Genomic DNA, 72,089 nt, shown 5'->3' with positions numbered 1-72,089 from the left:
TGATGGGAGTCAATATCTGGAGAGAAGATGAGAATATCATCCAGATAGACTACGACCGAGGTGGTGAGCATATCCCGGAAGATGTCGTTCACAAAGTCTTGGAAAACGGCTGGGGCATTACAGAGCCCGAAGGGCATCACCAGATATTCATAGTGCCCATCCCTGGTGTTAAAAGCCGTCTTCCATTCATCCCCCTCACGGATGCGAATCAGGTTGTAAGCACCCCGCAGATCTAACTTTGTAAATACCCTCGCTCCCCGTAGCCTATCAAACAGCTCAGATATCAGGGGTAGTGGGTACTTGTTCTTAACGGTGATGGAGTTAAGACCCCTGTAGTCTATGCATGGTCGTAAGTCTCCAGTCTTCTTCTGTACGAAGAAGAACCCTGCCCCTGCCGGTGACACTGACTTCCTAATGAATCCTCTTGCCAGATTCTCCTGGATGTACTGGGCCATTGCCTCCGTCTCCGGGAGAGATAACAGATAGACTCGACCCTGGGGAGGCTCAGCACCAGGCAAGAGGTCAATAGGACAGTCATAGGGGTGGTGAGGCGGAAGGGTCTCCGCAGCTCTTTTGGAGAACACGTCTGCATAGGGCCAATAGTGCTTGGGGAGAGAGGAAAGATCTGCGGGTACCTGTGTAGTAGCAACCTGAATGCACTCCATCAGACATCTACCCTCGCAAGATTTACTCCATCCCAAAATTCTCCCAGAGGACCACTCAATATGAGGAGAATGGTAGCGAAGCCATGGTATCCCCAACAGGACCTCATCAATTCCCTCAGGAATGACTAATAGGGAGATTATCTCCTGATGTGATGGAGACACAGATAGCGTGAAAGGAATGGTTTGGTGGGTAATCTGTGAAGGTAGTGTTGACCCATTTACCACTCGAACGGTTACCGGCTTGGCGAGCATCACCAAGGGTATTGCGTGACTCTGGGCAAAAGCGGAAGACATAAAGTTACCCTCTGCCCCAGAATCCACGCATAGCTCGACCATAAGAGTGGATGGGCCTATGGTAATTGTCCCCTTGAAGGACAACTTTGAGGCAAACGTCGCCGTGTCTAGTGTACCTCCTCCAACTGCCACTAGACGCTGACGTTTCCCCGACCGCTGAGGACCCTTGGAGGCAAGGTGTCCTGACCGCTGGCAAACATGACGGACTTGGGCAGACTGAGACTTGGATCCCGCTCGTGTCACCTCTAAGGCCTCATGTGACTCGGATGCCTGGACTGGAGATTCCAAAGGTTTGGCGAAGGTGGGAGCCAGCCGAAACCTCTGCCTACACTGGGCTCGCTCCAACCTCCGCTCGTTAAAACGGAGGTCAATACGAGTAGAGACAGTTATTAACTCCTCCAGTGTGGCAGGAATCTCCCTAGTGGCCAGAGCGTCCTTAATGTGGTCAGCCAGGCCCCTCCAAAATATGGGGATAAGGGCTTTATCCGACCACTCCAGCTCGGAAGCTAAAGTACGGAAGCGGACGGAAAAATGGCTGACCAAGGACTCACCCTGAGTTAATGCCAGTAGTTGGAGCGCTGTGTCATGGGTGACTTGAGGTCCTAAAAAGACCTTTTTCAGAGTGCTCAGAAACAACGGAGCACTCTGCACCACATGATCACCACGCTCCCACAGCGGCGTAGCCCACTCCAACGCCCTGTCCGACAAAAGAGACACAATAAATCCCACCTTAGCCCGCTCTGTAGGAAAACGTGCAGCCAGGAGCTCGAGGTGAATAGAGCACTGACTCACGAATCCCCTACAAGTTTTGCTATTTCCAGAAAATTTTTCTCTCAGCGGGAGGCGAGATAACGTCGGAACAGGGGTGGCAGTGGACAAGGTTGCTGCAGCCACGCTAGCAGCCTGTACAGCAACTGCGGTAACATCCACAGCTGAGGTTGAGCTCTCGAGAGCCGCCAACCTACCCTCCAGCTGCTGGATATACCGCAAAGATTGCTGAATGTCTGCCATTTACTAGCCAGACCCTGGCGCTAGTATTCTGTTAGGTCTAGCGGGACGCACCGAGTAAATAGAGATGTTTATTGATATTGGTGCGTTCGCAGCCCGGGGTCCACCGTGCAGCAAACGGCGGAGCTATATGGCGGTATTGACTAACTCAGTTAATTCACTGAGTAGCCGTGAAAGGAAAGCACTGTGCCCTGTTAGACTCCACAGAGGCACAGGCTAACTGCCCAAACAGAGAGCAGTCAGTGGTCACACAAACACACAAAACTCCTCGCCGGAGGAGCCAGCATTCTAGGGACTTATTTCAGCCGGGTCCCTGAACACACATACATGTGACCACACTGGCGCAAAGCACATAACATAAGACAATACTAGCGCATGGCCGTGTGGTCATGCGCAGTTTATATAGTTGCAGCACAGGAAGCTGCTACTGAAGTTTTTGCCCTTTCAGGACCTTCCAGAAGGACCAATGGAAAGTGCTGCAGTACCTGAGCATGTTTGCCCTTTCAGGACCTTCCAGAAGGACCAATGGAATGTACTGCAGCACCTGAGCATGTGACCGAACATGTGGCCCTCGACCTCCAATGGGAGACCCTGCCCTGGGCATGCTCAGTGTGAGTAAACAAGGACTTAGTCCCAGAGAGGCTCGCTCGCCGCAGATCAGTGCAGGGTACCATAGGAAAGCCAGAAAAGGCAGTAGTGACCCTATGCAGCGAATCAGCCCCAGCGAGACGCTGGGAGCGACGTCTCCGCTGAGCAGAGCCCACTGCAGCCGATACCGAATGGGAGACCGCAGCAGACACGGATCGAGATTCCCCCTGTGCAGCAGAGGAAACTCGACTCCTAACACATTTATTGTTAGACTAAATGAAAACTAAATTTACCTTAGTGAACCATATAACCCGGCACTTTTCATTCACTACTTATATTTATCATGTTATTCATGAAAATGGTCTATATACCTTTAGCGCAAAAACGTGATGTGATAGAGAAATTATAAGATCAGATTTGAAGAAAAGTAAAACAGAGGGCTGCCCCGCTGAAACACAAATAGACAAATAAACAAGTAGCGGTGCCCACCTTGCTGTGCTTGCAAACACACGTGTCTGCACAATCTCGGAACTGAAGGAGCAGCACCGGCTGATGTATGCCCAAAGTCTCTGGTGCCTTCACTATCTGTGCTGGATCCGCAGATGGGGAGCGTCCTCTCTTTACACCATAGGTGGCTCCTGGAGAGCTTGCCGTGACAACCGGCGGTTTACCTCGGCCGAAGGCGCCGCCATGTAGTAGCGAGGTGTGCAGGGGGCGTGGTTTAGTGGTGACGTCACCTGTCCGTGGAAGACGGATATGTACAGGGGCCAATGACTGACACTTTTCGAGGGAACCATCCCTCTTCCTCAAGGTTGTTGTCCCTGTACTAACGCTGAACATTTATACCTCCGTACTTCTCCCTGCTAATATGCCAGTTTACCTGATTAGCTAGCAAGTGGCATACAACTTATAACACACTACTAACAAGGCCACCTATAGTGAATTATACACTACCGCTGCACAAGTATTAGAAAGAAGATTATCTCCCTTAAATTAAACACTAGTGTGGCAGAGGGGATTATCTGTTACTCCAGTCTCCCAAAAGCCCTTTTTACGTGCCATAAATAAAACACTGCTTATTACACACAAATCATATACATGCAAAAATTCCCACATATTACACAATTTATACGACCCCCCTTTTTTATTTTCCACTAGATTAAAATTCTAATTTATTAATCACAAAAAAAATAATAAAAACATGTATATAAAATTATGTATAAATATATAAATAAGAATAAAAACTACTAAAATGACCCCAACCCTATGTAAAATTATTCATAAGAAATCTTATAAACAAACAGATTTTTATTTAAAAAGGTTATCAATATGCAGTATATAATTGCATTAATCCAAAAATATACACCCTTGCTTAGATTGAATCCCCCTCGGGAATCCTGCATTGAAATGATGGTACCACCTAATACTACATTAACCCCTTTACCCCCAAGGGTGGTTTGCACGTTAATGACCAGGCCAATTTTTACAATTCTGACCACTGTCCCTTTATGAGGTTATAACTCCGAAACGCTTCAACGGATCCTGGTGATTCTGACATTGTTTTCTCGTGACATATTGTACTTCATGATAGTGGTAAAATTTCTTTGATAGTACCTGCGTTTATTTGTGAAAAAAACGGAAATTTGGCGAAAATTTTGAAAATTTCGCAATTTTCAAACTTTGAATTTTTATGCAATTAAATCACAGAGATATGTCACACAAAATACTTAATAAGTAACATTTCCCACATGTCTCCTTTACATCAGCATAATTTTGGAACCAATTTTTTTTTTTGTTAGGGAGTTATAAGGGTTAAAAGTTGACCAGCAATTTCTTATTTTTACAACACCATTTTTTTTTAGGGACCACGTCTCATTTGAAGTCATTTTGAGGGGTCTATATGATAGAAAATGCCCAAGTGTGACACCATTCTAAAAACTGCACCCCTCAAGGTGCTCAAAACCACATTCAAGAAGTTTATTAACCCTTCAGGTGTTTAATAGGAATTTTTGGAATGTTTAAATAAAAATGAACATTTAACTTTTTTACACAAAAAATTTACTTCAGCTCCAATTTGTTTTATTTTACCAAGGGTAACAGGAGAAATTGGACCCAAAAAGTTGTTGTCCAATTTGTCCTGAGTACGCTGATACCCCATATGTGGCAGTATACCACTGTTTGGGCGCATGGGAGAGCTCGGAAGGGAAGGAGCGCTATTTGACTTTTCAATGCAAAATTGACAGGAATTGAGATGGGACGCCATGTTGCGTTTGGAGAGCCACTGATGTGCCTAAACATTGAAACCCCCCACAAGTGACACCATTTTGGAAAGTAGACCCCCTAAGGAACTTATCTGGATGTGTGGTGAGCACTTTGACCCACCAAGTGCTTCACAGAAGTTTATAATGCAGAACCGTAAAAATAAAAAATCATATTTTTTCACAAAAATTATATTTTTGCCCCCAATTTTTTATTTTTCCAAGGGTAAGAGAAGAAATTGGACCTCAAAAGTTGTTGTCCAATTTGTCCTGAGTACGCTGATACCCCATATGTGGCAGTAAACCACTGTTTGGGCGCATGGGAGAGCTCGGAAGGGAAGGAGCGCAGTTTGACTTTTCAATGCAAAATTGACAGAAATTGAGATGGGACGCCATGTTGCGTTTGGAGAGCCACTGATGTGCCTAAACATTGAAACCCCCCACAAGTGACACCATTTTGGAAAGTAGACCCCCTAAGGAACTTATCTAGAGGTGTGGTGAGCACTTTGACCCACCAAGTGCTTCACAGAAGTTTATAATGCAGAACCGTAAAAATAAAAAATCATATTTTTTCACAAAAATTATATTTTTGCCCCCAATTTTTTATTTTTCCAAGGGTAAGAGAAGAAATTGGACCTCAACAGTTGTTGTCCAATTTGTCCCGAGTACGCTGATACCCCATATGTGGCAGTAAACCACTGTTTGGGCGCATGGGAGAGCTCGGAAGGGAAGGAGCGCCGTTTGACTTTTCAATGCAAAATTGACAGGAATTGAGATGGGACGCCATGTTGCGTTTGGAGAGCCACTGATGTGCCTAAACATTGAAACCCCCCACAAGTGACACCATTTTGGAAAGTAGACCCCCTAAGGAACTTATCTGGATGTGTGGTGACCACTTTGACCCACCAAGGGCTTCACAGAAGTTTATAATGCAGAGCCATAAAAATAAAACAAAATTTTTTTCCCACAAAAATTATTTTTTAGCCCCCAGTTTTGTATTTTCCCTAGGGTAACAGGAGAAATTGGACCCCAAAAGTTGTTGTCCAATTTGTCCTGAGTACGCTGATACCCCATATGTGGGGGGGAACCACCGTTTGGGCGCATGGGAGGGTTCGGAAGGGAAGGAGCGCCATTTGGAATGCAGACTTAGATGGAATGGTCTGCAGGCGTCACATTGCGTTTGCAGAGCCCCTAATGTACCTAAACAGTAGAAACCCCCCACAAGTGACACCATTTTGGAAAGTAGACCCCCTAAGGAACTCATCTTGATGTGTTGTGAGAGCTTTGAACCCCCAAGTATTTCACTACAGTTTATAACGCAGAGCCGTGAAAATAAAAAATATTTTTTTTTCCACAAAAATTATATTTTAGCCCCCAGTTTTGTATTTTTCCAAGGTTAGCAGGAGAAATTGGACCCTAAATGTTGTTGTCCAATTTGTCCTGAGTACGCTGATACCCGATATGTGGGGGGGAACCACCGTTTGGGCACATGGGAGGGCTCGGAAGGGAAGGAGCATCATTTGGAATGCAGACTTAGATGGATTGGTCTGCAGGCGTCACATTGCGTTTGCAGAGCCCCTAATGTACCTAAACAGTAGAAACCCCCCACAAGTGACCCCATATTGGAAACTAGACCCCTCAATGAACTTATCTAGATGTGTTGTGAGAACTTTAAACCCCCAAGTGTTTCACTACAGTTTATAACGCAGAGCCGTGAAAATAAAAAATCTTTTTGTTTTCCCACAAAAATTATTTTTTAGCCCCCAGTTTTGTATTTTCCCAAGGGTAACAGGAGAAATTGGTCCACAAAAGTTGTTGTCCAATTTGTCCTGAGTACGCTGATACCCGATATGTTGGGGTAAACCCCTGTTTGGGCACACAGGAGAGCTCGGAAGGGATTGAGCACTGTTTTACTTTTTCAACGCAGAATTGGCTGGAATTGAGATCGGACGCCATGTCGTGTTTGGAGAGCCCCTGATGTGCCGAAACAGTGGAAACCCCCCAATTATAACTGAAACCCTAATCTAAACACACCCCTAACCCTAATTCCAACGGTAACCCTAACCACACCTCTAACCCTGACACACCCCTAACCCTAATCCCAACCCTATTCCCAACTGTAAATGTAATCTAAACCCTAACCCTAACTTTAGCCCCAACCCTAACTGTAGCCCCAACCCTAACCCTAGCCCTAACCCTAGCCCTAACCCTAGCCCTAACCCTAACCCTAGCCCTAACCCTAGCCCTAACCCTAACCCTAGCCCTAACCCTAGCCCTAACCCTAGCCCTAACCCTAGCCCTAACCCTAGCCCTAACCCTAACCCTAGCCCTAACCCTAGCCCTAACCCTAGCCCTAACCCTAACCCTAGCCCTAACCCTAGCCCTAGCCCTAACCCTAGCCCTAACCCTAGCCCTAACCCTAGCCCTAACCCTAGCCCTAATGGGAAAATGGAAATAAATACATTTTTTTTTATTTTTCCCTAACTAAGGGGGTGATGAAGGGGGGTTTGATTTACTTTTATAGCGAGTTTTTTAGCGGATTTTTATGATTGGCAGCCGTCACACACTGAAAGACCCTTTTTATTGCAAAAAATATTTTTTGCAATACCACATTTTGAGAGCTATAATTTTTCCATATTTTGGTCCACAGAGTCATGTGAGGTCTTGTTTTTTGCGGGACGAGTTGACGTTTTTATTGAAAACATTTTTAGGCACGTGACATTTTTTTATCGCTTTTTATTCCGATTTTTGTGAGGAAGAATGACCAAAAGCCAGCTATTCATGAATTTCTATTGGGGGAGGCGTTTATACCGTTCCGCGTTTGGTAAAATTGATAAATCAGTTTTATTCTTCGGGTCAGTACGATTACAGCGATACCTCATTTATATCATTTTTTTATGGTTTGGTGCTTTTATACGATAAAAACTATTTTACAGAAAAAATAATTATTTTTGCATCGCTTTATTCTCAGGACTATAACTTTTTTATTTTTTTGCTGATGATGCTGTATGGCAGCTCTTTTTTTGCGGGACAATATGACGCTTTCAGCGGTACCATGGTTATTTATATCTGTCCTTTTGATCGCGTGTTATTCCACTTTTTGTTCGGCGGTATGATAATAAAGCGTTGTTTTTTGCCTCGTTTTTTTTTTTTTTTCTTACGGTGTTTACTGAAGGGGTTAACTAGTGGGACAGTTTTATAGGTCGGGTCGTTATGGACGCGGCGATACTAAATATGTGTACTTTTATTGGTTTTTTTTTTTTATTTAGATGAAGAAATGTATTTATGGGAATAATATTTTTTTTTTTTCATTATTTTGGAATATTTTTTTTTATTTTTTTTACACATTTGGAAAATTTTTTTTTTACTTTTTTACTTTGTCCCAGGGGGGGACATCACAGATCAGTGATCTGACAGTTTGCACAGCACTCTGTCAGATCACTGATCTGACATGCAGCGCTGCAGCCTTCACAGTGCCTGCTCTAAGCAGGCTCTGTGAAGCCACCTCCCTCCCTGCAGGACCCGGATCCGCGGCCATCTTGGATCCGGGGCTCGAGCAGGGAGGGAGGTGAGGAGACCCTCGCAGCAACGCGATCACATCGCGTTGCTGCGGGGGGCTCAGGGAAGCCAGCAGGGAGCCCCCTCCCTGCGCGGTGCTTCCCTGCACCGCCGGCACATCGCGATCATCTTTGATCGCGGTGTGCCAGGGGTTAATGTGCCGGGGGCGGTCCGTGACCGCTCCTGGCACATAGTGCCGGATGTCAGCTGCGATAAGCAGCTGACACCCGGCCGCGATCGGCCGCGCTCCCCCCGTGAGCGCGGCCGATCGGCTATGACGTACTATCCTGTCCAGGGTCAGATAAGCCCAGGGCACCTCGACGGGATAGTACGTCTAAGGTCACAGAGGGGTTAAAGGGCATACAGTTCTATTTCATAATTTAGTCCCTAAAGTTTTTATTCTTATTTATATATTTATACATAATTTTATATGCATGTTTTTATTATTTTTTTGTGATTAATAAATTAGAATTTTAATCTAGTGGAAAATAAAAAAAAGGGGGGTCGTATAAATTGTGTAATATGTGGGAATTTTTGCATGTATATGATTTGTGTGTAATAAGCAGTGTTTTCTTTATGGCACGTAAAAAGGGCTTTTGGGAGACTGGAGTAACAGATAATCCCCTCTGCACCACTAGTGCTTAATTTAAGGGAGATAATCTTCTTTCTAATACTTGTGCAGCGGTAGTGTATAATTCACTATAGGTGGCCTTGTTAGTAGTGTGTTATAAGTTGTATGCCACTTGCTAGCTAATCAGGTAAACTGGCATATTAGCAGGGAGAAGCACGGGGGTATAAAGGTTCAGCGTTAGTACAGGGACAACAACCTTGAGGAAGAGGGACGGTTCCCTCGAAACGCGTCGGTCATTGTCCCCTGTACATGTCCGTCTTCCACGGACAGTTGACGTCACCGCTAAACCACGCCCCCTGCATACCTCGCTACTACACAGCAGCGCCTTCGGCCGAGGTAAACCACCGGTTGTAACGGCAAGCTCTCCAGGAGCCACCTATGGTGTAAAGAGAGGACGCTCCCCATCTGCAGATCCAGCCCAGATAGTGAAGGCACCAGAGACTTTGGGCATACATCAGCCGGTGCTGCTCCTTCAGTTCCGGGATTGTGCAGACACGTGTGTTTGCAAGCACAGCAAGGTGGGCACCGCTACTTGTTTATTTGTCTATTTGTGTTTCAGCGCGGCAGCCCTCTGTTTTACTTTTGTTCTGGTTATTTGCTTAGGCAGGTTCACACATCCCACCTGCCAGGGTGCCAGCAGCTCTCACAATACAGCGTATTAGGACAGCGCCAGTGTGCTATTGTTGTTTCAGCACCCTCAAATTAGTCTAAAACTGTTCTTAAAGTCCATGCCGGAATTTTTTTTTTTTGTAGATATTTTATAGAGTTATAATAAGGCCCCCAAAGAAATGTTTTGTCTTATACTTCAATATACCTAAGATTCCAAGAAAGAATCATGGCAATGCTTTTAAAGGGCATTACTTCTATAGTGGAGCATATGGTGCTGCATGGAAGCACAATAGGAAGGTGCATAGAGTTCTTATGGTCCCATAATATGAGCTTTATTTGGTATATTAAGCCAAATATCATATTGATTTGTAAGAAGTACTGACTAAAATCATCTAAATTCATATAATATTATTCAAGGCACTTTATATTATATCTAGTATATCTTCTATATGCCAGTATTAGCCTTAAAACATCTTATTTAACTATTTTAACCAAAGCTTTAGCTTCAAACTGTGCAAATCTTCCTCTGAATGGCTGTGCTATTACTGGTGTATATGTATGGTTGCCCATTTTGAAACCTTTCAGATCTGCTCGAGGCAAAAGTCACACTTGAGTAGTCTTGTGGCTAAAGTCACGGTGCAATTTTATGTGTTTGACCCACTTGTCAATCAGGAATCTGAGTTCATAATTCTGAATTGTTTGCCAGCAGCTATCTACAGTATACTGGATATAAGGTTAACATGGCTTGTGGCAGGTATCCAAGCTTCAGCATTTTCTGGATGAGCCTATTTTTAAGTGGGATACAACTGATGAATCTATTCATAACTAAATACTCTTTTACAATGTTCAGTTTTAGGGATAACTTTAACATTATTAAATAGGTCAATCTAAACGGGAAGATGAATAAAGTTCTTCATGTATAAAAAATAGATATTTGAGTGAATGATACACAGAAATAATAGGATGTCACCTTGTATTTCTGATTCCCTGCCGTATAACAAGAAAAGTATTCATGCCTGATTCCTGAAAGCTGCAACACTTTAGTGTACTAACAAGACTAAGACAGAATGTAATGTCAATTTCTCCTCTGAACTTTTCAGTAGATTACCTAATATCTTAGCTAAACATCCCTTCATTTTAGGCCTCTCTTATTTTGGTGAAAATCTCGAGGAGATGTCATCCAAAATGTCCCAAGATGAGTATATGATGCTGAGAAGTCATGGCTTGCAGAAGAGGACATTTTTTAACTTAACCCCTTCATGACCCAGCCTATTTTGACCTTAAAGACCTTGCCGTTTTTTGCAATTCTGACCAGTGTCCCTTTATGAGGTAATAACTCAGGAACGCTTCAACGGATCCTAGCGGTTCTGAGATTGTTTTTTCGTGACATATTGGGCTTCATGTTAGTGGTAAATTTAGGTCAATAAATTCTGCGTTTATTTGTGATAAAAACGGAAATTTGGCGAAAATTTTGAAAATTTTGCAATTTTCACATTTTGAATTTTTATTCTGTTAAACCAGAGAGATATGTGACACAAAATAGTTAATAAATAACATTTCCCACATGTTTACTTTACATCAGCACAATTTTGGAAACAAAATTTTTTTTGTTAGGAAGTTATAAGGGTTAAAATTTGACCAGCGATTTGTCATTTTTACAACGAAATTTACAAAACCATTTTTTTTAGGGACCACCTCACATTTGAAGTCAGTTTGAGGGGTCTATATGGCTGAAAATACCCAAAAGTGACACCATTCTAAAAACTGCACCCCTCAAGGTACTCAAAACCACATTCAAGAAGTTTATTAACCCTTCAGGTGCTTCACAGCAGCAGAAGCAACATGGAAGGAAAAAATGAACATTTAACTTTTTAGTCACAAAAATTATCTTTTAGCAACAATTTTTTTATTTTCCCAATGATAAAAGGAGAAACTGAACCACGAAAGTTGTTGTCCAATTTGTCCTGAGTACGCTGATACCTCATATGTGGGGGTAAACCACTGTTTGGGCGCACGGCAGGGCTTGGAAGGGAAGGAGCGCCATTTGACTTTTTGAATCAAAAATTGGCTCCACTCTTTAGCGGACACCATGTCACGTTTGGAGAGCACCCGTGTGCCTAAAAATTGGAGCTCCCCCACAAGTGACCCCATTTTGGAAACTAGACGCCCCAAGGAACTTATCTAGATGCATAGTGAGCACTTTGAACCCCCAGGTGCTTCACAAATTGATCCGTAAAAATGAAAAAGTACTTTTTTTTCACAAAAAAATTCTTTTAGCCTCAATTTTTTCATTTTCACATGGGCAACAGGATAAAATGGATCCTAAAATGTGTTGGGCAATTTCTCCTGAGTACACCAATACCTCACATGTGGGGGTAAACCACTGTTTGGGCACATGGTAAGGCTCGGAAGGGAAGGAGCGCCATTTGACTTTTTGAATGAAAAATTATTTCCATCGTTAGCGGACACCATGTCGCGTTTGGATAGCTCCTGTGTGCCTAAACATTGGCGCTCCCCCACAAGTGACCCCATTTTGGAAACTATACCCCCCAAGGAACTTATTTAGATGCCTAGTGAGCACTTTAAACCCTCAGGTACTTAACAAATTGATCTGTAAAAATGAAAAATTACTTTTTTTTCACAAAAAAATTATTTTCGCCTCAATTTTTTCATTTTCACATGGGCAGTAGGATAAAATGGATCACAAAATTTGTTGGGCAATTTCTCCCGAGTACGCCGATACCTCAGATGTGGGGGTAAACCACTGTTTGGGCACTCGGCAGGGCTCGGAAGGCGCGCCATTTGACTTTTTGAATGGAAAATTAGCTCCAATTGTTAGCGGACACCATGTCGCGTTTGGAGAGCCCCTGTGTGCCTAAACATTGGAGCTCCCCCACAAGTGACCCCATTTTGGAAACTAGACCCCCCAAGGAACTTATCTAGATGCATATTGAGCACTTTAAACCCCCAGGTGCTTCACAGAAGTTTATAACGCAGAGCCATGAAAATAAAAAATAATTTTTCTTTCCTCAAAAATGATTTTTAAGCCTGGAATTTCCTATTTTGCCAAGGATAATAGGAGAAATTGGACCCCAAATATTGTTGTCCAGTTTTTCCTGAGTACGCTGATACCCCATATGTGGGGGTAAACCACTGTTTGGGCGCACGGCAGGGCTCGGAAGGGATGGCACGCCATTTGGCTTTTTAAATGGAAAATTAGCTCCAATCATTAGCGGACACCATGTCACGTTTGGAGAGCCCCTGTGTGCCTAAACATTGGAGATCCCCCAGAAATGACCCCATTTTGGAAACTAGACCCCCAAAGGAACTAATCTAGATGTGTGGTGAGGACTTTGAACCCCCAAGTGCTTCACAGAAGTTTATAACGCAGAGCCATGAAAAAAAAAAAAAAAAATTATTTTCTCAAAAATGATCTTTTAGCCTGCAATTTTTTATTTTCCCAAGGGTAACTCACTGTTTGGGCACATGCCGGGGCTCGGAAGTGAAGTAGTGACGTTTTGAAATGCAGACTTTGATGGAATGCTCTGCGGGCGTCACGTTGCGTTTGCAGAGCCCCTGATGTGCCTAAACAGTAGAAACCCCCCACAAGTGACCCCATTTTGGAAACTAGACCCCGAAAGGAACTTATCTAGATGTGTGGTGAGCACTTTGAACCCCCAAGTGCTTCATAGAAGTTTATAATGCAGAGCCGTAAAAATAATAAATACGTTTTCTTTCCTCAAAAATAATTATTTAGCCCAGAATTTTTTATTTTCCCAAGGGTAACAGGAGAAATTGGACCCCAATAGTTGTTGTCCAGTTTCTCCTGAGTATGCTGATACCCCATGTGTGGGGGTAAACCACTGTTTGGGCACACGTCGGGGCTCAGAAGGGAAGTAGTGACCTTTGAAATGCAGACTTTGATGGAATGGTCTGCGGGCGTCACACTGCGTTTGCAGAGCCCCTGGTGTGCCTAAACAGTAGAAACCCCCCACAAGTGACCACATTTTAGAAACTAGACCCCCCAAGGAACTTATCTAGATGTGAGCACTTTGAACCCCCAAGTGCTTCACAGACGTTTACAACGCAGAGCCGTGAAAATAAAAATCATTTTTCTTTCCTCAAAAATGATGTTTTAGCAAGCATTTTTTTAGATTCACAAGGGTAACAGGAGAAATTGGACCCCTGTAATTGTTGGGCAGTTTATCCTGAGTACACTGATACCCCATATGTGGGGGTAAACCACTGTTTGGGCACACGTTAGGGCCCATTTGACTTTTTGAATACGAGATTGGCTGGAATCAATGGTGGCGCCATGTTGCGTTTGGAGACCCCTGATGTGCCTAAACAGTGGTAACCCCTCAATTCTACCTCCAACACTAACCCCCCCACACCCCTAACCCTAATCCCAACTGTAGCCATAACCCTAATCACAACCCTAACCACAACCCTAATTCCAACCCTAACCCTAAGGCTATGTGACCACGTTGCGGATTCGTGTGAGATATTTCCGCACCATTTTTGAAAAATCCGCGGGTAAAAGGCACTGCGTTTTACCTGCGGATTTTCCGCGGATTTCCAGTGTTTTTTGTGCGGATTTCACCTGCGGATTCCTATTGAGGAACAGGTGTAAAACGCCGCGGAATCCGCACAAAGAATTGACATGCTGCGGAAAATACAACGCAGCGTTTCCGCGCGGTATTTTCTGCACCATGGGCACAGCGGATTTGGTTTTTCATATGTTTACATGGTACTGTGAACCTGATGGAATACTGCTGCGAATCCGCAGCGGCCAATCCGCAGCCAAATCCGCACCGTGTGCACATAGCCTAATTCTAAAGGTATGTGCACACAGCGGAAAACGCTGCAGATCCGCAGCAGTTTCCCATGAGTTTACAGTTCAATGCAGACCTATGGGAAACAAAAATCGCTGTACACATGCTGCGGAAAAACTGCACAGAAACGCAGCGGTTTACATTCCGCAGCATGTCACTTCTTTGTGCGGATTCCGCAGCGGTTTTACAACTGCTCAAATAGAAAATCGCAATTGTAAAACCGCAGTGAAATGCGCAGAAAAAAACGCGGTAAATCCGCCATAAATCCGCAGCGGTTTAGCACTGCGGATTTATCAAATCCGCAGCGGAAAAATCCGCAGAGGACCAGAATACGTGTGCACATACCGAAACCCTAACCCTAGCCCTAACCCTAGCCCTAACCCTACCCCTAGCCCTAACCCTAGCCCTACCCCTAACCCTACCCCTAACCCTCACCCTAGCCCTAGCCCTACCCCTAACCCTACCCCTAACCCTAACCCTACCCCTAACCCTAACCCTACCCCTACCCATAACCCTACCCCTAACCCTACCCCTAACCCTAACCCTAACCCTAACCCTATTCTAACATTAGTGGAAAAAAAAATTTCTTTATTTTTTTATTGTCCCTACCTATGGGGGTGACAAAGGGGGGGGGTCATTTATTATTTTTTTTATTTTGATCACTGAGATATAATCTATCTCAGTGATCAAAATGCACTTTGGAACGAATCTGCCGGCCGGCAGATTCGGCGGGCGCACTGCGCATGCGCCCGCCATTTTGGAAGATGGCGGCGCCCAGGGAGAAGACGGACGCGACCCCGGCAGGATCGGTAAGTATGATTGGGTGGGGGGGGGGCACGGGGGGGATCGGAGCACGGGGGGGGAATTGGAGCGCGGCAGGCGTGGAACGGAGCACGGGGGCGTGGAACGGAGCACGGGGGGGCTGGAACGGAGCACGGGGGGGTGGAACGGAGCACGGGGGGGTGGATCGGAATGCAGGGGGGATGATTGGAGCACGGGGGGGTGATTGGAGTACGGGGGGAGCGGACAAGAGCACGGGGGGGAGCGGAGCACTGGATGGAGGGGAGCCGGAGCAGTGTACCGGCCAGATCGGGGGGCTGGGGGGGCGATCGGTGGGGTGGGGGCACATTAGTATTTCCAGCCATGGCCGATGATATTGCAGCATCGGCCATGGCTGGATTGTAATATTTCACCCGTTATAATAGGTGAATTATTACAAATCGCTCTGATTGGCAGTTTCACTTTCAACAGCCAATCAGAGCGATCGTAGCCACGAGGGGGTGAAGCCACCCCCCCTGGGCTAAACTACCACTCCCCCTGTCCCTGCAGATCGGGTGAAATGGGAGTTAACCCTTTCACCGGATCTGCAGGGACGCGATCTTTCCATGATGCCACATAGGCGTCATGGGTCGGATTGGCACCGATTTTCATGACGCCTACGTGGCGTCATGGGTCGGGAAGGGGTTAAAGGATTCATTTTTAATTAATACATTATACAGTATGTATATATGGAGTTGAAAGGTGATTATGTTGAATAAAATAGTATTACTTTGATAATATCTACTTTTTTCTAGGATACATCAACTATATATACCAGTCCCACAACTTCTTATTGTCCCAGGGCTACGTTGCCAGATTGAAACAATCACATATTAAAACATCATTAACACATAACAATAATGTGATTCCTAAGTGATGATTCCACTTGTAGGATAAGGAGGATAGAGGTCCTATTTTCTCCCATTCACAATCCAGAAAGTAAGAAACCATGTATTCAGCTTTCTCCATTGAAGTTTATGCAGGGACGGTTTTAGGCAAAGTGGGTCCTTAGGCAAAAGTTTAAAATGGGGCCCAAAATGCTATCATATTGCACATCACACAAAATCATTTATGTTGTAGTTTCATGCGCTGAGTTCAAGCCGCTAAACGAGTGTGATTGACAATATTGAAGTCATTCAACGCTTGTTTCCCTGCCTCTTTCCACTGGCTGAGGAATAATGATGGGGGCAGAACAATCACTTATAGATCACCAATAGCTCCCCATACAGTATCATGTTATCAGCAGCACATCTACAGTTTACAGCGGAGATGTGCTGCCGAGAACAATGATTTTAGTACCGGCATAAACAATCCAATCACTCGATGAATAGGCAGCATTTTGCTTGTTTAGTATAATACACCCCATAGTCCTCCATATATTATAATGTGCACCATAGTCCTCCATATTGTAAAATGCACACCCCATAGTCTTCCATATAATATAATGTGCCCCATAGTCCTCCATACAGTATAATACACTCCCCATAGTCCTTCATATAGTGTAAAACACTCCCTATAGTTCTCCATAAAGTATAATACACTCCCTATAGTCATCCTTATAATATAATACACTCCTCATAGTCCTCCATATATTAAAATACACTCCTCATAGTGCTCCATATAGTATTATACACTCCCCATAGTCCTCCATATAGTATAATACACCCCTCAGTCTTCCATATGGTACTGTATAACGCACTCCTCAGTCCACCATACAGTATATTAACACTCTTCAGTCCTCCATATAGTATAATACACTACTCAGTCCTCCATATAGTATAATACATTACTCAGTCCTCCATATAGTATAATACACTCCTCAGTCCTCCACATAGTATAACACACTCCTCATAGACCTCCATATATTAAAATACACTCACAGTCCTCCACATAGTATAATACACTACTCATTCCTCCATATAGTATAATACACTCCTCATAGTCCTCCATATATTAAAATACACTGCTCAGTCCTCTATATAGTATAATTCACTCCTCACAGTGCTCCATATAGTATAATGCACTGCCATAGTCATCCAAGTAGTACAATTCACTTCCCATAGTATAATGTACCCCATAGTTCTTCATATAGTATAATGTATTCCTCATAGTCCTTGACACAGTATAATGCAGCCCACATGTAATATAATGTAGCCACCCCATAGAGCATAATGCAGCCACCCCTCAGAGTATAATGCAGCCACAACACAGAGTAAAATGCAGCCCCACCATATAATATAATGTAACCCCCCATAGAATATAATTCAGCCCCCTCATATAGTTTAATGCCGCCCCTTCATAGAATATATAGTAGCCCCGTCATAGAGTATAATGCAGCCCCTCCATAGAATATAATGCAGCCCTTTATATAGTATAATGTAGCCCCTCCATAGAATGCAATGTAGCCCTCCGCATATAGTATAATGCAGCCCCCATAGAATATAATGTAGCCCCATAGAATACAATGTAGCCCCCTCATATAGTATAATGTAGTCCCCTCATAGAGTATGATGCAATCACCCCTCATAAAATATAATAAATATAATACAGCCCCCATAGAATATAATGTAGCACCCCTAATAGAATGTAATACAGCCCACCTTCACATAGAATATAATGTAGCTTGCTGACATGGTGACTGTCACCAAAGAGATGTAGTTCTACAGACCTCAACTGACCCATATGAGGTGACGGTGGGATTTTACAATGAGGGGTCTGTACTTGGCACAAAGGTTGCACATACACAGTGCCAGCAGCTTGTACCGCAGACACCGGAGCGGGCAGGCTTCATAGACTTGTCTACAGCTGCAGCTGGTGCTAACTCCTGAAGTAAAACTCCCTCTACACTCAGAGCATGGGCACATAACCGCCACACCCATTACATAGAGGCCACAGATAACATGTACGGCCAGGCACTACAAGCGCCATGTGCATCACGCAGCGCAGCACCGAGTCCACCGTCACCCACTCCTGCAGCAGCAGTTCCAGCACCACCGCCATTCCGTGCCTTGCATGCCATCCACTGATGTCATACACAGAGCGGAGTTAGGCACACATGTATGGAGATGGGAAGGGGTGAAGTCAAAGTGGTGTGCTGGTCACGTGTGGGCGTGGCTTTCTGTAGTGCCTTCTCTACACTGATCAGAGCAGTTTAATGGGGCATGGGGGAGTCAGCGCTGGTGCAGGCGGGCCCCCCTAACTCTCGGGTCCCATATCGGCCGCGTGATGCATCGTTATCAGTGGCATGCCACTGGCTAGGGACCCCTGGGGGAGCGGGGGCCCTAGGCAGCTGCTTGGTCTGCCTGCCACTAACGCCAGCCCTGTGTTTATGCAAGAATCAGACACAGACAAGTTTTTCCTTATTCCATAGACTACAATGATTTTATTACAGCACTCAAGCATGGCCACTTATTTACCTCATGGGGCTCACAATTTAAATTCCCTACCATTATGTCTTTGGAGTGAGGGAGGAAACCCAGAGGAAACCCACACAAACATGGGGTGAACATACATTTGTTGTTCTTTGTGGGATTTGAATCTAGGACCCCAGTACTACAAAGCAACAGTGCTAACCACTAAGCCACAGTGCTGCTTATAGCACAGTACAACTTAACACTCCTCTATTCCCTAGCATGGAAAATATATGAGCAGCCACCAGAGACTGTAATTTATGACTGTGACTAAATTGATGAGGGCCACACAAAAAGATACTGAATGCCAAATGCGGCTCCTGGGTTGCAGGTTGTGGAACAACACAGAATATTTAACTTCCTGCCAGATTAAGTTATCATGGTGAATGTAGTGTACCTAGAGAGGAAGCAGGGGGTAGTCTTCTCTTGACCACTAGGGCCCAATTGGATCTTCCTAACAGAATTAGTATCCAAAGGATATCAATACAATTAAAACCTAAATTAAAACAAAAATATTGACACCCTTGAAATTGCTCTAGAAAATGAAGTTCTTCTAACAGAAAATTATTACAATTACACACGTTTTGTTGTACGCATGTTTATTTCATTTGTGTGTATTGGAACAACACAAAAAAAAGTAGGAAAAAAAGCAAATTGAACATAATTTCACACAAAACCAAAGAATGGTCCGGACAAAATTGTTGACACCTTTCCAAATTGGGTGCTCGATCAGACTCACCTGTGGCAAGTAACAGGTGTGGTCAATATGAAAATCACACCTGAAACCAGATGAAAAGGGGAGAAGTTAACTCAGTCTTTACATTGTGTGTCTGTGAGTGCAAGCTTGGAGAACAGAAATAGGAGAAGAGATCTGTCTGAAGATTTGAAAAACAAAATTAATGAAAAATCTAAACAATCTCAAGGTAATAATTCCAGCTCCAGAGATCTTGATATTCCTATGTCCAAGGTGCACAACATAATCCAGACTTTACAACCCATGGCACTGTAGCTAATCTCCATGGACGAGGATGGCAGAGAAAAATGGTTGAAAGGTTGCAACACAGGATAGTCTGAATGGTGGATAAGTAGCCCCAATCAAGTTCTAAGGAAATTCCATGCTATCTTGCAGGCTCAGTGTGCATCAATGTCAGCACAAATTATCTGTCAACATTTGATTTAAATGAAATGCTATGGCAGAAGTCCCAGAAGGACCCCACTGCTGACACATCATAAGTGACACAGTCATAAAAAGATGGACTTCAGTTTGTTAAAATGCATGTAAGACAAAATCCCTCTGTGAAAGCATCTTGTGGACACATGAGAACAAAATAAAGTTTTTTTTGGCAAAGCACATCAGTCGACTGTTTACCAAAAACAGACTGAGGCCTGCAAAGGAAAGAACCCAGCACCTACAGTCACATATGGTAGAGGTTCAAAGATGTCTTGGGGTTGTTTTGCTGCCTCTGGTACTGGGTGCCTTGACTATGTGCAAGGCATCATGATATCTAAAGATTTTCAATATGCAAATTGCCTCTTCTGAGAAAAAGAGGACTTAAACTCTATAGCGCCACCTGTTGGAAGTAGCGATCCTACAAGTCACAATCAACCCTTTAATGAGTCTTGCAATATGACTTAGGATAAAAGCCAAATCAATATCTCAATTCGCAGACATGGTGTTTCGGGCTGTTGGCCCTTGTCAGTGCGAAGCATGACAACTAATTTGGCTAGGTGAGAGGCTCTGGACTGAGGTCTAAGGGGTATCGTTTCTCCTTATGGAGAGTGACATACCATCTCTGGCTTGTCAAGGTAAGGAGGCTTATTCGCCGTGCAATGCTCCTCTGGAAAATATAATATGCAAATTGCCTCTTCTGAGAGAAAGAGGACTTAAAGTCTATAGCGCCACCTGTTGGAATTAGCGATCCTACAAGTCACAATCAACCCTTTAACGAGTCGTGCAATATGACTTAGGATAATAGCCAAATCAATATCTTAATTCGCAGAAAGATTTTCAAAGGATTTTGGGTTGCAATGTAGTGCCCAGTGTATAGTTCAAGAAGCCTCCAGAAATGGATAGGAACTAAGCGCTGGAGAGTTCTGAAGTGATCAGCAATGAGTCTGGATCTAAATCCCATTAAATACCTGTGGAGAGATCTTTAAATTGCTGTTGATAGAAGGCCCCATTTAAATATGAGAGACCTGGAGGAGTTTTCAAAAGATGAGTGGTCCAAAATTCCAGTTGAGAGGTGTAAGAAGCTTGTTGATGGTTATTGGAAGCGATTGATTGCAATTGTCTATTCCAAAGGATGTGCAGCCAAATATTAAGTTCAAGGTGCCAACAATTTTGTCCGACAACTTTTGGAGATTTTATGTGAAATTTTGTTGAATTTGCATTTTTTTTCCTTTTTTTGTGTTGTTCCAATGCACACAAAGAAGATAAACGTGTATAACAAAACGTGTACTTGCAATAATTTCCTAAGGAGAAATACTTACATTTCTGGAACAAATTCAAGATAACTAAACTTTCAGCCATGACTGTATGGTAGAGCAGGGAGGCAAATGGTCTCTCTTCTACTTATCCCCATCTCGTAGACTGCAAGTCACATTCAAGACATATTCTTGTCACTTACTGTGCACTGCCAGAGACTTAGTGTACACAGCTTTGCTGTGTGCAAATGATCAGGGATCCGTTAACTGGAACTGCACGATATTGGGCCTTAGCTGTTAGGATGGAGTAACAGGTCATCATTTCTCTTAGTCCTCTTAAGGGCTAGAATGCGTGACTTTATTTCTAATACACTTTTACTCATACCATGCTACTGAAATATTTTAGGTCACACCCTTTTTAGTGGAGTCAGTCATCAGTAACAGTCAATGTCCTCATGTGAATGTATTAATAGCAATGTATACCTAATATTGGTATGTTACTTTGTTTTTATACACTACAGTATATGCTAATTAACATTTAATTATCACAAAGTACTGAATAGGAAGCTCAATCTAGACTGTTGTTTGTACTCATGTTGATGATGGTGGTGGTTGTGGTGTAATTATTATTATTACTATTATTTATTTATATAGCACCATTAATTCCATGGTGTTGTACATGAGAAAGGGGTTACGTACAGAGTTATAGATATTGTTTACAGCAGAGAGGTCCCCAACTCCAGTCCTCAAGGCCCACCAACAGGTCATGTTTTCAGGATTTCCTTAGTCTTGCCCAGGTAATAATTGCATCACCTGTGCAATACAAAGGAAATCCTGAAAACATGACCTGTTGGTGGGCCTTGAGGACTGGATTTGGGGACCTCTGGTTTACAGTAAACAAATTTACAATGACAAACTGGTACAGATGGGAGAGGACCCTGTCCTTGCGGACTTACATTCTACGGGATAATGGGGAAGAGACAGATGGTCGGGGGTGCAGCAGCTCTGGTGGTGGTGAGACGGCAGCTCTGGTGGTGGTGAGATGGCAGCTCGGGTGATGGTGAGGCGGCAGATCAGGTGGTGGTGAGACGGTGGAATGGTAATTGCAGGCTGTAGGCTTTCCTGAAGAGATGGGTTTTCAGGTTCCGTCTGAAGGATCGGAGGGTGGTGGATAATCGGACATGTTGAGGCGTGGAATTCCAGAGGATGGGGGATATTCAGGAGAAATCTTGGAGGCGGTGGTGGGAGGAACAAATAAGTGTGAAGGAGAGAAGGAGGTCTTATGAGGATCGAATATTACGTGAGGGAAGATATTGGGAGATTAGTTCAGAGATATAGGGAGGGGACAGGTTGTGTAATTAAACTATTCAGGCCAGTTTGTAAATTAAGTACCGTATTTAGACTTTATATTTCTCTTGCTCCTTTTGGAACTGGTGAGCAAAGATGGCAGTTTTGTATGGAGGATCAGGGTCACCCTTGCTGTGACAGAATTAATAATCTATGACAGAAAGTGGTGTAATTTAGCGCAAGTCTTTGTTTACAGCAGGTATTGCTTTCATTTTTTGGCACATGGAAAGCCTAAAATGTGTTTCATTTTTTACAAAATGATTGCTTCAGTCACTGCCGTTTAAGACTGAATGAATCTAAAAATGTGAAACAGAGCTCACAGCAGGGTGATTCCCAATGGAGGGAGAGTAGGAGAGTGCATGTTGCATCCACCTAGTGGAGTTGTGATGGGCACAACTACTATGTAGGCAAGAGAGATATGCTATGTATTCCCCAGGATGCACATAGAATGGTATTAAGGAGTGCATTGCAGTCAAAGGTATAGCTGTGGTTGCAATGTAGAATACAAGTAAGTGTAGTGTTAGACAAGCGATTTGCCCAAGGCAGATTTAATAAAACCCAGCATGGGTTTTTATTTTTGGAGCAAACTACAGGATGTAGTGGGGTGGTTCATTCCCTCCAGCCGGGCCTTACAAGTAGCGCATGGCCACAGATTCCATTTAAAATCCCTGCAGTAAAGGGTTTGGGTGTGTCAGTGTTTGTTTGCAAGCACCAGATCAGGTGGCTCTGCAACAGTTGGCTAGCATGAGGTAACACAGAGCCAAGAGCAGCGAATGCCTTGCACCCCTCAATGACATGGTGGTGCAGTCACCCTCCGCAACTGCTCTCAGTTACGGACTGTTGTGAGACCCTGGCTGCGATCGGAAGGATACCGTGTGCTGTATATTTTGTGAATTTTGGATATTAAATACGTTTGCGTTGAACATTCCTGGGTCCACTGCCTCATTACTGCATGGTGTGAACACCATTGCACTACATTATACATTGCACAGTAGACAGGGCCGCCATCAGGGAATCACTGCCCTGACTGTCATATGGGGCCCGATGAGCAGAGGGGGCCTGCATTGGGACCCAGCAGCAGGATTCTGCCGGTACAGAAACTGAACCTGTGTCTGAGACGAAGGTTCAGTTAAACTCTATTGCCATGCGGGACTGTACATTAATAGTTAAAAGCCACCAGCCAATTAGAAAAGGCTGGCAGCTGACGTCAGCGGCATGTCGCCAGCGAATGACGTCATTGTCATTCACCGGCGAGTCCACTCTTAAAATGCCTGGAGGGAACATTGACGCATTAACGGGGCCAGGTAAGGAGAAAGTTTTTGCTTTTATTTTTATTGAAAGTGACAAGACGGGGCAGAATGAAGACACGGGAAAGAATAGAGACACGGTCAGAATAGAGACATGGGACAGGATGGAGACACGGGGGCAGGATTGGAGACATGAGGGCAGTATGAGGAGACATGGGGGCAGGACCCCAAAATTCCTAGTGACAGCCCTGAAAGTAGCTATTCTCCTGTCCTGTACAGTATATATGCACTGTGCAGTACCACTTCTCCTGTTCTGTTTTTGAAGAGGCAGCATTGTATATAATTTTTTTTTTTACATGAAGAGAAATCTGATTTTTTTGTCCTCCTGACCTGATTATTCATTCTCAAAATTCTAAATTCAAGGCTAAAATCAGTCTTCAGTGTACACAGATTTTCCCATTACTGAGATAGGTTGCTCATAAAGTTCTATGGAAAACTGTTACTGTCTTTTCAGTAGAATGTCTTTGTCTGCCTTTAGCTCATCCTTCCATAGAACGTTATGAACACAAACTGGCATCATCTATCTTAGAAAAGGGTAAAACCTGTCTTCACTGAATGCATATTTTCCAAGATAGGTTTGTAAGGTAAAGTAATGGTAGAAAGAGAAATACGGGTAATTCTACTGTGCTGCTGGTGAAGAATTTATCCAATGAAGATGATGGTGTTGAACAAAGAGAGGTGTAATTATTCTAGGTGTTTTAGAGTTGAACAAATGCCTTCATCAGGAAAAAACTGAAACATAGTCCTATTAAAATACTTACCAATCACTGTCTTTCACATTTTCCAGCTCTGTTCAGGTCATCTTCAGGGTTACATGAGTGCTACTTTCCTTTGCATATAAGTACTGCTTTGTAGGGTATTGCTGCTTCTATCAAGGTAACTCTGTAGAGCAGCAGAACAAGGATCTATAGACTTACATTGTGAAAGCAACTTCCTGTTCACATTAAACCCCCATGTGAGTCTGATTTGAAGTCACGTTACCCAGAAGAGAACCAGATCGATGCTGGAACACAGGGAAGATTCATTATAGACACATATAAAAAAAAGGATTATGTGATATCATTTTTGTTTGGAGTGCTTCTTTAAAAATACAAACTATTTTTATTAGTCTCATATAAAGTGGTGCAAAAGCTGATGTAAAATGCAAGATATTTTGCCTGTGTAATAAACACGCACACATAAGTATAAAGGTCAAAGACAAAATCACTCATACTTGTTTTCAATTATATGTCAGGTTTTATCTAAGCTGTAACATTTGGACTACAAAGAAAAATGAAATGGAATATCCATTGTAGCTATCATGTGTCTTCTCATTAAAATACAGGTGATTAATTTTACAAAAAGCTTTGTTCTCTTTTATTCATAGTTATTCTTTTTCTTTTTTTTTCCCAAACCATGATTGGAAATAGCACAAAAGCTTGCTGAATCTTCTTAGTTACAAGAAGCATTAATCTGTCTTAATCAAAGAAAAAAGTTAACTTCCTCTTTTGAAAATTGTTTAATTTGTAGAACTTTGTAATCGAAGCATTTCTAAATTTGATGTTAATAATTAGCATGATGGCTCTTTTGAAAGCGAGCAACATCAGACTAGCCTGAGCATGACTAACCCTGACAATTTATTCTTAATGTGTTTTTGTAGATGTAATGATACTATGACTTTAATTGTGATACAGAACCCTTAAGATAGAAAGTGTGAAATGCGCTATAGCTCTAGAATCAACTTTGAAATATTAATCAGAATTGTCAAATAGAAATAGTTAAGTATAATGTAAATGGATTATTTATATACTTATGAAAATGTTTCCTTCCTGGGTAACGAAATGTAAAAATTAACAAATTAAGTCAAAGTTCCTACTGCCACTCACTTGGGACATGTGCAAGCTGCTCCATGGATTGTGGAGAGTCAGGAAGCGGTGATTTCACTGTTCCACAAGCTCCCAGACCACTGCAGCCTATGAATGACTGCAGCGGTCAAGTAAATGAGCAGTGCATCATCAAATGTTTAGCAGTGTTGCACAGCTCACATTCACATGACTGCTGTAGCCATTCACATGTTGCAGCAGTCAAGCAGCTGTTAAAATGCACTCACACCTCTCATTTTCACCTCAGTATATACATGGTTGTCATCTCCTTTATTTATAGTATACACCTGTATGTCATCTCCTGTATATAGTATATACCTGTATGTCATCTCCCTTGTATATAGTATATACCTGGTGTGTCATCTCCCCTGTATATTGTATATACCTGTATGTCATCTCCTCCTATATATAGTATATATACCTGTATGTCATCTCCTTCTATATATAGTATATACCTGTATGTCATCTCCTCCTGTATATAGCATGTACCTGATTGTCATCTCCTCCTCTATATAGTATATACCTGTGCGTCATCTCTCCTGTATATAGTATATATCTCTGTGTCATCTCCCCTGTATATAGTATATACCTGTGTGTCATCTCCTCCTGTGTTAGACCTCGTTCACACGTTATTTGCTCAGTATTTTTACCTCAGTATTTGTAAGTTAAATTGGCAGCCTGATAAATCCCCAGCCAACAGGAAGCCCTCCCCCTGGCAGTATATATTAGCTCACACATACACATAATAGACAGGTCATGTGACTGACAGCTGCCGTATTTCCTATATGGTACATTTGTTGCTCTTGTAGTTTGTCTGCTTATCAATCAGATTTTATTTTTGAAGGATAATAACAGACTTCTGTGTGTTTTAGGGCGAGTTTCGTGTGTCAAGTTGTGTGCGTTGAGTTGCGTGTGGCAACATGCATGTAGCAACTTTTATGAGATGAGTTTTGTGTGGCAACATGCGTGTAGCAACTTTTTGTGTGTCGAGTTGCATGTGACAGGTTAGTGTTGCAAGTTGTGTGCAGCAAGTTTTGCGCATGGCGAGTTTTGCGCGTGGCGAGTTTTTTGTGTGGTGCCTTTTGAGTATGTGCAAGTTTTGTGTGAGGCAACTTTTGCATGTGTTGCAACTTTTGTACATGTGGCAATTTTTCCGCGTGTGCAAGTTTTGCGTGTGGCGAGTTTTCCATGAGGTGAGTTTTGGACTTGTGGCGAGTTTTGCGTGAGCCTAGTTTTTGCATGTGGCGAGTTTTGCACGTGGCGAGTTTTGAGCGGCGACTTTTGTGTTTTGACTTTTATGTGGCGAGGTTGGTGTATGTGTGGTGAAATGTGTGCTGAGAGTAATATGTGTTCAAGCACGTGGTAGTGTGTGGCGCATTTTGTGTGTGTGTTCATATCCCCGTGTGTGGTGAGTATCCCATGTCGGGGCCCCACCTTAGCAACTGTATGGTATATACTCTTTCGCACCATCGCTCTCATTCTTTAAGTCCCCCTTGTTCACATCTGGCAGCTGTCAATTTGCCTCCAACACTTTTCCTTTCACTTTTCCCCATTATGTAGATAGGGGCAAAATTGTTTTGTGAATTGGAAAGCGCAGGGTTAAAATTTCACCTCACAACATAGCCTATGATGCTCTCAGGGTCCAGACGTGTGACTGTGCAAAATTTTGTGGCTGTAGCTGCGACGCCTCCAACACTTTTCCTCTCACTTTTTTCCCCATTATGTAGATAGGGGCAAAATTGTTTGGTGAATTGGAATGCGCGGGGTTAAAATTTCGCCTCACAACATAGCCTATGACGCTCTCAGGGTCCAGACGTGTGACTGTGCAAAGTTTTGTGGCTGTAGCTGCGACGGTTCAGATGCCAATCCCGGACATACATACATACATACACACACTGTTAGGGGTCGAGTTCCCGCCTCTGCACAGGGGGAATCTCGGGCCATCTCCGCTGCGGTCTCCCATTCCTCTCCTGCCGCAGTTGTGCCTGCTCAGCGGAGACGTCAGTCCAAGCGTCTTGCTCAGTCCCACTCTGTACAAAGAGTTACTGCTGCCTTTCCTGCTTCTGCCATTGAAGTCAGTGCTGGGCAGTGGCGAGCAGACGCTTCTGCGACTAAGTCCTGCTTTTCTCATTCTGACCATGCCCTGATTAAGATCTCTCAGTGGAGATCGAGGGTCACATGGTAGGAAGGTCCTATTGCTGCTAGGACTAACTCCTGCTTTTCACACACTGAGCATGCCCAGGGTAAGATCTCTCAGTGGAGATCTAGGGTCACATGCTCAGTTATGGCAGTCTCTCATTGGTCCTTCTAGGAAGGTCTTTTTCTTGCTGCAGCTATATAAGGCTCGCATGGCCGCACGGCCATGCGCTAGTATCAATGCATGACATGAGTTTTGTGCCACTGTGGTCACGCTTGTGTGTATTCAGAAACCCGGCTGAAATAAGCCAATAGAATACCGGCACCTCCGGTGAGGAGATTGTGTGTTTGGTTACAGGGCCCCGGCTGAAATAAGCCACTAGAATACCGGCTCCACCGGTGAGGAGATTGTATGTTTGCCTCCTGGACTGCGTGACCACAAGCTGCTATCTGCTCAGCAGTTACTGTGTATTCCTGTGGAGTTTAACAGGACACAGTCCTTTCCTTATAGCGACTCTGTGAAGCAACAGAGTTCGCTTCTACTGCCATATCGTGCCGCTGTTTGCCAGCAGCAGGTTCTATTCCTGCACGCTGGACCCCGGGCTGCGAACGCACCAAATAACATCTCTATATTTACTCGGTGCGTTCCGCCAGCCCTAACAGTATACTAGTGCCAGGGTCTGGCTGGTAAATGGCGGACGATCAGCGTTTACAGCGGTACATCCAGCAGCTGGAGGGTAGGTTGACGGCTCTCGAGCGCACAACCTCAGCTGTGGATGTTACCGCAGTCGCTGTTAAGGCTGCAAGTGTAGCTGCAGCCAGTTTGTCCTTTGCCACCCCTGCTCTGACTTTATCCCGTCTCCCACTTCCAGACAAGTTTGCTGGTGACAGTAAGCTATGTCGGGGATTCGTGAGTCAGTGCTCCATACATCTTGAGCTTCTGGCTGCACGTTTTCCTACGGAACGGGCGAAAGTGGGATTTATTTTATCCCTTTTGTCGGGCAGGGCGTTGGAGTGGTCAACGCCGCTATGGGAGCGCAATGATCGTGTGGCGCAGAGTGCTCCTCTCTTCCTGGACGCTCTTAAACAGGTCTTTTTGGGACCTCTTGTCACCCACGATACCGCGCTCCAATTGTTGGCAACAACACAGGGTTCGTCCATGGTCAGCCAGTTCGCCGTCCAATTCCGGACTCTGGTCTCTGAGCTGGAATGGCCGGATAAAGTCCTTATTCCGGTGTTCTGGAGAGGACTGGCAGACCATGTGAAGGACGCCTTGGCCACCAGGGAGATTCCCGCCACACTGGAGGAGCTTATTTCTATATCTACCCGCATCGACCTCCGTTTTAACGAGCGGATGTTGGAGCGGGCCCAGTGTAGGCAGAGGTTTCGGCTGGCTCCCACCTTCGCCAGACCTCTGGAATCTTCCGTTCGACTCCCATGAGGCCATGGAGGTTTCTCGAGCGGGACCTAAGTCTCGGACCGCTCGAGTACCCGTGGTTTGCAGAAATTGCCAACAAGAAGGACATTATGCCAATAAATGTCCACGGCGGTCGAGTAAACGATCGCGTCTAGTAACCCTTGGAGGAGGTTCACTAGACACAGCGGCATTTTCTTCCAAGCTGTCCTTCAAAGGGACAATCATATTAGGCTCTTACTCTCTAACAGTCGAGCTTTGTGTGGATTCTGGAGCTGAGGGGAACTTCATCTCCTCAGCTTTTGCTCTGCGCCATGCAATACCTCTGGTGATGCTCGCCAAACCGGTGACTGTTAGAGTAGTGAATGGGTCAACACTTCCATCTCAGATAACACACCAGACTGTCCCTTTCACGTTAGCTATGTCCCCATCCCACCAGGAGATAATTTCCCTTCTTGTCCTTCCCGAGGGAATGGATGAGATTCTGCTGGGAATACCCTGGCTCCGTTTCCACTCCCCACATATTGAGTGGTCCTCTGGGAGGATATTGGGTTGGAGTGATTCATGTAAGGGCAGATGTTTGAGAGAGTGCGTTCAGGTTTCTACCACCGAGATACCTGCAGATCTTTCTTCCCTTCCCAAATGCTATTGGTCCTATGCAGACGTCTTCTCCAAAAAGGCTGCGGAGACCCTTCCACCTCACCGCCCCTATGACTGTCCTATTGATCTCTTGCCTGGAGCAGAACCTCCTCGGGGACGGGTCTATCCCCTCTCCCTCCCGGAAACAGAGGCTATGTCCCAATACATCCAGGAAAATTTGGCAAGAGGGTTCATTAGGAAGTCAGTGTCACCTGCAGGGGCAGGGTTCTTCTTCGTGCAGAAGAAGAACGGAGAATTACGTCCTTGCATAGATTACAGGGGTCTTAACGCCATCACCGTTAAGAATAAGTACCCATTGCCCCTGATTTCTGAGCTCTTTGATAGGCTACGGCGAGCAAGGGTATTTACCGAATTAGATTTGCGGGGTGCTTATAACCTGATTCGCATCCGTGAGGGGGATGAATGGAAGATGGCGTTTAATACCAGGGATGGGCACTATGAGTATCTGGTGATGCCCTTCGGGCTCTGTAATGCCCCAGCCGTCTTCCAAGACTTTGTCAATGACATCTTCCGGGATATGCTCTCCACCTCGGTCGTAGTCTATCTGGATGATATTCTCATCTTCTCTCCAGATATTGACTCCCACCGGAGAGATGTTGGCAGAGTCTTCGACCTCTTACGGTCAAATTCCCTCTATGCAAAGTTGGAGAAGTGTATGTTTGAGCAGGAGTCTCTACCTTTCCTGGGCTATATCATTTCCGCCCAGGGATTGGCTATGGATCCTGCCAAACTACAGGCTGTGATGGACTGGCAAGAACCCCATTCTCTTAAAGCGGTGCAGCGCTTTATGGGGTTCATTAATTATTACTGCCAGTTCATTCCACACTTCTCAACTTTGGTAGCTCCCTTGGTAGTCCTCACCAAGAAGGGAGCAAATCCCAAATTGTGGTCTGAAGAGGTCTCCAAGGCCTTCTCTTCTATTAAGTCTCATTTTGCTAGCGCTCCAATCCTACATCGTCCCAATGTGGATAAGCCGTTTATAATGGAGGTGGATGCCTCATCCGTTGGTGCAGGAGCAGTCCTCTTCCAAAAGGATGCTCAAGGTCGGAAGCATCCTTGCTTCTTCTACTCCAAGACCTTCACACCAGCGGAGAGGAATTATTCCATCGGGAACAGGGAGTTGCTAGCGATGAAGTTGGCTTTCTCGGAGTGGAGACATCTCTTGGAGGGGGCTCGCTTTCCCTTTCAAGTCTTCACGGACCACAAAAATTTGTTATATTTGCAAACAGCCCAGCGGCTAAATTCTCGCCAGGCCAGATGGTCCTTGTTCTTCTCCCGGTTCCACTTCACCCTCCATTATCTCGCTGGGGAGAAGAACATTCGTGCTGACGCCCTCTCTCGCTCTGTTGTGTCATCTGAGGAGGAGGAAGGGGAGCCTCGGCTTATTGTCCCTTCTGAGAGCCTGAGAACCGTAGCTCTGGTATCGCTAGAGTCTGTGCCTCCGGGCAAGACTTTTGTACCCATTAATTTGCGACCGGAGGTTCTCTCTTGGGCTCGTTCGTCCAGGGTGGGTGGACACTTTGGGACAAAAAGGACATCTGAGCTGCTGGCGAGGTCGTACTGGTGGCCATATATGGTTCGTGATGTCAGAGATTACATTAAGGCATGTGTCTCCTGTGCCAAAAATAAATCTCCTCGACAACGGCCAGCAGGGTTACTCTATCCCTTGCCGGTGGCAGACAGGCCCTGGGAGATGGTCGGGATGGACTTTGTGGTGGGTTTGCCCAAGTCTCGTGGCTGTACCATCATTTGGGTTGTTACCGATCATTTTTCTAAAATGGTGCATTTGGTCCCGCTTCCACGGTTACCTTCTGCACGGCCTTGGCAGCGTTGTTCATAAAACACATCTTCCGCCTACACGGTATGCCGGACAAAATTGTCAGTGACCGGGGTCCCCAGTTTGCGTCTCGGTTTTGGAGAGAGCTTTGTCGTCTTCTCAGCATTGAGTTAAATCTCTCTTCCGCATATCATCCTGAGACGAACGGGTTGGTAGAGAGGGCCAACCAGACCTTGGTCACATATCTGCGACATTTTGTCTCAGCCAGGCAGGATGACTGGGCATCCTTGCTATCATGGGCAGAGTTTGCGCTGAACAATGCCGTGGCCGACTCCACTGGACAAACCCCATTTCTCCTTAACTATGGTCAGCATCCGCGGGTACCTGTGCCTATGCCCGTGTCTTCCGCCGACTCCAGGGTGGCAGACTGGGCTGTGGAAGCACGGGATATTTGGGACCGCACTCAGGATGCCATTCGGGCCTCCAAGGAGAGAATGAGGTCCTCCGCCGATGCACATCGGCGCCCCGCTCCGACTTTTGCCCCTGGCGACTTGGTGTGGCTCTCCGCCCGTAACATCAGGCTGCGAGTTGAGTCCACTAAGTTTGCTCCTCGCTACTTGGGTCCCTTCAAGGTTCTCGAACAGGTTAATCCTGTGGTCTACCGCCTGGCTCTTCCTCCACGCCTGGGTATCACCGACACCTTTCATGTGTCCCTCTTAAAACCCGTATACATGTCCCGGTTTTCCGAGTCATCTGCTGGGACATCGGGTTCGTCTACGGACGATTACGAGGTGAATGCTATTTTGGGGTGCAAGGTGGTACGTGGTAAAAAGTTTTATTTGGTGGACTGGAAGGGTTATGGTCCTGAGGACAGGTCCTGGGAGCCTGCTGAGCACATTCAGGCTCCGCAGCTCATTGCTGCCTTTGAGCGTAGCGAGGTCCAAGGAGGGGGGGGGCCCTAGGAGGGGGGGAAATGTTAGGGGTCGAGTTCCCGCCTCTGCACAGGGGGAATCTCGGGCCATCTCTGCTGCGGTCTCCCATTCCTCTCCTGCCGCAGTTGTGCCTGCTCAGCGGAGACGTCAGTCCAAGCGTCTTGCTCAGTCCCACTCTGTACAAAGAGTTACTGCTGCCTTTCCTGCTTCTGCCATTGAAGTCAGTGCTGGGCAGCGGCGAGCAGACGCTTCTGCGACTAAGTCCTGCTTTTCTCATTCTGAGCATGCCCTGAGTAAGATCTCTCAGTGGAGATCGAGGGTCACATGGTAGGAAGGTCCTATTGCTGCTAGGACTAACTCCTGCTTTTCACACACTGAGCATGCCCAGGGTAAGATCTCTCAGTGGAGATCTAGGGTCACATGCTCAGTTATGGCAGTCTCTCATTGGTCCTTCTAGGAAGGTCTTTTTCTTGCTGCAGCTATATAAGGCTCGCATGGCCGCACGGCCATGCGCTAGTATCAATGCATGACATGAGTTTTGTGCCACTGTGGTCACGCTTGTGTGTATTCAGGGACTCGGCTGAAATAAGCCACTAGAATACCGGCACATCCGGTGAGGAGATTGTGTGTTTGGTTACAGGGCCCCGGCTGAAATAAGCCACTAGAATACCGGCTCCACCGGTGAGGAGATTGTATGTTTGCCTCCTGGACTGCGTGACCACAAGCTGCTATCTGCTCAGCAGTTACTGTGTATTCCTGTGGAGTTTAACAGGACACAGTCCTTTCCTTATAGCGACTCTGTGAAGCAACAGAGTTCGCTTCTACCGCCATATCGTGCCGCTGTTTGCCAGCAGCAGGTTCTATTCCTGCACGCTGGACCCCGGGCTGTGAACGCACCAAATAATATCTCTATATTTACTCGGTGCGTTCCGCCAGCCCTAACACACACACACACACATTCAGCTTTATATATTAGATTTTTGTTCTTTGTAATGCCTTATTATAGCATTATTAATGGCGTATCTGACAGATACTTAATGTCAGTCAGGTGCATTTTGTTTCCATAAAAATTGACACCCACTCACTATTAATTCAGTGCCTAACCCCTTTCCGACATCAGGCTGTGAAATGAACCTGTCTGCAGAGTTCATGAAGATGAAAAAAAGAAAAAATATTTTTTCTGTTGCTAAAAATGACACAGCCGGACATATCCCATGTTTTTTTAATATTGTGATGGAGAAATGAAGTTGTCTGAAGAGCTCATGCAGATGAAAAAAAAGTTTTTCTGCTGTTAAACGTGATACAGCCTGCCATATCCCACGTTATAATTTTGTGATGATGAAATAAACCTGTCAGCAAAGTTCACGTACATGAGTTTTTGTTTTTTTCCTATTGCTAAACATGATACAGTCTGCCATATACCATGTTGTAATTTTGTTGTGGTGAAATAAAGCTGTCTGCAGAGCTCATGAAGAGGTAAACAAAAAAAATTCTGTTGCTAATCGTGATACAACCCGCCGTATCTCACATTGTAATTTTGTGGCGTGAAATAAACCCGTCTGCAGAGCTCATGCAGATGAAAAAAAGTTTTTCTGCTGCTGTACGTGATACAGCCTGCCATATCCCACGTTTTCATTTTGTGGCTGTAAAATTAAGCTGTCTGCATACCTCATGCACATTAAAAAAAGATTTCTGTTGCTAAACGTGATACAGCCCACCATATCCCATGTTGTCAGTTTGTGAAGGTGAAACAAACCTGTCTGCAGAGCTCATGCAGATGAAAAAAGTTTTTCTGTTGCTAAATATGATTCAGCCCACTGTATCCCACATTGCAATGTTGGGTGGTGAAATTAACCTGTGTGCAGAGCTCTTGCAAATGAAAACAAAAAAAAGTTTTTCTGCTGCTAAACGTGATACAGCCAGCCATATTCCCCTTTGCAATTTTACGGCGGTGAAATAAAGCTGTCAGCAGACTTCAACCACATTAAAAAAAAATATTTTGCTAAGCGTGATACAGCTCGCCATATCCCGCATTGTAATGCTGTGGCGATGAAACGAAGTTGTCTGCAGGACTCATGCAGATGAAAAAAATGTTTTTCTGTTGCTAAATATGATTCAACCCGCTGTATCCCACGTTGTAATTTTGTTGCGGAAAAATTAAGCTGTCTGCAGAGCTCATGCACATAAAAAAATGTTTTTCTAGTGCTAACCGTCATACAGCCCGCCATATCTCACTTTTTAATTTTGTGGCAGTGAAATAAAGCTGTCTGCAGAGCTCATGCAGATAAAAAAAAATAATGTTTTTCTGTTGCTAAACATAATACAGCCGGCCATATCCTTCATTGTAATTTTGTGGTGGAGAAATAAACCTGTCTGCAGAGTTCATGCAGATGAAAAATAATAAAATATGTTTTTCTGTTGCTAGATGTGATACAACCTGATGCACCCCACATTGCAATTTTGTGTCAGTGAAATGAAGCTGTCTGCAGACCTCACGCACATCACAAAAAATATTTTTTATTTTGTTAAATGTGACACAGCTCACCATGTCCCACATTGTAATATTGTGGTGGTGAAATAAAGCTGTCTGCGGAGCATATGCAGATGAAAAAAAATGTTTTTCTGTTGCTAAACGTAATACATCCAGCCATATCTCCCATTGTAATTTTTTGTCTGTGAAACTAAGCTGTTTGCAGATTTCATGCACATTTTTCATTTTTAAAAATATTTTCTGTTGCTAAACATGATACAGCCTACCATATCCCATGTTGTAACATTGTGGCTGTAAAATGAAGCTGTCTGAAGTGCTCACACTGATGAAAAGAAAATGTTTTTCTGTTGCTAAAAGTGATACAGGCCACCATATCCCACGTTGTAATTTTGTAGTGGTGAAATAAACCTGTCTGCAGAGCTCACGCACAAGAAAAAATATTTTTTTTTCTATTGCTAAACATGATACAGTCTGTCATATGCCATGTTGTAATTTTGTGGTGGTGAAATAAAGCTGTCTGCAGAGCTCACGCAGATGAAAAAAATGCTTTTCAGGTGCAAAAGTGATATAGCCTGCAGTATCCCACGTTGTAATTTGTGGCAGTGAAATAAACTTGTATGCAGTGAAAACAAAAAACTTATTTTTCTGTTGCTAAATATGATACAGCCAGCCATATCCCACATTGTAATTTTGGGCTATGAAATAAAGATGTCTGCAGAGCTCATACAGATAAAAAAAATGTTTTTCAGTTGCTAAATGCTACACATCCCGCCGCATCCCATGTTGTAATTTTGTGTCTGTGAAATTAAGCTGTCTGCAGAGTTTATGCAAATGAAAAAAAAATATGTTTTTATGTTGCTAGTAGTGTTAAGCGATACCGTCCGATACTTGAAAGTATCGGTATCGGATAGTATCGGCCGATACCCGAAAAATATCGGATATCGCCGATACCGATATCCGATACCAATTCAAGTCAATGGGACACCAAGTATCGGAAGGTATCCTGATGGTTCCCAGGGTCTGAAGGAGAGGAAACTCTCCTTCAGGCCCTGGGATCCATATTAATGTGTAAAATAAAGAATTAAAATAAAAAATATTGATATATTCACCTCTCCGGCGGCCCCTGGACATCACGCTGGTAACCGGCAGGCTTCTTTGTTTAAAATGAGCGCGTTTAGGACCTGCGAATGACGTCGCGGCTTCTGATTGGTCGCGTGCCGCTCATGTGACTGCCACGCGACCAATCAGAAGCCGTGACGTCATTCGCAGGTCCTAAATTCCTAGAATTAGGAGTTTAGTGAATGAGAATGACGTGAATATATCAATATTTTTTATTTTAATTCTTTATTTTACACATCCCTATGGATCCGATACCGATACCAGATACCACAAAAGTATCTAATCTCGGTATCGGAATTCCGATACCGCAAGTATCAGCCGATACCCGATACTTGCGGTATCGGAATGCTCAACACTAGTTGCTAGACATGATAGAGCCCGCTGTCTCCCACATTCTTAATTTTTGGCGATGAAATGAAGCTGTGTGCAGGGCTCACGCACATTAAAAAAATTCTGTTACTAAATGTGATACAGTCTACCATATCCCACATTGCAATTTTGGGCAGTGAAATAAAGCTGTCTGCAGAGCTCATGCAGATGAAAAAAATTATGTTGCTAAATGCTGCATCCCATGTTGTAATTTTGTGTCTGTGAAATTAAGCTGTCTGCAGACTTCACGCACATTAAAAAAAAATTATGTTGCCAAACATAATACAGCCTGCCATATCCCATGTTGCAATTTTGTGGCTGTGAAATCAAACTGTCTGCAGAGCTCACGTAGATGAAAAAATATTTTTTTCTTTTACTAAGCGTGATACAGCTTGTGATATCCCACGCTGTAATCTTGTGATGGTAAAATTAAGCTGTCTGCAGACCTAACACAAATTTTTAAAAAAATTCTGTGGCTAAACATAATACATCCCGCCATAACCCATGTTGTAATTTTGTGTCAGTGAAAAAAACCTGTCTGAAGACCTCACGCACATTTAAAAAAATTTTTTTGCTACTAAACGTGATACAGCCCGCTATATTACAAGTTGTAATTATGTGGTGGTGAAAAACAACTGTTTGCAGAGTTCATGCAGATGAAAAAATAAAATGTTTTTCTGTTGCTAAACGTGATACAGCCCGCCGTTTCTCCATTGTAATTTTGTGTCGATTAAATGAAGCTGTCTGCAGACCTCACGCACATTAAAAAAAATTATCTTGCTTAACGTGACACAGCTGCCATATCCCATGTCATAATTTTGTGGCGGTAAAATAAAGCTGTCTGCAGAGCTTACGCAGATTAAACTAAAAAAGGTTTTCTGTTGCAAAACTTGATTCAGCCCACTTGTGATACACATGTTGTAATTTTGTGGCAGTGAAATAAACCTGTATGCAGAGCTCATGCAGGTGAAAACAAAAAACTTGTTTTTCTGTTGCTAAACTACTATAGCCCGCCAAATTTATATATATGTATATATATATATATATTTTGGAAGTACATTGAACAGCAAGGTGGATTGCTGCTGAGGGGAAAGAGAAAAAAAGTGTGAAAGAGCTGAGTGTGACCTGAGCGTAAGTGTGAACGGCAGTAAGTGTGACTTTTGATTCAGGGAGTTTCCAAGGGAGGAATTACTGAATTGCTGACTGTATCTTATTAATACTTTGCATTTTTTTTTGTTTTTTTATTTAACGGTTCTGTCTGGTGCAATCCCCATTAGGAAATGTGCTCCACTATTGTTAATGCTACCCAGTGCACATCTTGCCACATGTATGCAGTCCTTGCTCAGCCGGTCGAGGGTGCATACTGCTGTGCGAGATGTGAGCACGTTGTGCATTTGGGAGCCCAGATTCTGGATCTAAATGTGCAGCTGGCAATACTGAGATCCATTGACAACATGGAAAGGAGTGTTCTGCTCACTGAGCGGACGCTCAATGGGATAGATGAGGTGGGGGATGGTAGGATGGAGCTGCAGGACAGTGAAGTAGCAAGCTTGGTGACAGTTAGAAGGACGGGTAGAGGGAAGATTGCCAGGGAGGCTAGTCCTGATCTGGCACACCCCAATAAATTTGCTAAGTTGGCAGATGAGGGGAGTGCCAGTACAGGGGTAGCACTGCTGCAGCAAGGCATGTCCTCTGAAAGCCGGAGGAGTGACTGCTCCAGTAAGGAGGGAAATAGGTGAGCAGGGCAGGCCAGACAGGTGCTGGTAGTGGGGGACTCAATTATTAGGGGAACAGATAGGGCAATCTGTCACAAAGACAGGGATCATTGAACGGTGTGCTGCCTACCTGGCGCTCAAGTCCGACACATCGCTGATTGGGTGGACAGATTACTGGGAGGGGCTGGTGAGGACCCAGTGGTCAAGTTACACATTGGCACAAATGACAAAGTTAGAGGTAGGTGGAAGGTCCTTAAAGATGATTTCAGGGAAATAGGCTGCAAGCTGAAAGCAAGGACCTCCAACGTAGTATTTTCCAAAATACTGCCTGTACCACGTGCCACGCCAGAAAGGCAACGGGAGATTAGGGAGGTTAATAAGTGGCTCAATACTTGGTGTAGGAAGGAGGGGTTTGGGTTCCTGCTGAACTGGGCCTACTTCTCAGTTGGCTACAGGCTCTACGCTAGGGACGGGCTGCACCTCAATGGGGAGGGTGCAGCTGTGTTGGGGAGAAAATGGCTAGATGGTTTGAGGAGTGTTTAAACTAGGGATTGGGGGGAGGGTATTCATTTTATAGGAGGGGAAGATAGTGCAGATAGAGACCTGGGCACAAATAAGGAAGATGGGGGTGGCGGTGGCATGGGGGGTGGGGTTAGATCAATTAATAATTTAAGAAAGAATAGAGGTACAGAGAGGAACATCAAGTGCATGTATACTAATGCCAGAAGCCTTGCCAACAAAATGGACGAATTAGAATTAATGTTGTTGGAGCATAATTATGACATGGTGGGGAAATCTGAAACGTGGCTGGATGAGAGCCATGACTGGGCTGTTAACTTGCAGGGTTATAGTCTGTACAGAAATGACCGAATGGATAAGCGAGGGGGAGGGGTGTGTCTATATGTAAAATCATCCTTAAAACCCATCCTGCGTGATAATATAGGTAAATCTAATGAAAATGTAGAGTCCCTGTGGGTGGAGACAAGGGGAGGGGGGAAAATAATAAATTACTGATAGGGGTTTGTTATAAATCTCCAAAAATAATGGAAGCAATGGAGAATATCCTGTAAAGCAAATAGATGAAGCTGCGCCTCAAGGGGAAGTCATTATTATGGGGGACTTCAACTACCCTGAAATAGATTGGGGAACAGAAACCTGCAGTTCCAGCAAACGTAATCGGTTTTTGACAACTATGAGAGACAATTACCTTTCACAACTGTTCAGGACCCAACAAGAAGGGGGGCACTGCTAGACCTAATATTAACCAACAGGCCAGACCACATATCAAATATAAGGGTTTGGGGTTACTTGGGGAATAGTGATCACAAAATAATGAGTTTTCATATATCCTTTAATAAGATGTGTAGTAGAGGGGTTACAAGGACACTAAACTTCAGGAGGGCAAATTTCCAATGGATGAGAGAGGATCTTGGTGCAATTAACTGGGACGATATCCTGAGACATAAAAATACACAAAGAAATTGGGAGACATTTATTAGCATCCTGGATAGGACCGGTGCACAGTTTATACCGTATGGGAATAAACATAATAGAAATAGGAGGAAACCAATATGGTTAAATAGAGCTGTAAGGGGCGCAATAAGTGACAAAAAGAAAGCATTTAGAGAATTAAAGTAAGTAGGTAGTGATGAGGCATTACATAAATACAGAAAATTAAATAAATTCTGTAAAAAGCAAATCAAGGCAGATAACATTGAGACAGAGAGACTCATTGCCAGAGAGAGTAAAAATAATCCCAAAATATTCTTTAACCCCTTCACCCCACAGCCTGTTTTCACCTAAGTGACAGGGCCAATTTTTACAATTCTGACCACTGTCACTTTATGAGGTTATAACTCTGAAACGCTTCAACGGATCCTGGTGATTCTGACACTGTTTTCTCGTAACATATTGTACTTCATGATAGTGGTAAAACTTCTTCGATAAGACTTGCATTTATTTGTGAAAAAAACAAAAATTTGTCGGAATGTATGAAAATTTAGCAATTTTCAAACTCTTAGTTTTTATGCCCTTAAATTAGAGAGTTATATCATATAATATAGTTAAAAAACAACATTTCCCACATGTCTGCTTTACATCAGCACAATTTTGGAAACATAATTTTTTTTTGTTAGGACGTTATAAGGGTTAAAATTTGACCAGCGATTTCTCATTTTTGCAACAAAATTTGCAAAACCATTTTTTTACGGACCACCTCACACTTGAAGTGACTTTGAGGGGTCTATATGACAGAAAATGCCCAAAAGTGACACCATTCTAAAAACTGCACCCCTCAAGGTACTCAAAACCACATTCAAAAAGTTTATTAACCCTTCAGGTGCTTCACAGGAATTTTTTGAATGTTTAAAAAAATTGAACATTTAACTTTTTTTTCACAAAATTTTTACTTCAGGTCCAATTTGTTTCATTTTACCAAGGGTAACAGGAGAAATTGGACCACAAACGTCATTGTACAATTTGTCCTGAGTATGCCGATACCCCATATGTGGGGGTAAACCACTGTTTGGGCACATGGCAGAGCTCGGAAGGGAAGGAGCGCTATTTGACTTTTCAATGCAAGATTTGCTGGAATTGAGATCGGAGCCCATGTCACGATTGGAGAGCCCCTGATGTGCCTAAACAGTGGAAACCCCCACAGGTGACACCATTTTGGAAAGTGGACCCCCTAAGGAACTAATCTAGATGTGTGGTGAGCACTTTGAACCTCCAAGTGCTTCACAGAAGTTTATAATGTAGAGCCGTAAAAAAAATTTTTTTATTAATTTTCACAAAAAATGATCTTTTTGCCCCAAATTTTTTATTTTCCCAAGGGTAAAAGGATAAATTGTACCCCAAAAGTTGTTGCGCAATTTGTCCTGAGTACGTCGATACTTCATATATGGGGATAAACCACTGTTTGAGCGCATGGCAGAGCTCGGAAGGGAAGGAGTGCCATTTGACTTTTCAATGCAAAATTGGCTGGAATTGAGATCGGACGCCATGTCGCATTTGGAGAGCCCCTGACGTGCCTTAACAGTGGAAAACCCCCACAAGTGACCCCATTTTGGAAAGAAGACCCCATAAGGAACTTATCTAGATGTGTGGTGAGCACTTTTAACCCCCAATTGTTTCACTAAAGTTTAGAATGTAGCATTGTGAAAATTAAAAAATCATTTTTTCTTTCCACAAAATGATGTTTTAGCCCGCAATTTTTTTTCCCAAGGGTAACAGGAGAAATTGGACCACAAATGTTATTGTCCAATTTGTCCTGAGTACGCTGATACCCCATATGTGGGGGGGAACCACCGTTTGAGTGCATGGCAGAGCTCGGAAGGGAAGGAGCACCGTTTGAAATGCAGACTTAGATGGAATGGACTGCAGGTGTCATGTTGCATTTGCAGAGCCCCTGATGTACCTAAACAGTAGAAACCCACCACAAGTGACCCCATATTGGAAACTAGACCCCCCAAGGAACTTATCTAGATGTGTTGTGAGAGCTTTGAACCAACAAGTGTTTCACTACAGTTTATAACGCAGAGCCGTGAAAATAAAAAATATTTTTTTTTCCACGAAAATGATATTTTATCCCCTATGTTTTTATTTTCCCAAGGGTAACAGGACAAATTGGACCCCAAAAGTTGTTGTCCAACTTGTCCTGAGAACGCTGATACCCCATATGTTGGGGGGAACCACTGTTTGGGCACACAGGAGAACTCGGAAGGGAAGGAGCCCTGTTTTACTTTTTCAAAGCAGAATTGGCTGGAATTGAGATCGGACGCCATGTCGCGTTTGGAGAGCCCCTGATGTGCCTAAACAGTGGAAACCCCCAATTATAACTGAAACCCTAACCCCAACCCTAACCCTAACCCTAACCCTAGCCCTAGCCCTAACCCTAGCCCTAACCCTAGCCCTAACCCTAGCCCTAGCCCTAGCCCTAGCCCTAACCCTAGCCCTAACCCTAGCACTAATGGGAAAATGGAAATAAATACATTTTTTTACATTTTATTATTTTTCCCTAACTAAGGGGGTGATGAAGGGGGGTTTGATTTACTTTTATAGCGTTTTTTGGCGGATTTTTATGATTGGCAGCCGTCACACACTAAAAGACGCTTTTTATTGCAAAAAATAGTTTTTGCATCACCACATTTTGAGAGCTATAATTTATCCATATTTTGGCCCACAGAGTCATGTGAGATCTTGTTTTTTGTGGGACGAGATGACGTTTTTATTGGTAACATTTTCGGGCAGATGACATTTTTTGATCGCTTTTTATTCCGATTTTTGGGAGGCGGAATGAACAAAAACCAGCAATTCCTGAATTTCTTTTAGGGGGGGCGTTTATACCGTTCCACGTGTGGTAAAATGGATAAAGGAGTTTTATTCTTCGGGTCAGTACGATTACAGCGATACCTCATTTATGTAATTTTTTTTATGTTTTGGCGCTTTTACACAATAAAAACTATTTTATATAAAAAAATAATTGTTTTTGCATCGCATTATTCTGAGAGTTATAACTTTTTTATTTTTCTGCTGATGATGCTGTGTGGTGGCTTTTTTTTTGCGGGACAAGATGACATTTTCAGCGGTACCATGGTTATTTATATCCGTCGTTTTGATCGCGTGTTATTCCACTTTTTGTTCGCCTGTATGATAATAAAGCGTTGTTTTTTGCCTTGTTTTTTTTTTTTTTTTTTGCGGTGTTCACTGAAGGGGTTAACTAGTGGGATAGTTTTATAGAGCGGGTCGTAACGGACGCGGCGATACCAAATATGTGTACATTTATTGTTTTTTTTTTACATAAATAAATGGATTTATTGGGAAATGTTTTTTTTTTTTATTTGGGGATTTTTTTTTATTTTTTTTTACACATTCTATTTTTTTTTTTTTTTTACTTTCTAACATTGTCCCAGGGTGGGACATCACTGTATTAGATCAGATCGTTGATCTGACACTGTGCATAGCACACTGTCAGATCAACGATCTGACAGGCAGCTTAGCTGGCTCTCCAGCGCCTGCTCTCAGCAGGCGCCGGCTAGCCAGGTCACTTCATGACCCGGAAGGAGTCCGGCGGCCATCTTGGATCCGGGGACTCCTTCCGGGTCACTGGAGCAGCGCGATCTCATTGCGTTGCTCTGGTGGGAGAGCGCAGGGAGCCCCCGTCCCTGCGCGATCCCCCTCTATGCCGCTGTCACTACTGACAGCGGCATCAGAGGGGTTAAATGCCCGCGATCGGTGATAGCGCCGATCGTGGGCATTGCTGCGGGGTGTCAGCTGTCATATACAGCTGACACCCGCACCCGATCACGGCAGCGCTCAGCGCGAGACCGCGGTGATCGGTGCGCCGTACTAGTACTGCTGCTGGCACTAATGCAGTGCCGGCAGCGCAGTACTAGTACGGCGCGTGTCGCGAAGGGGTTAACTACGTAAATAGTGAGAAACTAAAAAATGATAGTGTTGGCCCCCTTAAAAATAGTCTGGGTGAAATGGTGGATGAGGATGAGGAAAAAGCCAATATGCGAAATGACTTTTTTTCATCAGTATTTACACAAGAAAATCCCATGGCAGACAAAATGACTAGTGATAAAAAATTCCCCATTAAATGTCACCTGCTTAACCCAGCAGGAAGTACGTCAGGGTCTAAAAATCACTAAAATTGACAAATCTCCGGGCCCGGATGGGATACACCCCCGAGTACTGCAGGAATTAAGTACAGTCATTGATAGACCATTATTTTTAATCTTTAACCCCTCTGTGACCTTAGACGTACTATCCCGTCGAGGTGCCTTGGGCTTATTTGACCCTGGACGGGATAGTACGTCATAGCCGATCGGCCGCGCTCACGGGGGGAGTGCGGCCGATCGCGGCCGGGTGTCAGCTGCTTATCGCAGCTGACATCCGGCACTATGTGCCAGGAGCGGTCACGGACCGCCCCCGGCACATTAACCCCTGGCACACCGCGATCAAAGATGATCGCGATGTGCCGGCGGTGCAGGGAAGCACCGCGCAGGGAGGGGGCTCCCTGCGGGCTTCCCTGAGACCCCCAGAGCAACGCGATGTGATCGCGTTGCTGCGAGGGTCTCACCTCCCTCCCTGCTCCCTCCAGCCCCGGATCCAAGATGGCCGCGGATCCGGGTCCTGCAGGGAGGGAGGTGGCTTCACAGAGCCTGCTCAGAGCAGGCACTGTGAAGCCTGCAGCGCTGCATGTCAGATCAGTGATCTGACAGAGTGCTGTGCAAACTGTCAGATCACTGATCTGTGATGTCCCCCCCTGGGACAAAGTAAAAAAGTTAAAAAAAAATTTTCCAAATGTGTAAAAAAAATAAAAAAAAATATTCCAAAATAATGAAAAAAAAATATATATTATTCCCATAAATACATTTCTTCATCTAAATAAAAAAAAAACCCAATAAAAGTACACATATTTAGTATCGCCGCGTCCGTAACGACCCGACCTATAAAACTGTCCCACTAGTTAACCCCTTCAGTAAACACCGTAAAAAAAAAAAAAAAAAAACGAGGAAAAAAACAACGCTTTATTATCATACCGCCGAACAAAAAGTGGAATAACACGCGATCAAAAGGACAGATATAAATAACCATGGTACCGCTGAAAGCGTCATATTGTCCCGCAAAAAAAGAGCCGCCATACAGCATCATCAGCAAAAAAATAAATAAGTTATAGTCCTGAGAATAAAGCAATGCAAAAATAATTATTTTATCTGTAAAATAGTTTTTATCGTATAAAAGCGCCAAACCATAAAAAAATGATATAAATGAGGTATCGCTGTAATCGTACTGACCCGAAGAATAAAACTGATTTATCAATTTTACCAAAAGCGGAACGGTATAAACGCCTCCCCCAATAGAAATTCATGAATAGCTGGCTTTTGGTCATTCTTCCTCACAAAAATCGGAATAAAACGCGATCAAAAAATGTCACGTGCCCAAAAATGTTTTCAATAAAAACGTCAACTCGTCCCGCAAAAAACAAGACCTGACATGACTCTGTGGACCAAAATATGGAAAAATTATAGCTCTCAAAATGTGGTATTGCAAAAAATATTTTTTGCAATAAAAAGGGTCTTTCAGTGTGTGACGGCTGCCAATCATAAGAATCCGCTAAAAAACTCGCTATAAAAGTAAATCAAACCCCCCTTCATCACCCCCTTAGTTAGGAAAAAATAAAAAAAATGTATTTATTTCCATTTTCCCATTAGGGCTAGGGTTAGGGCTAGGGTTAGGGCTAGGGTTAGGGCTAGGGTTAGGGCTAGGGTTAGGGCTAGGGCTAGGGTTAGGGCTAGGGTTAGGGCTAGGGCTAGGGTTAGGGTTAGGGCTAGGGTTAGGGCTAGGGTTAGGGCTAGGGCTAGGGTTAGGGCTAGGGTTAGGGCTAGGGTTAGGGTTAGGGTTAGGGCTAGGGTTAGGGCTAGGGCTAGGGTTAGGGCTAGGGTTAGGGCTAGGGTTAGGGCTAGGGTTAGGGTTAGGGCTAGGGTTAGGGCTAGGGTTAGGGCTAGGGTTAGGGTTAGGGTTGGGGCTACAGTTAGGGTTGGGGCTAAAGTTAGGGTTAGGGTTTAGATTACATTTACAGTTGGGAATAGGGTTGGGATTAGGGTTAGGGGTGTGTCAGGGTTAGAGGTGTGGTTAGGGTTACCGTTGGAATTAGGGTTAGGGGTGTGTTTAGATTAGGGTTTCAGTTATAATTGGGGGGTTTCCACTGTTTCGGCACATCAGGGGCTCTCCAAACACGACATGGCGTCCGATCTCAATTCCAGCCAAACAGTAAAACAGTGCTCCTTCCCTTCCGAGCTCTCCTGTGTGCCCAAACAGGGGTTTACCCCAACATATGGGGTATCAGCGTACTCAGGACAAATTGGACAACAACTTTTGTGGACCAATTTCTCCTGTTACCCTTGGGAAAATACAAAACTGGGGGCTAAAAAATAATTTTTGTGGGAAAACAAAAAGATTTTTTATTTTCACGGCTCTGCGTTATAAACTGTAGTGAAACACTTGGGGGTTCAAAGTTCTCACAACACATCTAGATAAGTTCATTGAGGGGTCTAGTTTCCAATATGGGGTCACTTGTGGGGGGTTTCTACTGTTTAGGTACATTAGGGGCTCTGCAAACGCAATGTGACGCCTGCAGACCAATCCATCTAAGTCTGCATTCCAAATGATGCTCCTTCCCTTCCGAGCCCTCCCATGCGCCCAAACGGTGGTTCCCCCCCACATATCGGGTATCAGCGTACTCAGGACAAATTGGACAACAACATTTAGGGTCCAATTTCTCCTGCTAACCTTGGAAAAATACAAAACTGGGGGCTAAAATATAATTTTTGTGGAAAAAAAAATATTTTTTATTTGCATGGGTCTGCGTTATAAACTATAGTGAAATACTTGGGGGGTCAAAGCTCTCACAACACATCAAGATGAGTTCCTTAGGGGGTCTACTTTCCAAAATGGTGTCACTTGTGGGGGGTTTCTACTGTTTAGGTACATTAGGGGCTCTGCAAACGCAATGTGACGCCTGCAGACCATTCCATCTAAGTCTGCATTCCAAATGGCGCTCCTTCCCTTCCGAGCCCTCCCATGCGCCCAAACGGTGGTTCCCCCCCACATATGGGGTATCAGCGTACTCAGGACAAATTGGACAACAACTTTTGGGGTCCAATTTCTCCTGTTACCCTAGGGAAAATACAAAACTGGGGGCTAAAAAATAATTTTTGTGGGAAAAAAATTTTGTTTTATTTTTATGGCTCTGCATTATAAACTTCTGTGAAGCCCTTGGTGGGTCAAAGTGCTCACCACACATCCAGATAAGTTCCTTAGGGGGTCTACTTTCCAAAATGGTGTCACTTGTGGGGGGTTTCAATGTTTAGGCACATCAGTGGCTCTCCAAACGCAACATGGCGTCCCATCTCAATTCCTGTCAATTTTGCATTGAAAAGTCAAACGGCGCTCCTTCCCTTCCGAGCTCTCCCATGCGCCCAAACAGTGGTTTACTGCCACATATGGGGTATCAGCGTACTCAGGACAAATTGGACAACAACTTTTGAGGTCCAATTTCTTCTCTTACCCTTGGAAAAATAAAAAATTGGGGGCAAAAATATAATTTTTGTGAAAAAATATGATTTTTTATTTTTACGGTTCTGCATTATAAACTTCTGTGAAGCACTTGGTGGGTCAAAGTGCTCACCACACCTCTAGATAAGTTCCTTAGGGGGTCTACTTTCCAAAATGGTGTCACTTGTGGGGGGTTTCAATGTTTAGGCACATCAGTGGCTCTCCAAACGCAACATGGCGTCCCATCTCAATTTCTGTCAATTTTGCATTGAAAAGTCAAACTGCGCTCCTTCCCTTCCGAGCTCTCCCATGCGCCCAAACAGTGGTTTACTGCCACATATGGGGTATCAGCGTACTCAGGACAAATTGGACAACAACTTTTGAGGTCCAATTTCTTCTCTTACCCTTGGAAAAATAAAAAATTGGGGGCAAAAATATAATTTTTGTGAAAAAATATGATTTTTTATTTTTAAGGTTCTGCATTATAAACTTCTGTGAAGCACTTGGTGGTTCAAAGTGCTCACCACACATCCAGATAAGTTCCTTAGGGGGTCTACTTTCCAAAATGGTGTCACTTGTGGGGGGTTTCAATGTTTAGGCACATCAGTGGCTCTCCAAACGCAACATGGCGTCCCATCTCAATTCCTGTCAATTTTGCATTGAAAAGTCAAATAGCGCTCCTTCCCTTCCGAGCTCTCCCATGCGCCCAAACAGTGGTTTACTGCCACATATGGGGTATCAGCGTACTCAGGACAAATTGAACAACAACTTTTTGGGTCCAATTTCTCCTGTTACCCTTGGTAAAATAAAACAAATTGGAGCTGAAGAAAATGTTTTGTGTAAAAAAGTTAAATGTTCATTTTTATTTAAACATTCCAAAAATTCCTATTAAACACCTGAAGGGTTAATAAACTTCTTGAATGTGGTATTGAGCACCTTGAGGGGTGCAGTTTTTAGAATGGTGTCACACTTGGGCATTTTCTATCATATAGACCCCTCAAAATGACTTCAAATGAGACGTGGTCCCTAAAAAAAAATGGTGTTGTAAAAATGAGAAATTGCTGGTCAACTTTTAACCCTTATAACTCCCTAACAAAAAAAAAATTGGTTCCAAAATTATGCTGATGTAAAGGAGCCATGTGGGAAATGTTACTTATTAAGTATTTTGTGTGACATATCTCTGTGATTTAATTGCATAAAAATTCAAAGTTTGAAAATTGCGAAATTTTCTAAATTTTCGCCAAATTTCTGTTTTTTTCACAAATAAACGCAGGTACTATCAAAGAAATTTTACCACTATCATGAAGTACAATATGTCACGAGAAAACAATGTCAGAATCACCAGGATCCGTTGAAGCGTTTCGGAGTTATAACCTCATAAAGGGACAGTGGTCAGAATTGTAAAAATTGGCCTGGTCATTGACGTGCAAACCACCCTTGGGGGTAAAGGGGTTAAAGACTTCATAATAACAGGGTCTGTACCACAGGACTGTCGTATAGCAAATGTGGTGCCAATATTCAAAAAGGGGACAAAAACTGAACTCGGTAATTATAGACCAGTAAGCTTAACCTCTACTGTGGGCATAATCCTGGATGGCATTCTAAGGGATGCTATACTGGAGTATCTGAAGAGGAATAACCTCATGACCCAGTATCAGCATGGGTTTACTAGGGACCGTTCATGTCAGACTAATCTGATCATCTTCTATGAAGAGGTAAGTTCCGGACTGGACCAAGGGAACCCAGTGGGCATAGTGTATATGGACTTTTTCAAGAGCTTTTGTTACGGTGCCACACAAAAGGTTGATACATAAAATGAGAATAATGGGAATAGGGGAAAATATGTGTAAGTGGGTTAAGAGCTGGCTCAGGGATAGGAAACAAAGGGTGGTTATTAATGGAGCACACTTGGACTGGGTCGCGATTTGCAGTGGGGTACCACAGGGGTCAGTATTGGGCCCTCTTCTTTTAAACATATTTATTAATGACCTTGTAGTGGGCATTCAGAGCAGAATTTCAATATTTGCAGATGACACTAAACTCTACAGGGTAATCAATACAGAGGAGGACAATTTTATATTACAGGATGATTTATATAAACTAGAAGCTTGGGCTGATAAATGGCAAATGAGCTTTAATGGGGATAAATGTAAGGTCATGCACTTGGGGAGAGGTAATAAGATGTATAACTATGCGCTTAATTCTAAAACTCTGGGCAAAACCGTGAATGAAAAATACCTGGGTGTTTGGGTGGATGACAAACTCATGTTCAGTGGCCAGTGTCAGGCAGCTGCTACAAAGGCAAATAAAATAATGGGATGCATTAAAAGAGGCATAGATGCACATGAGGAGAACATAATTTTACCTCTATACAAGTCACTAGTTTGATCACACTTAGAATACTGTGCACAGTTCTGGTCTCTGGTGTATAAGAAAGACATAGCTGAACTACATGGGGTGCAGAGAAGAGCGACCAAGGTTATTAGAGGAGTGGGGGGTCTGCAATACCAAGATAGGTTATTACACTTGGGGCTATTTAGTTTGGAAAAACGAAGACTAAGGGGTGATCTTATTTTAATGTATAAATATATGAGGGGACAGTACAAAGACCTTTCTGATGATCTTTTTAATCTTAGAGCTGAGACAGGGGCATCCTCTACGTTTGGAGGAAAGAAGGTTTAGGCATAATAACAGATGCGGGTTCTTTACTGTAAGAGCAGTGAGACTATGGAACTCTCTGCTGTATGATTTTGTAATGAGTGATTCATTACTTAAATTTAAGAGGGGATTGAATACCTTTCTTGAACAGTATAATGTTGCACTGTATATATACTAGATTCCTTGATAGGGCGTTGATCCAGGGAACTAGTCTGATTGCCGTAAGTGGCGTCGGGAAGGAATTTATTTGCCTTCCTCTGGATCAACATGTTAGGGAATGTTAGGTTAGGCTATGGGTTGGACTACATGGACTTAAAGTCTTCCTTCAACCTTAATAACTATGATGATGATATCCTAGGTTGTAAATTTGTTGCGGTGAAATGAAACTGTCTGCAGACTTCAAGCACATTCAGAGAAAACAGTTCTGTTGCTAAGCATGATGCAGTTCACCATATCACATGTTGTAAGCTTGTGGCTGTGAAATAAAGTTGACTGCAGAGCTCATGCAGATGAAGAAAAATATTTTTCTGTTGCTAAATGAGATACAGCCTGCCATATCCCACACTGTAATTTTGTGGTGGTGAAATAAACCATTCTACAGAGCTCTGGCAGATGAAAAAAATGTTTTTCTGTTGCTAAATGTGATACAGCCTGCCTTATCCTACATTGTTACTTTGTGCCAGTGAAATGAAGCTGTCTGCAGACCTCACAAATTATCTTCTGTACAACGTTTCCTGTTTAGGCTGTGAAATCCTGTATGCATTGTCTCTTTTAGTTTAAAAAAATGTCCCCTCAAATAGAAGGTGGATCCACAAAAAAGCATTTTTTCCCATTACTAAGGAGTGGATCTCCTACACGGCTAAAGCGGATGTACTAAGTGTAAGTGATGCCAAAAATTTGAAGGAGGAACTTCAATACCCTTTGAAAAGACATAGTGGAAGGCGTCAGAAAACATTTTTCACATTATTAACCTCTTCACAACATGCACCGTTCCCCTTTGATGTGAGCTCCAACGTTGAGCCGATCGACCCTCCACTATTAACTAGTTAAATGCCGCTGTCAAACTCTGACAGTGATATTTATCGCGAACTTCCGGCAGCGATGCGCACCGGTGACCCCCGTCACGTGATCGGGGGTCATTGGTTGGTCAGCATGAAAACCACGGGTCTCAAGGATACCTCTATGGTTGTTAATGCTGGATTGCTATGAGCGCCATCCTGTGGTCGGCGCTCATAGCAATCCTGTAATTCTGTTACATGGAGGTTATCTGAGCATCATCTCTATGCAGCAAAGGCAATGGCAGATTCTAGCCTCCTATGGAGGCTATTGAAGCATGCCAAAAGTTAAAGAAAAATAGTTTTACAAATATTTTTTTAAGTTCAAATCACCATCCTTTTGCCCGATTAAAAAAAAAAAACAATAAAAAAATAAAAAATAGACATATTTGGTATCACCGTTGTTATGAACTGGTGATTCAGAACCACAACAGACCTGGTGGTTAAGAGCACACAAAGTGACCTGATAGTTACTAATAACATAGGACGAGCTCTGAGACGTGGGAACTCTGCTGACCGCAATCCCTAATCCTATCACACCATACTAGAGGTAGCCGTGGAGCGCTCCTGACCAGACCTAGGCGCCTCGGGCACAGCCTGAGAAACTAGCTAGCCCTGAAGATAGAAAAATAAGCCTACCTTGCCTCAGAGAAATTCCCCAAAGAAAAAGGCAGCCCCCCACATATAATGACTGTGAGTAAAGATGAAAATACAAACACAGAGATGAAATTGTTTTTTTGCAAAGTGAGGCCCGACTTACTGAATAGACAGAGGATAGGAAAGATAGCTTTGCGGTCAGCACAAAAACCTACAAACAACCACACAGAGGGCGCAAAAAGACCCTCCGCACCGACTAACGGTACAGAGGTGCTCCCTCTGCGTCCCAGAGCTTCCAGCAAGCAAGAAAAACCAATATAGCAAGCTGGACAGAAAAAATAGCAAACAAAAGTAACACAAGCAGAACTTAGCTTATGCAGTGAAGACAGGCCACAAGAACGATCCAGGACAGAGCAAGACCAATACTGGAACATAGACTGGAGGCCAGGAACAAAGAACTAGGTGGAGTTAAATAGAGCAGCACCTAACGACTTAACCTCGTCACCTGAGGAAGGAAACTCAGAAGCCGCAGCCCCACTCACATCCACCAGAGGAAGCTCATAGACAGAACCAGCCGCAGTACCACTCATGACCACAGGAGGGAGCTTGACCACAGAATTCACAACAGTACCCCCCCTTGAGGAGTGGTCACCGAACCCTCACCAGAGCCCCCAGGCCGACCAGGATGAGCCAAATGAAAGGCACGAACCAGATCGGCAGCATGAACATCAGAGGCAAAGACCCAGGAATTATCTTCCTGACCATAACCCTTCCACTTAACCATGTACTGGAGTTTCCGTCTTAAAATACGAGAATCCAAAATCTTCACTATATACTCCAACTCCCCCTCAACCAAAACCGGGGCAGGAGGATCAACGGATGGAACCACAGGTGCCACGTATCTCCGCAACAATGACCTATGGAATACATTATGGATGGAAAAAGAAGCTGGAAGGGTCAAACGAAAAGACACAGGATTAAGAACCTCAGAAATCCTATACGGACCAATGAAACGAGGCTTAAACTTAGGAGAGGAAACTTTCATAGGAATATAACGAGACGACAACCAAACCAAATCCCCAACACGAAGTCGGGGACCCACACAGCGCCTGCGGTTAGCGAAACGTTGAGCCTTCTCCTGGGACAATGTCAAATTGTCCACTACATGAGTCCAAATCTGCTGCAACCTATCCACCACAGTATCCACACCAGGACAGTCTGAAGACTCAACCTGCCCTGAAGAGAAACGAGGATGGAAACCAGAAATGCAGAAAAACGGCGCAACCAAAGTAGCCGAGCTGGCCCGATTATTAAGGGCGAACTCAGCCAAAGGCAAAAAGGACACCCAATCATCCTGATCAGCAGAAACAAAACATTTCAGATATGTTTCCAAGGTCTGATTGGTTCGTTCAGTTTGGCCATTTGTCTGAGGATGGAAAGCCGAGGAAAAAGACAAATCAATGCCCATCCTAGCACAAAAGGCTCACCAAAACCTCGAAGCAAACTGGGGACCTCTGTCAGAAACGATGTTCTCTGGAATGCCATGTAAACGAACCACATGCTGGAAAAACAATGGCACCAAATCAGAGGAGGAAGGCAATTTAGACAAGGGTACCAAATGGACCATCTTAGAGAAGCGATCACAAACCACCCAAATGACCGACATCTTTTGAGAGACGGGGAGATCCGAAATAAAATCCATAGAGATATGTGTCCAGGGCCTCTTCGGGACTGGCAAGGGCAAAAGCAGCCCACTGGCTCGAGAACAGCAGGGCTTAGCCCGAGCACAAATCCCACAGGACTGCACAAACGAATGCACATCCCGCGACAGAGACGGCCACCAAAAGGATCTAGCCACCAAATCTCTGGTACCAAAGATTCCAGGATGACCAGCCAACACCGAACAATGAACCTCAGAGATAACTCTACTCGTCCATTTATCAGGGACAAACAGTTTCTCCGCTGGGCAACGGTCAGGTCTATTAGCCTGAAATTTTTGCAGCACCCGCCGCAGATCAGGGGAGATGGCAGACAAAATTAACCCCTCTTTGAGAATACCTGCCGGCTCAGGCAAACCCGGAAAGTCGGGCATAAAACTCCTAGACAGGGCATCCGCCTTCACATTTTTAGAGCCCGGAAGGTACGAAACCACAAAGTCAAAACGGGAGAAAAACAGCGACCAACGAGCCTGTCTAGGATTCAACCGTTTGGCAGACTCAAGATACGTCAAGTTCTTGTGATCAGTCAAGACCACCACGCGATGCTTAGCTCCTTCAAGCCAATGACACCACTCCTCGAATGCCCACTTCATGGCCAGCAACTCTCGATTGCCAACATCATAATTACGCTCAGCAGGCAAAAACTTCCTGGAAAAGAAGGCACATGGTTTCATCACCGAGCCATCAGAACTTCTTTGTGACAAAACAGCCCCTGCTCCAATCTCAGAAGCATCAACCTCGACCTGGAACGGGAGCGAAACATCTTGTTGGCACAACACAGGGGCAGAAGAAAAACGACGCTTCAACTCCTGAAAAGCTTCCACAGCAGCAGAAGACCAATTGACCACATCAGCACCCTTCTTGGTTAAATCAGTCAACGGTTTAGCAATACTAGAAAAATTATTGATGAAGCGACGGTAAAAATTAGCAAAGCCCAGGAACTTTTGCAGACTCTTCAGAGATGTCGGCTGAGTCCAATCATAAATGGCCTGAACTTTAACAGGGTCCATCTCGATAGTAGAAGGGGAAAAAATGAAACCCAAAAATGAAACCTTCTGAACACCAAAGAGACACTTTGACCCCTTCACAAACAAAGAATTTGCACGCAGGACCTGAAACACCATTCTAACCTGCTTCACGTGAGACTCCCAATCATCCGAGAAGACCAAAATATCATCCAAGTATACAATCAGGAATTTATCCAGGTACTCTCAGAAGATGTCATGCATAAAGGACTGAAATACTGATGGAGCATTAGAAAGCCCGAATGGCATAACCAGGTACTCAAAATGGCCCTCGAGCGTATTAAATGCTGTTTTCCATTCATCGTCCTGTTTAATACGCACAAGATTATACGCACAACGAAGATCTATCTTGGTGAACCAACTAGCCCCCTTAATCCGAGCAAACAAATCAGACAGCAGCGGCAAGGGGCACTGAAATTTGACTGTGATTTTGTTTAGAAGGCGGTAATCAATACAAGGTCTCAGCGAACCATCCTTCTTGGCCACAAAAAAGAACCCTGCTCCCAATGGCGATGACGACGGGCGAATATGACCCTTCTCCAAGGATTCCTTTATGTAACTCCGCATAGCGGCGTGCTCAGGCACAGATAAATTAAACAGTCGACCTTTAGGAAACTTACTACCAGGAATCAAATCGATAGCACAATCGCAATCCCTATGCGGAGGTAGGGCACTGGACTTGGGCTCATCAAATACATCCCGGTAATCCCACAAGAACTCTGGGACCTCAGAAGGGGTGGATGATGAAATAGACAGAAATGGAACATCACCATGTACCCCCTGACAACCCCAGCTGGACACAGACATAGATTTCCAATCCAATACTGGGTTCTGGACTTGTAGCCATGGCAACCCCAACACGACCACATCATGCAGATTATGCAACACCAAAAAGCGAATATCCTCCTGACGCGCAGGAGCCATGCACATGGTCAGTTGGGTCCAGTACTGAGGCTTATTCTTGGCCAAAGGCATAGCATCAATTCCTCTCAATGGAATAGGATACTGCAAGGGCTCCAAGAAAAACCCACAGCGCCTAGCAAACTCCAAGTCCATCAAATTCAGGGCAGCGCCTGAATCCACAAATGCCATGACGGAATAGGATGACAAAGAGCAGATCAAAGTAACGGACAAAAGAAATTTCGACTGTACCGTACCAATGATGGCAGACCTAGCGAACCGCTTAATGCGCTTAGGACAATCGGAGATAGCATGAGTGGAATCACCACAGTAAAAACACAGCCCATTCCGACGTCTGTGTTCTTGCCGTTCAGCTCTGGTCAAAGTCCTATCACATTGCATAGGCTCACGTTTATGCTCAGATAATACTGCCAAATTGTGCACAGTTTTACGCTCACGCAAGCGTCGATCGATCTGAATGGCCAAAGACATAGACTCATTCAGACCAGCAGGCATAGGAAATCCCACCATGACATCCCTAAGGGCTTCAGAGAGACCCTTTCTGAAAATTGCTGCCAGCGCACATTCATTCCATTGTGTGAGCACAGACCACTTCCTAAACTTCTGACTATATATCTCTACTTCAACCTGACCCTGACACAGAGCCAGCAAATTTTTCTCTGCCTGATCCACTGAATTAGGCTCATCATAAAGCAGTCAGAGCGCCAGAAAAAACGCATCAATATTACATAATGCAGGATCTCCTGGCGCAAGGGAAAATGCCCAGTCTTGAGGGTCGCCACGTAATAAAGAAATAATGATCTTAACTTGTTGAACTGGGTCACCAGAGGAGCGGGGTTTCAAAGCCAGAAACAGTTTACAATTATTTTTAAAACTCAGAAACTTAGCTCTATCTCCAGAAAACAAATCAGGAATAGGAATTCTTGGTTCTAACATAGAATTCTGAACCACAAAGTCTTGAATATTTTGTACTCTTGCAGTGAGATGATCCACACAAGAAGACAGATCTTTAATGTCCATCACTACACCTGTGTCCTGAACCACCCAAATGTCTAGGGGAAAAGAAAGACAAAACACAGTGCAGAGAAAAAAAAATGGTCTCAGAACTTCTCTTTTCCCTCTATTGAGAAGCATTAGTACTTTGGGCCTCCAGTACTGTTATGAACTGGTGATTCTGAACCACAACAGACCTGGTCTTTAAGAGCACACAAAGTGACCTGATAGTTACTAATAACATAGGACGAGCTCTGAGACGTGGGAACTCTGCTGACCGCAATCCCTAATCCTATCACACCACACTAGAGGTAGCCGTGGAGCGCTCCTGGCCAGACCTAGGCACCTCGGGCACAGCCTGAGAAACTAGCTAGCCCTGAAGATAGAAAAATAAGCCTACCTTGCCTCAGAGAAATTCCCCAAAGAAAAAGGCAGCCCCCCACATATAATGACTGTGAGTAAAGATGAAAATACAAACACAGAGATGAAATAGATTTTAGCAAAGTGAGGCCCGACTTACTGAATAGACCGAGGATAGGAAAGATAGCTTTGCGGTCAGCACAAAAAACTACAAACAACCACGCAGAGGGCGCAAAAAGACACTCCGCACCGACTAACGGTACGGAGGTGCTCCCTCTGCATCCCAGAGCTTCCAACAAGCAAGAAAAACCAATATAGCAAGCTAGACAGAAAAAATAGCAAACAAAAGTAACACAAGCAGAACTTAGCTTATGCAGTGAAAACAGGCCACAAGAACGATCCAGGACAGAGCAAGACCAATACTGGAACATAGACTGGAGGCCAGGAACAAAGAACTAGGTGGAGTTAAATAGAGCAGCACCTAACGACTTAACCTCGTCACCTGAGGAAGGAAACTCAGAAGCTGCAGCCCCACTCACATCCACCAGAGGAAGCTCATAGACAGAACCAGCCGCAGTACCACTCATGACCACAGGAGGGAGCTTGACCACAGAATTCACAACACACCGTGTTCAGAATCGCCCGATCTATCAATGAAAAAATGAATAGAAAAAATTTTAAAACGCCAGAATTACGTTTTTTTGGTTGCCGCAACATTGCATTAAAATACAATAATGGGCGATCAAAAGAACGTATCTGGACCATCATGGTATCATTAAGAATGTCAGCTGGGCATGCAAAAAATAAGCCCTCACAAAACCCGAGATCACAAAAATGGAGATGCTGTGGGTCTCGGAAAATAGCACAATTTTTTTTAGCAAAGTTTGGAATTTTTTTTCACCACTTAGATAAAAAAGAACCTAGAGATGTTTGGTGTCTATGAACTTTTAATGTCCTGGAGAATCATAGTAGCAGGTCAATTTTAGCATTTAGTAAACCTAGCAAATAAGCCAAACAAAAAACAAGTGTGGGATTGCAATTTCACCACACTTGTAATTTTTTTCCTGTTTTCTAGTATACGACATGGTAAAACCAATAATGTCACTCAAAATTACAATTCGTCCTGCAAAAAACAAACCCTCACATGGCACTTTTGACTGAAAGATAAAAAAGTTAAGACTTTGGGAAGAAGGGGAGCTAAAAACAAAAACACAAAAACGAAAAAGGGCTGCGGCGTGAAGGGGTTAAGGAATGGATATCCTAGACTGGTCTTGCCAGAAAAACATTTACCCCTGGGAGGTATACATATAAATAAGATAACGTTCGAAGTAGGCCTCTAAAAGTGTCAATGTCCGCAACATAAACACCCTTAAAAATTTATAGCAAGGGTAGCATGATCACCTTGATGAAATGGTGGTAGAGGAGGACACAAAAAAGATGAAATCCTGAAGAGTATAAAAAAGTTTGGGTGGAAGGGATGCATGGGAATAGACCAGAAAAAAAAACCTTGGATTTTAGTTTATGTTCCGCTGCTGTCAGAAGTCTGGCTCAATCTTGTTCATTTTGATAAGATTAAGCCTGTCAGCATTTTCAGTTGACAGGCGGATGCATCTACCTAATTCCTCCTGCAGCACTAAAAACCCACTCTATCGAAAATCTAGCCATGGGGCAGGCCAGGATCTCCAAGGCATAGAGAAACAGTTTATGCCACATGTCTAGCTTGGATACTCAATAGCTGTAAGGCACAGAGGATTCATAGAGGACACTGGTATGGTAGGCAAGGTACTCCTTCAGCATCTTCCAAAACTTTTCTCTCCCTGAAAGAGTACCCCACATATCATGGCCTTGGCGATGAGAGGGTCTGAGAAAATGGTCCCATACCTTTGAGAGTGTTCGCCTGCCTCTGCTGCATTTAGTGTGTGTATCCCTAGTCTTTTCTATGTGGTTGTCCAAGGAAATGTGGCCTCTGCCTCCAGCATTGTCAGATTGGAATTTTTTAAATAATTCTTCAACTAGGGCCTTCTGCAACATTTTATTAGACCTCTCCATCATGGGAAGGAGAGATGTAAAGTTCTCCTTGTAGCCTGGGTCTACAGTCATGGACAAAAATTTTGAGAATGAGACAAATATTAATTTTTCCAAAGTCTACTGCTTCATTTTTTCTAATGGCAATTTGCATATACTCCTGAATGTCAGAGTGATCAGCCTAACAGCAATTACTGTACTTGCAAAGTCAATATTTGCCCAGAAAATGAACTTTAACCCCAAAACACATTTCAACATCATTTCAGTCCTGCCTTAAAAGGAGCAGCTAACATCGTTTTAGTGATTGATCCATTAACACAGGTGTGAGTGTTGATGAGGACAGGGCTGGCGATCAATCAGTCATGATTAAGTAAGAATGACATCACTGGACACTTTAAAAGGAGGCTGGTGCTTGGTATCATTGTTTCTCTTCAGTTAACCATTGTTAACTCTAAAGAAACACGTGCAGCCATCATTGCACTGCACAAAAATGGCCTATCACGGAAGAGTATCGCAGCTACAAAGATTGCACCTCAGTCAACAATCTATCGCATCATCAAGAATTAAATGAGAGAGCTTCCATTGTTGTCAAAAAGGCTCCAGGGCGCCCAAGAAAGACCAGCAAGTGCCAGGACCGTATCTTAAAACTGTTTCAGCTGCGGGATCGGACTACCAGCAGTGCTGAGCTTGCTCAGGAATGGCAGCAGGTTCGTGTGAGTGCTTCTGCACGCACTGTGAGGTGGAGACTCTTTGAGCAAGGCCTGGTTTCAAGGAGGGCAGCAAAGAAGCCACTTCTCTCCAGAAAAAACATCAGGGACCGACTGATATTCTGCAAAAGGTACAGGGAGTGGACTGCTGAGGACAGGGGCAAAGTCATTTTCTCTGATGAATCCCCTCTTCGATTGTTTAGGACATCTGGAAAACAGCTTATTCGGAGAAGAAGAGGTGAGCGATACCACCAGTCTTGTCTCATGCCAACTGTAAAGCATCCTGAAACCATTCATGTGTGGGGTTGCTTCTCAGCCAAGGGAATCGGCTCACTCACAGTCTTGCCTAAAAACACAGCCATGAATAAAGAATGGTACCAGAATGTCCTCCAAGAGCAACTTCTCCCAACCGTCCAAGAGCAGTTTGGTGCCCAACAATGCCTTTTCCAGCATGATGGAGCACCTTGCCATAAAGCAAAGGTGATAACTAAATGGCTCATGGAACAAAACATAGAGATTTTGGGTCCATGGCCTGGAAACTCCCCAGATCTTAATCCCATTGAGAACTTGTGGTCAATCATCAAGAGACGGGTGGACAAACAAAAACCAACAAATTCTGGCAAAATTCAAGTATTGATTATGCAAGAATGGACTGCTATCAGTCAGGATTTGGTCCAGAAGTTGATTGAGAGCATGCCAGGGAGAATTGCAGAGGTCTTGAAGAAGAAGGGTCAACACTGCAAATATTGACTTGCTGCATTAACTCATTCTAACTGTCAATGTAACCCATTGGTACTCATAATATGATTGCAATTATATTTCTGTATGTGATATAAACATCAGACAAACACTAATAAAAACCAGAGGGCAGCAGATCATGTGAAAATATAATTTTGGTGTCATTCTCAAAAATTTTGGCCATGACTGTAGAAGGGGAACCAACCATTAATTAGTGTTCGCCAGAATGCATACAATGCGTGGGTCATGGAAAAGGCACCGGAACATAAACTCAGCCTGGTGTGCCAAACTGCCAATAGTCAAGACTTCCCTGTCCTCCACCAAGAGGGTGACTGTTCATTATGCACTCCTCATCCTCCCTCTCCTCCTCATCCTCAGGCTACAAACAATGAACAGATGGGATGAGGGTGGTGTGTATAATACCATCTGTAGTGCAGGCAACCAGCTCCTGTTTCTCTTCCTTCTCATTATCATCCATTGCGCGTTGAGACGATGAGATGAGGCTGTGTTGTGTAGCATCACCCAGTATAGTTTATTGCTCCATCTTAACTTGCTCTGCCTGCAAAGCATCCTCTGTAATTGTGAGCAACAAGACTTTTTGTAGACAGATAAGTGCAATGGTGATGCAGATTATGGTGTCATCAACGCTCACCATCTTGGTCAAGTCCTCAAAGTTTTGGAGAGCCGCACAGATGTCTGTCATCCATGATCACCGAGCAGCTCTTATGAGTGGAGGCTGACTGGAATACCTAAGGGCATGGTGTAGCTGGTATTCAACTACTGCCATCTGCTGCTCTTGAAGCCTTACCAACATATGTAATGCTGAGTTCCTATGCGTGGTGACATAGCACACCAGTCGGTGAGTTGGCAGTTGCAAATGCTGCTGCAGCACAGACAGGGCGGTGGCAGCTGTAACTGACTTACAGAAATGGGCAAACCCACAGCATACTTTCACAAGTAGCTCAGGCAGATCTGGGTAGGTTTTGAGAAATCGCTGAACCACAAGTTGAGCACGTTTGCCAGGCATGTGCAAGGTTGCCAAGCTTCATAGCTGACAGCAGATTACTGCCATTGTCACGCACGACCATGCCTAGTTGTAGGTTCAGGAGCGAGAGCTACAGATCAGTCTGCTGTTTTAGACCTGTTAACAACTCTCAACAGCAAAAAAAGGCAGCAACACTTACCTGCCCAGATCTTAGAACAAATGCACTGCAGGGTGCAGCCAGCCCATAAAGCAAGATGTTAGCAACACAGGTGCAAAATACCAGATCAACAGCCACTCTCCACATACCCACTCCTGGAGGGGGTGACTGCCCAGTATACAATTGCACAATAAAGGCCCACATAGGGCATTGTTCACACAATGGTACTGCATAGTGTCTGGTTCACAGCCTATTAGTCACGCCCCTACTTTTCGATTAGGCGGGCTGGCCAGTACACTCTCAATGCATCCCAGTGTGAACACCCCTCATGCGAGACCAAACGTGTTTGGGCTTGGCTGCACCCCGAAAAATATAGTGCAAAAAATATTCAAAAATAGTGAGGTATTGGTTGATATTTTGGCCAAAATACGCAAGCTCGTAACCCACGCCAAGGGTCCCCACGCTTACGACCCTACACTAACCTAAATAGCAAGAAATAGGCAGAAACAGCATAAAGGGAGAAATGTTGGTGCTAGGGACTGGTCACTGCCATGAGGTTGCAGAAAGGTTCCATCTACAAAAGATTAAACGGCAGCATTTCCAGGGCAAGCATTCTGTAAATGTTTTCATTTAGTATTGTAGCTTGTAGGTGGCTGCATATCTATGCTTTTGTTCCTAAAACTGCGTAGGGACAACTGAACCCTGTGCTGGGACAAAGACGTGGATGTGGTTGCTGACAGTGGTAGCAAGTGTGCAACAACAGGTGCAAGGTGGGAGGCATCTTTATCTACTTCATAGACAGGGGATTGACATGCTCGTAGAAAAGAGGAAGAAGCAATGGTGTCACCCGCTGACACTGTTTCTGGACCCTGGCATTTGGACCAAGTAGTCGGGTGCCTTGCTTGCATGTGCCTGAGCATGCTGGTGGTGGTCAGGCTGGTAGTTGTGCTGCCCCTGCTCATGGTGGCAGCAAAAACATTGCAAATGGCCTTTTTAGGTTAACTGAACGGTCTTTACATAAATGCCATACTTGAACTCCGAAACCTTGGCTTGGCAACCTCACCCATGTTGGTGCTAGTTACTCGCCTTGTGTCTCTGGCCACCCCACTGCTTCTTTCTGCCTGTTGTGGCTTTGTGGATCCCTCCCCCTGTGCGCTACTGTCCTTGCTCTGGTTGATATTTTGGCAAAGATATGCAAGCTCGCAACCCGCGTCAAGGGCCCTAACACTACACTTAATAGCAAAGCCATAAAAATTCTAGAATTTTTGGAGAACTTTTAGTCTTCTTTCTGTGGCTTTGCTATTAAATTTAGTATTAGGACTCGCAAGTGTGAGGACCCTTGATGCGGGTTTAGAGCTTGCATATCTAGGCCAAAATATCGACAAATACCACATATATAATTATATGAATATTCTGTACTTTATTTTTCAGGGTGCAGCCAAGTCCAGCACTTTTGGTCTTGTAAACTGTAGTGTATGTTCACATGGGATGCATTTAGATAGTGCTGGGCAGTCTGCCTGATCTAATATTATGGGCGTCACTAATAGGCTGTAAACCAGATGCTGTACATTACCTGTATGTGGACAGTGCCCTATACAGGCCTCTTTTGTGCAATCATATACTAAGCTATCACCCCCTCCATGAATTGGTAGGCAGTGAGTGTTTTTCTTACCAGTATTTTCCACCTATGTTGATGCCATCTTTACTACATGGGTTTGCTGCATCTTGAGAGTGCATTTGTTTGGAGATCTGGGCAGGTAAGCACAAAGTGACTGGAAGCATTTCCTGCTATCCATCCAACAGCCTTTTCCAACAACCTTCTGCTATTTATCCAGCAACCTTTTCCCACTCTACAAAGAGGGACAGGAAGCTGGATCAACATGATGTGTGCATTTGTTGTGCTCCAGCGGGAGGCACAGATTCACCTTGCCCACAGTCTTGTCCTCTGAACTCATCATCAGCATCATATCCACTTCCCCATCCCTCACCATGCTTATTGACTAGTTTAAATTACGTATGATATATACCTGTTGAAAAAATGTTGGTATAGTATTGCAATGTCAGCAAAATTTGCCCACTACAGATGGACGTATAAGACAGCAGAATCAATACAGCAATGCTATTTGTAACTAAAGTTTTTTTTGTGTTTTGAGGCTCAACTCTAGCACAATAAATGCTGTATAAAATTTCAGTGCTCAAAAACAATCCATGGTCATGATTAAGGGAGCTTAGTCTCCAGAAACACATTGAGATTTGTACCCATATGGTTTGTGCTGAAGTTTGTATTCTCCATGTTCAAGTTTGTGAATAAAGAAAACTTTTTTTTACGGATTTGGTGAAGCTGGACATTTTCTTCTTTTGGATTCTACACGCCTGAACACAGCGGGTCCGTGCTCCCAAAATTCAGCTTATGCATCACGGGTTAGATGGTTTATATACCTTCCACTCAAAAACAATGCAGTATAACAAGGCCAGCAAAATTTACCCATTTCAGATGGACATATAAGACTGCAGTATCAATATAGCAACGCGATTTAAAAAAAAAAACATTTTTTTGGGGGGGGAGTTTTGAGGCCCAACTGTAGCACGATAAATGCTGTATAACATTTCACTGCTCAAAAAAAATTGCAGTATGATAATTCCAGCAAAATATGTCCACTCAGATGGACGTATAAGACTGCAGAATCAATATAGTAATGCGATTTATTTAACAAACAATTTTTTTTTGTGGTTTTAAGGCCCAACTGTACCATGATAAATGCTGTATAAAATTTAATTGCTCAAAAAAATTGCAGTATGACAATGCCGGGTTAGTAAAGGAGAGGCATATACCAGACACCCCCATTACTGACCCAGTAAGTAAAAAGAGAAAAGAAAAAAACACACAGAAAAAAATCTTTATTTGAGAAAAAGGCTCCCCAACGATTTCCTTCTTTCACCCATTTATTGAAAAATTAATAAATAATATAAAATAATCCACACCGATCCGCCTTAATCCAAATGGAGGTCCTACATCAATCTTCTTCATCCTGTGTATGGTGCTCTGTTCAGAAAAAAGCTCCATAGACAGCAGCAGCAGCCACTGCTGGGACTTCCAATTGGATTACGGCAGACTAGTGTGGATTCTTTTTTTACAAATGGGTGAAAGAGGGAAATTGTAGGGGACTGATTCTTTCGAATAAAGGACTTTTGAGTGTGTTTTTTTGTTACTTCTGGGTTAGTGATGTGAGTGTCTGACTGATGCCTCTCCATTACTAACCCATGCGCTTGATGTCAGCACCATCTGCTGACATCAACCCCACAATCTCATTACCCTGATTGCCAACACAACAGAGAAATCATGAAGAGCCAAGGCTATGCGACAGAATTGGTGCAACTGAGGGCTGGTCTTATTGGGCTGGGAAGGGGCCAATATCCATGGACCTTTCCAGCCTATTAACATCAACCCTCAGCTGTCTGATTTGCCTTATTTTGGTTATCAAAAATGGGGAGGGACTCCACATTATTTTTTTAGGGTCTCCCCATTTAAAAAAAAAAAACAGCAAAGGCAAAACAGATAGCTCGGGGCTGATATTAATAGGCTGGGAAGGTCCATCGAAATTGTCTCTTTCTCAGCATAATATGAACAGTTTACAGCTGTCTGCCTTCCCTTTGCTGATTATTAAATACTAGATGGCAGCCCGATTCTAAAGAATCGGGAGTCTAGAATCCATATATACTTTATTTATTCTGCAGACTGTGAGCCCTCGCGGGCAGGGTCCTCCCTCCTTATGTACTCGTGTGCCTTGTTATCTGCTCATGTTTAATGTATTTGTCTATATTTGCCCCGTATTCACATGTAAAGCGCCATGGAATAAATGGCGCTATAAAAATGTATAATAATAATAATAATAAATTTATTCAAATGTAAGAATAATACAATTAATAAATAATAGTAAGAAAGAACAAAAATAATAGGCAGTATATGGAGAAAACACCAAACAAAAGTTCAAAATTGGTGTGAAAATGTCACTGAACCACTTCACAACTAAATATATATAGTTTTGGTAAATGGTATTATCATTTTTTTGACGAAATTCGGCAGGAGCTTGAAGAGCAACGTCACTGGGCCCACCTCCACGCAGTAGAAACTTGCTGTGAGGTAAAAATTCAAAAATCACACCAAAATGGCGGGCGGAGTGTGTCACAGTACGGCACGTTTCTGATTGGTCGCTCGCAGCAGGCGGTAACCAATCAGACACTGGACACTGTTGACGTCACTTATCTCCGGACATTAGCTCCGGACATTAGCTCCGGACATTATCTCCGCACATTAGCTCCGGACATTAGCTCCGGACATTAGCTCCGGACAAAGCCACGGAAGTTGGCAGAAATTGCAGGAAGTAGTATTCTAGGCAATTAATCTCCGGACATTAGCTCCGGACATTAGCTCCGGACATTAGCTCCGGACATTAGCTCCGGACAAAGCCACGGAAGTTGGCACAAATTGCAGGAAGTAGTATTCTAAGCAATTACAGTGGGGCAAAAAAGTATTTAGTCAGTCAGCAATAGTGCAAGTTCCACCACTTAAAAAGATGAGAGGCGTCTGTAATTTACATCATAGGTAGACCTCAACCATGGGAGACAAACTGAGAAAAAAAAATCCAGAAAATCACATTGTCTGTTTTTTTAACATTTTATTTGCATATTATGGTGGAAAATAAGTATTTGGTCAGAAACAAACAATCAAGATTTCTGGCTCTCACGGACCTGTAACTTCTTCTTTAAGAGTCTCCTCTTTCCTCCACTCATTACCTGTAGTAATGACACCTGTTTAAACTTGTTATCAGTATAAAAAGACACCTGTGCACACCCTCAAACAGTCTGACTCCAAACTCCACTATGGTGAAGACCAAAGAGCTGTCAAAGGACACCAGAAACAAAATTGTAGCCCTGCACCAGGCTGGGAAGACTGAATCCGCAATAGCCAACCAGCTTGGAGTGAAGAAATCAACAGTGGGAGCAATAATTAGAAAATGGAAGACATACAAGACCACTGATAATCTCCCTCGATCTGGGGCTCCACGCAAAATCCCACCCCGTGGGGTCAGAATGATCACAAGAACGGTGAGCAAAAATCCCAGAACCACGCGGGTGAAACTAGTGAATGAACTGCAGAGAGCTGGGACCAATGTAACAAGGCCTACCATAAGTAACACACTATGCCACCATGGACTCAGATCCTGCAGTGCCAGACGTGTCCCACTGCTTAAGCCAGTACATGTCCGGGCCCGTCTGAAGTTTGCTAGAGAGCATTTGGATGATCCAGAGGAGTTTTGGGAGAATGTCCTATGGTCTGATGAAACCAAACTGGAACTGTTTGGTAGAAACACAACTTGTCGTGTTTGGAGGAAAAAGAATACTGAGTTGCATCCATCAAACACCATACCTACTGTAAAGCATGGTGGTGGAAACATCATGCTTTGGGGCTGTTTCTCTGCAAAGGGGCCAGGACGACTGATCCGGGTACATGAAAGAATGAATGGGGCCATGTATCGTGAGATTTTGAGTGCAAACCTCCTTCCAACAGCAAGGGCATTGAAGATGAAACGTGGCTGGGTCTTTCAACATGACAATGATCCAAAGCACACCGCCAGGGCAATGAAGGAGTGGCTTCGTAAGAAGCATTTCAAGGTCCTGGAGTGGCCTAGCCAGTCTCCAGATCTCAACCGTATAGAAAACCTTTGGAGGGAGTTGAAAGTCCGTGTTGCCAAGCGAAAAGCCAAAAACATCACTGCTCTAGAGGAGATCTGCATGGAGGAATGGGCCAACATACCAACAACAGTGTGTGGCAACCCTGTGAAGACTTACAGAAAACGTTTGACCTCTGTCATTGCCAACAAAGGATATATTACAAAGTATTGAGATGAAATTTTGTTTCTGACCAAATACTTATTTTCCACCATAATATGCAAATAAAATGTTAAAAAAACAGACAATGTGATTTTCTGGATTTTTTTTTCTCAGTTTGTCTCCCATAGTTGAGGTCTACCTATGATGTAAATTACAGACGCCTCTCATCTTTTTAAGTGGTGGAACTTGCACTATTGCTGACTGGCTAAATACTTTTTTGCCCCACTGTATATATTAGATAGGGGGCCCCAATGTTTTTTTTTTTTCATTTTCTAACAAGTACATTAAAATACACATACAAGGCACTGTTCCACTTCTCCACCCCATCCTCCACCTCATGGTTCAAGGTTGTTTTTTTTAATTCTGTTATTTTTAAGGTACCTTCACACATAACGATATTGTTAACGATATCGTTGCTTTTTGTGACGTAGCAACGATATCGTTAATAAAATCGTCATGTGTGACAGCGACCAACGATCAGGCCCCTGCTGGGAGATCGTTGGTCGCTGAAGAAAGTCCAGAACTTTATTTGGTCGCTGGACTCCTGCTGACATCGCTGGATCGGCGTGTGTGACACCGATCCAGCGATGTCTTCACTGGTAACCAGGGTAAACATCGGGTTACTAAGCGCAGGGCCGCGCTTAGTAACCCGATGTTTACCCTGGTTACCATCCTAAAAGTAAAAAAAAAAACACTACATACTTACCTACAGCCGTCTGTCCTCCAGCGTTGTGCTCTGCTCTCCTCCTGTACTGGCTGTGAGCGTCGGTCAGCCGGAAAGCAGAGCGATGACGTCACCGCTCTGCTTTCCGGCCGCTGTGCTCACACAGACAGTACAGGAGGAGTGCAGAGCACAGCGCTGGAGGATAGACAGCGGAAGGTAAGTATGTACTGTTTGTTTTTTTTTACTTTTAGGATGGTAACCAGGGTAAACATCGGGTTACTAAGCGCGGCCCTGCGCTTAGTTACCCGATGTTTACCCTGGTTACCGGCATCGTTGGTCGCTGGAGAGCGGTCTGTGTGACAGCTCTCCAGCGACCAAACAGCGACGCTGCAGCGATCCGGATCGTTGTCGGTATCGCTGCAGCGTCGCTTAATGTGAAGGGGCCTTAAGTCACTTCCCTATCCACATTTGTTTGCAGGGTAATTGTTCAGATCTTATCCCCATTTTGTTTCATTCTGTAGCTCCCTAGCTTTTATTACGACCATTTTACAGCCATTTTGCTGCATCAAAGTTTGGGTCCCTATTGACTTATATGGTGTTGGGTCAAGTTTGGACTCAAGTTTGGCTAAACCCGCTGAATCCGAACTTCCGAGTTCAGCCCTAATCATTACATTTTATTGTTTACTTTAGGTCAAATGATATAGAAATGATCGCAGAAAAATAGTCTATGCAAAACAGAAAGTATAAACCCGTGAGAGACTCACTTGAAATTGTGAAAGCTACAGTATTTCAGGGTTTAATTTTTAATAAAAAATGTGTCTAGCATAAAGATTTGAACAATCGGTCATTTTTTGGCAATTTATTCCTTCTATATATGTTATGATTAACTATTTTAGCAGATATTCGTTTGATAGACATTGGTTTATTTGAAAAGCATAAATGTTTTCCTGTTCATTCCATTACATGGTAGTAGGATGTGACACAAACATTGACTTGGGGAGCTGGAATTGTTCATCTGTAAACATGACATCCATTGCATCAATTAAAGCGTTTTATACATATTTAATTACAGCTCTCCTTCATTAATCAGATATGCTTTGGAACTGAGCAGAGATATTGCCAGAAAATAACAATTTGTTAATTGAAAGTTTCTTTTCCACAGTAATAGGACCAATGATTCGACTCTTCTAGCCACTCTATTCAGGCTCTATGTTCTGTTTTTATTGTTTGTACTATATTTAATGGGCCTGCTCTAGTTTTTGGAACATCTATTGAGCATCTCTGCTTTTGCAGTACTAAGTATGAACATGAATAAAATGGAAGTAGTAGCACAGCATGCAGTCTCCTCATGTTATTGTGTTTTATAAGCCCAACCTGAGGTCATAGCTCCATCTACACGCTACATGAAATTGCACAGCATGCTTCCTCAGTATTGTATGGTGCAGCTGTTTAAAGGTTCAGTACAGGGGCTGCATACAAAAGACAGATCACAGATTAAGTAACTCACAGCTCTTTAACCCTTCCACCCTGTTGGCAATGTGTACATTCAATAAAACATTTAAAACGCTTTGACATTATCACCTGATATCAACTGACAACGGTAAACAGCACAAACACGAAGACGCGGCTTGAAAAGACATCGCCTCTCCAAGTTACCTTTTGATATTAGAGCGAGAGGAATACAAACAGCAGCGCATTTAAGAAATGAAGATAGGAAACACCTTCTCAATTTCTTTGTACATTTGAACCCTCTTATATTCCTGAGCACACTGCAACTGCGAGACTGAATCCCAGCACTTTGTAAGGAAGCATTTGGTTCTAGAGTTTGGTAAATGTAGCAATCCATCATTGTAATCATGCCTTAAAACACAATGAATGTCTTGCGGTTGGAGTCTAGTTTCTTTCACCAAAGGATGTGAATTGGGGTGTTCCCATATATCCTTGGAAAAGAGCATTTTACTACATAAGGCAATACCAGTTTATTCTCTGAACTGTAATATAACTGCTTTTGTTACCGTTCACTCTTTTAGCATCATGTTTTTTATGTTTTAATTATACCACTCTTGTTATATTATTTTATATTATTCATCCATTATGGATCCATTATGACTGAGATGTAAAATAATATGGTTCTTTGGCTGTGATATCGCTATGTTTTTGTATGTATTCCTGTCCTGTGCCAGCATTCTGTGCATTACCTATTATTGCGATGCAGTATATAGTTACATAGTTATGTAGGTTGAATAAAGACCTAGGTCCACCAAGTTCAACCTTTCTCCACCAATTGTACATTTCATCACTAATCTAGCTATAACCCACAATGTTATGTGTATCAAGGAAATCATCCAGCCCTTTTTAAAAGATGTTATAGATTCTGCCTTTACTACCTCTTGTGCTAAGGCATTCACAGTCAGACTGCTCTAACTGTAAAGAACCCTTTTTTGTTTAACTGTCAGAATCGCCTTTCTTCTACCCGTAATGATTGCACCTTAGTCCTCAACATGGTCCTTGGAAGGAACAAGTCATGTGACTATTTTGCAATTGAGGCGCCCACCAGGGCAGCGGGGTACTCAGCACCGAATCCGGTTGCTATTAAAGGGGATGTCACGGTGGCTGCGACCTGGCCTGTGGCCCTGGGACTCATTGTAAAAGGGAACGGTCTTTAAAGGGGAATTGTGAATAAGTCTGTTGTCACGCCACTTGTGGTGTTCAGTCAATAGGGGGACCGACGCTGCTTTAAAGGGGTCCTCTGGGGGATGTTGTTGCAGCAATGATGGTGAGGCTTCCCACAGGTGAAGCAAGGTCCCCAGGGGTCCTAGAATGTATGGTGATGATGGTGTTTGCCGGTCAATTAGTAAAGGACGCAAGTTTAAAAGTCTTTACCTGGTTTACTGTAGTTGGCAGGCCACAGTCCAGGGTAACAGCAACAGGTGCATTAGGAGTCCAGGCAGCCCGTAAACAAGTGAAATCGCCTTGGCGAGTCAGGTTGGGAGCCTTCCATTGTGCGCTTGCTATAGTCCCTTGCTGTCTGTAATGTCCTAACAAGGTCCTGGTAATTTCCCCTATCCTGGGACAGGTACCTGTATGGTAGGCAGCTTGAGCCGTTCCTTCTGGTGTCTCTGCACGGTGACTCCAGGCTCCAGGGTGCGGCTGTATCACAGGCTTAATTTGGGCAGTATACGTGTAGTTTTGTGCCCTCCGGTTCTGCTAGGTGTCCTACAGTTCCACTTTAGCCTCTGGCTCCCGGTCCCTGGTTTCTGCACTCTGGCTCCTAGGATGCCCACTCGCAGCCTCCTTGAGCCCTAAAATCTCTCCTCTGCTCCTTTCCTGTCTTCTCTCCAGACTGAACTGCACTCACTGGTCTCTCTGTCCAGGATCTGTATTCAGGGAAGCTGCCCTAAAACAGAGTTTTGAGCTCCTGGCCTTGATTCAGAAGGTGTTGTGTGTGTGAGGTTACCTGCCAAAGAGATCACTCTTGTTTCCAGGCATAGCACTACCCTCCCAAAGAGGAAGGCAGCACTACTGTAGTACCCGAACTCCTGGGGTGCGACATAATGGCCACACGTACATATATACATGTAAATGAGATCCTCTCTGTGGCATCTTTTTTTAAATTAAACAAGCCCAACTTTTCCAACCTCTCCTCATATGTGAGGCCTTCGATTCCTTGTAATAATCAGGTTGCCCATTATTAAACTGATTCTAACTTCTGAATATCCTTTTTAACATGGATCCCATATTCTAGATGTGGCCTCACCAGTGATTTATAAAGGGGTAATAATACATTCGGATTGCGGGATCTTATCTCTCTTTTTATACATCCTAAAATCTTGTTTGCTTTTGCAATGGCTGCTTGATATTGAGTGCTGCAGCTCAAGTTACTCAAGTCCTTTTCCTGTTCTGTAGTCCCGAGTACACTTTCATTTAATGTATATGCAGCTATAGAATTACTCCATCCTAGGTGCATTACTTTTCATTTATCTATATTAAATCTCATTTGCCAAGTGTTTGCCCATTCAGTCTTCTTATTCAGATTGTTTTGCAATACTGTAATGCCAAGGTCAGATTTTAATATCCTACATAGTTTGGTGTAGTCAGCAAAGGCTGACACTTTACTCTCAATCCCATCCACAAGGTCATTAATAAAGAGGTTAAAATGAATCGGTCCTAGCACAGATCCCTGTGGTACCCCACTGCTGACTATATCCCATTTAGAGAACATACCATTTATGACAACTCTTTGTTTCCAGTAATTTAGCCAATTCCTTACCTATCTGCATACAGTTTCCCTAGTCCTTGCTTCTGT

The sequence above is a fragment of the Ranitomeya imitator genome, chromosome 3 (genome assembly GCF_032444005.1).
Source record: "Ranitomeya imitator isolate aRanImi1 chromosome 3, aRanImi1.pri, whole genome shotgun sequence".
Classification (NCBI taxonomy): Eukaryota; Metazoa; Chordata; class Amphibia; order Anura; family Dendrobatidae; genus Ranitomeya; species Ranitomeya imitator.
Note: the sequence above shows the minus strand (reverse complement) of the source record.